At 45.7% G+C, this 67,803-nt stretch overlaps 1 protein-coding gene and 1 long non-coding RNA gene across 2 annotated transcripts; both read right to left on the bottom strand.

Annotated features, from left to right (window-relative positions):
* Positions 1–7,100: 7,100 nt before the first annotated feature.
* Positions 7,101–35,096, bottom strand: LOC119464767 (uncharacterized). Its single transcript, XR_005194575.2, has 4 exons — positions 35,073–35,096; positions 13,703–14,080; positions 13,075–13,248; positions 7,101–7,333 (listed from the first exon to the last, which is right to left on the bottom strand). It is a non-coding gene; the product is annotated as an uncharacterized LOC119464767 (long non-coding RNA).
* A 13,190-nt stretch (positions 35,097–48,286) lies between these two features.
* Positions 48,287–58,953, bottom strand: LOC125940034 (uncharacterized). The gene is made up of 4 exons (XM_049655698.1): positions 58,531–58,953; positions 56,067–56,243; positions 51,965–52,159; positions 48,287–48,422 (listed from the first exon to the last, which is right to left on the bottom strand). Exons 1-4 carry the CDS (start codon positions 58,598–58,600, stop codon positions 48,388–48,390), a joined length of 477 nt encoding a protein of 158 aa, XP_049511655.1. The 5' UTR covers positions 58,601–58,953; the 3' UTR covers positions 48,287–48,387.
* Between the last annotated feature and the right edge of the window lie 8,850 nt (positions 58,954–67,803).

The following is a 67,803-nucleotide window of genomic DNA, read 5'->3' as shown; positions in this document are numbered from 1 at the left end:
GATGGCGGTCGGTGGTAGCGCGCCGCCGACGGTATGAAGGAGAATCGGATGAAAAAGCCTCAATGACGACAATAAAACTACCACGAGGGCATCACAATGACAGTATCGCAACGAATATATGAAGGACAATTTATGGAAACGACGCAATCATGACAATTGGATGGCGTTTCTCAAATGATGACGCTATTACCACGACAAAGTGAAGACGATGACAACACGACGACCGTATGATGACGCTACCGTGCCGGCGATAGCACGCTGACGATTGTATGATGACGAGGGCCTTAGGGTGGCAGCGTGACGTTGACAAAATGAGGACAGTCGAATGACTAAGCTCGAATTATGACGATGGGATTAGCAATTTGGCATCACCACAATAGGTGAGAACTAATGCATGACGGCGACGTAATGAAGGCGATGGCAAGACAACAGCGGTGTAATCAGAATTGAACGACGAGACCGTCACTACAATTGAATGAAGAAAAAGAAATGACGTCAATGAAACGACTACTATTGCATTAAGTTGACGGACGACAACAAATACGTGACGATGACTGTAGGATGACGACACAATTACGACGATAGCGTGCCAATGATGGCATAATGACGATTTAATTAAAACAGCAGCATTACAAAAAGGAATGGCGTGAATGGACTGACGAAGGCGCTATGTCGACGACGGGAGGATGAACATTGGTTGACGTACCTGAAATAATAAGGATAGCATGACGAAAGTACAACGACGAAGAAGCTTAATCGTAATAAAAAGAGGGAGTTGAATCCACTTGGGTCGCTAGTTATGTGCAGGCTGCTGTCTTGCCGAGCAGACGACATATACCACTAGGTATGTGCTCGAATAGACAAAGTGCGACTGGATGATGTGGGGCCTGGTCGAGAACTTTTGTCACGGGGTATACTCCGCGGGGTGTATGCCCAAACGAATACAGAAACTCCAGCGCTGGTGAAATGGTCAAGCGTCCGCCTCGTGTGAGGCAGCTATTGGGTTCAAATCCCTGTGCTGCGGGAAACCAAGCAGTCCTTTTTTAACGAGCGGAGATGTATCACAACCTGGCACTTGGTTGTGTTTGTATGAGTTCTCGATTGGAAAAGGGGTCCTGCAGAGATTTTCGTGGGTCTCTGGGTATCGATTGTCCCCACCACAGCTTTGTTTACATAGTTGAACATCTGCCGGTGCTGTGGGAGCAGATGAATACTGCCGCTGGGTATACCTACCGGAAAAATAAGTACAAGCGCGCTACCGGCCTGGTGCTCGGCCACTACGAGACTACGAGACGCTGAGAACGACAGCCATCTATTGTGAAGTTGATGGTCTGGGATTGCCAGACTCCCGAACTTCGCCACAGGGCATGTGATATTGGCGCTCTCTCATTCGTCAACAAACCTACACTTCGAGTCCTGAGACAGCATGCATATTGCAACGCAGCGGCATCCGGAATGCTAGAGATTGGGGAGGTTTCGACGGAGTTTCAAATGGATTGCTGGGATCGCAATGCGCTATACTGATAGAAACAACTTTATTGAAATCCGGCGAAGTTTAACGACCCGGGCTCAGGTTTCCCATTAGGGGACTTCGAGGCCTTGCCTCGTCGCCGCCTGCCGGGCCCGCTGGACTGTCCACTCTTGTGTCTTGAGGTTGGAGCTGCGCGCAGCGGCGGCCACTACGACGCAAGAGCCTCCTGAGCTACTGCCATTTTTGCTGCTATAACAGGACACTACCATAACATATGTGATGGTGTCGCTCTAGTTGCCTGACATAACTTGCAAGGAGCACTCGGGTATTGCGTGGGGAAAATGTGCTGCAATCGCACCGGACTCGGGAAGGTGTGCGTCTGCAGTTGTCGCCAGACGACTGCCTGGCAACGTTCCAGTTTAGGGTGAGCTGGGGGCAATATCCTCCTGCCTAACTGGTAGTGCTGCGTGATATCATAATGGCTTACTAAGCGTTCTCGCGTGTTTCGCACCAGGAGGTCCGAACTCGAGGAGGGTGTCTCATACTCTGCGCGGCGGGTCAGTTCTCGCGCAGAGCGGTGTGCCACTTCATTCAAGTTAGGGGGGCCCTCGTCGGTGGGGGTGGTGACGTGCGCTGGGAACCACATAATCGCGATGCTATCGAAGTGCTGTCGACCAGCTTTCCTTAGGATCTGAAGAGCTTCGGAGGAAATGGGCCCCCGCGCGTAGTTACGAACTGCGGATTGTGAGTCACTAAGAACTACCTCACAGAGGGGGTCGGTAAGGGCAAGCGCAATCACAACCTCTTCCGCTGTATCTGGGTATTTCGTGCTGACACTACACGCGTGAGTAAGGCGGGAGTTAACGTCAATGACTACCGCCGTGAACCGGTGTTCTTGTGTGTGCTCTGCCGCGTGTACGAAGCGCGTAGTCGTCTTCCCACCAAAGGAGCGCAGCCGTGCCTTGGCACGGGCCTGCCGTCGGCCCCTTTATGTTCGGGGTGCATGTTTCGAGTGATAGGGGCGACGATCAGCGTGTCACTGATGTCGGGTGGAATGGCCTGTTTCTGACCGTGTTGGACATGGTAATTGAAGCCGAGGTTCTGCAGGATGTACCGACCCGTGCCTGTTAGGAGGGACATGCGTTCGAGTTGCGAGGCTCTTTGCGCATCCACGATTTCCTCAAGCGTGTTGTATACCCCCCGCTGTAGCAGACGAGAAGTGCTCCTGGACTCCGGTAGGCCAAGGGAGACCTTGTAAGTCTTGCGTATAAGGAGGGTGTTGACTTTCTCCCTTTCGGTGACATTCCAGTTGTGGAAGGCCGCCACATAAGTAATGTGACTGATTGCGAAGGAATGTATGAGGCGAATGACGATGTCCTCCTTCACGCCCGTGTGCTAGTTTGTAATGCGTTTGATCAGGTGGGTAGCCGCTGTAATCTTGCCTTAAATCTTGCCGATAGCTTCTGCGTTTGACCCGTTGGCTGCTATATACATGCCGAGGGTGCGTATCTTCGGGACTCGGGGAATACAGGAGCCGCCTTGCGTATACAGGAGTATTTCCTCACATTGGCGCGATTCGCCGGTAGGCTTGGGCCGGCGGCATGGGCGTTACAGGAGCAGCTCCGATTTGAGTGGAGAAAGTCGGAGACCCGTGCCTTGGAGGTAGGTTTCTATTGCAGTGACCGCTGCTTGTAAGGTGCCTTCTATCTGACCTTCACTGCCCTTGTCGACCCACAGGGTGATGTCGTCTGCATACAAGGAGTGATGGAGGCCGTCAATCTCGCCAAGGCAGGCCGGGAGACGCAGCATCACGAGGTTTAAAAGGACCGGGGATATGAGCGACCCCAGAGGAGTGCCGGCGCTTCCTATTGCACGTTCGTCGGATGTCATGCTGTCGACCACGAGGGTGACTGTGCGGCACGACAGGAAGTCTCTGATGTAGTTGTACCTGCGCTCGCCCATGCTGAGCTTGTTAATTCGGGTCAGAATTGCTGCATGTGATACATTGTCGAATGCATTTCCAGATCGAGGCCAAGGATGGCCCGGGTGCGCAAGTTGGGTCGTTGATGATCTGGTGGTAGAGCTGGAGCATAACGTCTTGAGTAGAGAGGTGTGACCGGAAGACCACCATAGTGGGTGGGGAGGCTCCAGTGTCCTCGAGGTTGCGGTTGATACGGGGGAGGAACGCATGCTCCATAACCTTGCCAACGGAGGATGTGAGGAAAATGGGCCGTAAGTGATCCAGGCTGGACGGCTTCCCTCGCTTCGGTATCAGGACTGCCTCAGAGCGTTTCCACGTCTCTGGGATGCGACCCACTCGCCAGCATTTGTTGACGTATGTCGTAAGAGTGATGATCGAGACATCATCGAGGTTTCGTAGAGTCTTGTTCGTAACCTTGTAGGGACCAGGTGCTGATTTGCCATTAAGGTCGTGGAGAGCTGGGCGGATCTCTGAGTCGTGAAATTCTTCATCGAGCGTCGCGTTTGGCTTGCCGGTGTATTCTCCGTGTTAGACATCGGGTCGTTCAGGGAAGTACTTATCTACCAGGCGTGTCACGATTTGTTGATCACTCGTGGTAGCCCGTTCCTTGTGTAAAAGGCGCTGCAGGTTGGCCTGTCGAGCAGACTTGCCCTGCGTTTCCCCCAACTAGCTGACGCAGGCGACGCCACGTGCTGCCATTGTGCAGCTGCCCGTCGATTGCGTTGCAGATGTCGTAGCACTGCTGGCGGCTTAAGGTCCGGCAATGTTCTTCTAGCTGGCGATTGATCTGTGCGATCTTCTTACGAAGCTTTTGGTTGTGCCGTTGCTTCTTCCATCTTGCATATATTGATGTCTTGGCTTCCCAGAGGTGGGCTAGTCGACTGTCGATCTTATCAATCTGGACTTCGGGTGTTACCGTCTGTGTCGCACTGTTCATGTCGCCATTGAGGGTCTCCATCCATGGCTCGATGGTATCGATGGTCTCCTCACCTCTCTGTTCGACTCGCTGCTTTCGGAACTTGTCCGAGTCCGTCCATTTAAATAACTTAGGGGGAGGGGGTGTACCCGCCTGAGGAATCCGTGTTTCTATGACCATGTGGTCACTACCGAGATTTTCAAAGGTATTGCGCCACGTTGCTTGAAGCATGTTTCGGACTGCCGTCAGACCCGGCGTCGTGTCCCATGCCGTTGACGTGCCCGTGCGAGTCGGCACCGTGGGATCGGTTATAAGAGTTAGTTCTACATCATGCAGGTCCTGCCACAGGCGTCGGCCTTTGGCTGTAGTGTAGCTATAACCCCAGGCTTCGTTCGGGGCGTTAAAGTCACCCCCCACAAGAAACGGGTGTGCGCCCGCTAAGGCAAGCGCCCCCCGGAACAGAGAGAGGAAACGACGCCGCGAGTGAGCCGGATTACTCTATACGTTGAGAAGAAATACACTGTGTTTACGTGCCCTATTAGGAAGGAGCTCTACGAGCATGTGTTCCGCATGTGTACCGCGTAGGGTGCGTTCTTGTATTACGATCTGTTTCCGTATTAAAATAGCAAGTCCTCGATCAATGGGAATCGGTGAGGCGTGTACATTGTAACCTGGAAGCTTTGGTATGGTGCCTACTGTTTCCTGTATCATTATGACGTCGGGCTTCGGTTGCGCGTGTCGGACGTATTGTTGCAGCAGTGGTTGTTTTTTCGTGAAGCCCGGCAGTTCCACTGCCACACCACGAGCTCGTTATTTGGGCTGGCCATCGTGGTGCGGTACGTGTGCATTACCTGAGATAGGGATAGTGCTAATGACTGTAGGTTCCATGGTGGGCATCATTAGCGTGCTTTGGCGAAGGCCTATGTGAATATAGATTATGTTTATGTGGGTTTCAACCCTGTCTGTGCGAGCAGTGAGGTTATTGACCGCAACGCCAATGTTGCGGATCGCGGTTTTAATTTCAGCGAGCAGCTTCCTCATTTCATCTTGTTGTTTGCGCCAATCAATTACTGTGGATTTGAGCTTGTCGAGCTATACTGTGTCGTGGTATCAATTGGAATTGTGGTGGACAGCGAGATTATCAATTCGTGCGCCTTATCATATGGTCATTCTTTTTCGTGATTGAAGGAAGGCAAAGGCATATGCAGCAGGTTCCACAAGAAGGCTATCGCTGACATTTGCAATCAACTTTGAAAGTTTCTGCCACAAAATTTTGCAGAAACATGGCTGGCACAATATACAGATATCGAATTGCCAGCGGGAATTTCTACCTGCCAACAACCCGAGATAGAATTGAAGCCAAGTTGAGAGATTGCCCAACGCGTGGTTGTAAGCCTTTCTATGTACGGAAGATATTTGATGAATAGAAATTCATGGAAGGGGGGCAAAAGTTATGTAGACAGATAGGTTGTTTGGTGGCTCTGCACAGCCCCTCAGATTCTGTGGTTTGTTTGTTCCTAGCAGTTTATGTGGCCTTGAGGATAGCCTTGACACGTGCTGTTATGTCCACACGCACGTATATATATATATATATATATATATATATATATATATATATATATATATATATATATATATACAGGGTGTCCCAGCTATCATGCAGCACGATTTAAAAAAAAGAGGCACGGCGTTACGCGAAGGAAACCTAGTGCGTATTGTTTCCAGTACAGTGGAATAGCCGTCAGTAATTTTTTCCTTACTGAGATTTATTCAGGTAATTGTAATTAATTCTCTAACTCGAGAAGTACTGTCCTAATTATCAAAGTGTCAATGAGAAAGTTTTATAGCAACATGAAAAACTCCCGATACAGCTTTCTGTTGCTCAATACGTGCTACATAAATGTGTTTTTCCGGGTGTGAAAGAAGCCCGCGAATACACGCAAAATGCCTCGAGCGGCCAGTCGCGCGGCAATTCTGCGTGTATTCGCGAGCTTCTTCGTAAGCCACCACGTTGTATTCGTAAGCCACCACGGCATCATTGTCCGGTTGCATGTTGCTCAACCTAAGAGCAATAAGGTCGTTTTCGGGGACAACGTTTTTTCCACATGTTAGAACGAGGTCCTACTCTTCCGCTACGCAGTAACAGATAGAGGAAAGCAACTACATTTACCGACAGGTGTAAAGGCCCCTACAGCCCAACGTTTGCAAAGATAGGCTCACTAGACATAGATCTGCACCCGTCATACTTCTTCTTTCTTTATTTTCACACTAAAGTCTACTATATACGAAGACTGCACCTTCCGACGTGTTAAATCTCCTTCCTTTTGCGTTGTCTCTTGCATATTTTTATCTTATAGTTGCTGTCACCCATAGAAAGTTTAAAATACAGTATAACAACGCTTTTAGCGTTTTGGCACTTCCTCAGAGAAACAACAAAATTTACATGTAACGGAAGGGAAAAAAACTTTTCGGTGTAAATGCTGCATTTTAGTGCCATTTCAATTCAGGGGAGCTCATGCCTAAGTAAAATATTTTGCTATGACTGCTTACAGGGCCACATGCAAAACAATACTGCTGCTTTGTTTATATCTTTTGTTTATCTTTGTTTTTCTCCAGCGATGCATTTCTATGTCTGTCTTTGAAAGCTAGATGCATTTTAATTTTTGTAAACATGTGCAAGTCAAGGTCACTTTGTTGAAACGTTTTCAATTGAACACATGACTACATTGTAGATTTTAACACATATTGAAGCAGACTTCGCTATACTTACGGTGACATCTCCTCCGATTAAGGTCGTATTCAAATAACTTGTCCTTATCTTGTCCACAGCCGGTGTAATATAGTAGTTTGCGAACTTTTCCTGTCTTGGACTTCTTAATTTCGAGCCACTTCTCTTGACAATTTGCGCCCCATGCAAGCCAATATCTGCAGTTCCTTTTGTTTCGTTTTCGTTTTTCTACTGGTGCTGCGAACGAACATCAGAAGCAGATACATATTTACTAAAAACCATCTACATTCTGCAGGCCACACGAACTACCCAAATGAACGTTTCAGCCGAAAAGCTGTACAGACAAATAAAAAAACACACAATACAGACAGGCACAAGCGATAACTCTTTTTTGTTTTTCTGTTTCGGAACTTTTGAGAAAACAATCTGTTACAATAGAAGCCGTACTAACCCAGCTATAACTTTTCTACTTCGTGGGTTTGCGTATACAGAGTAAAAGTTCTGATGAGGTTTCATTATTGTGATATTGCGGCAAATTTTGTCCGCTACGACAAGCATTCCTGATCGTTACTATACATGTTGCGCAAAGTGCGAAAGTGGGACAACAAAATAAGGGAACGAACTACACGGACGCTGGTTTCTATTTATATCTTGTTCATGCTTAAAACGTTTATCAGTGCTCGTTAAACATTACTTCGAAACCAGCACCCATGTCATCCATTCCCTTCATCTTTTCTCCCCTGTTTGCGTTCTTTCCTATAGGCACCGGGCGGCCGTCGTAAGGCGCCACCGGCGCGCCGGCGATATGCTGGCGAACAGCGCCGCGAACGGCAGCTGTCAAAGCACTGGCATGTGAAGCAGACGACGGGACGAAGGCGCTCGGTGCTTCCAGTGATTTGGCACAGCGGGTTTTAAGGGCTGACGCACCGGAAAACGCATTTTCGTGTGTCTGCTTTTGAGAAAGGTCGTCACTTGTATGAGGCAGATCACATTCGTGGCATCAGGTACTACATAAAGCAGAAAACGAGCGCAAATTGCGATGCAAATGCACCACGCGAACTGAGCTCACCGCGGCAAGCTAAGACTTCCACGTGGAACTCCAGCAGTTATATTCCAAATGTTGTTTTGCTTTGCGCTTTAACATTACCGCGTATTTAATCATGGAAATATGCGAATGACACAAAAATTATGGACAGAAAAAAAAGGAGACATACGTCTTCCTTACTCTGTTTCTTGAGCTGCTTCGCCGATCGCACATGTGTCAGTAAGTTCCCGCTCTCTGTCCGTTGTAGTTCTTTTATCTTTGCAATGCTTCCCCATTCTTAATTGCTTATAAACTAGCCCAATCTTCAGTCACGGCCCATTTTATATAGCTTAGCGCGACGGGAGCCGTCGGTGGCGGCGAGTGTGGACACGCCACTGCGTTGGCGTTCGCCGTCGATGCACAGCACAGTCGTGTGCCGGACTCAACCAGAGTTTGGAATTGCTACTAAGGAAAATGTACATTAAAAGAAAGACTGATACACTGATAAGACGGCAAAATAACTACAAATCTGAGTGTTCGCCTTCGGTGCCCAAGCTCCGGAGCCGTTACACTGCGGAGGTGAAGACAGGCAAGTGGGACACGAAGCTCTTGCGTATGAACGGCTCTTTTATTAACGTTAGAACAACTAGACCATAGCAAATCAGCGTCGGAAATGTACAGTGCCCCGCGATTGAAGCGCTGGCAGCGCGCGGCTGCCGCCGTTTTTTTTCTTTTTTTTTTCGCGCCACAGGTGAGCGCCGTGGGACCAAATGCAGTCATAATGCGTTTACTGGCTTTCACTCTACACCACAATGCATCAGTTTGGCGCCCCCAGCGCTTACAGTCAATGCAAAAAGTGCTGGCGACCATGCGATTCGAGTATCGCGTTATTGCTGAGGTGTATGCGCTGTTGCCTACAAACCGCACATATACAGACTTTCCGCCTGAAAAACGCGATGCCGCGATGAACAACGATTGAATTTAATGGCCTAACCAGTTTCAGTCATGTTTCAGTAACTGTTGGTGCACCCAAAAACGCAACATGTTTGATCAGACTTGGTTTCAAGGCAGCGCCTGCTGCGCGCGGCCCGGCGGCCACATGCCATAGATTAGCGGCGCAGCCGCATGAAGGCGCCACCAGCCCAAATTCATCCCGCGCCCGGTGCCTATGGTACGTGGTCATAGCAACGAGCCCAGCTAACAACCAATTCGCAGTACAATACTATAAATTTCAATGGTGTTCATTGTCTTTCCCTCTTGAAGTAGTGCCCGAGGGATGGGCACATAATAAAGACGAGGAAAAACTGCTGTCAAAGCTTTCTCGGATATAGGCTTTTTTTTTCGCCTTCGCGCGCAAAAATTATTCCCTTGCTAATTAGTTCACAATCTTCTAAATATCTTAGCTATGCTGCCTTAGAGCCATTATGGGTCTCCTTTATTTTGTATTATCGATAAATGCATTGAGTAATGTTCCTAGTTATTATATTCCGTGTGGGCTGAACGGCTTTGTGTATTCTAAGCTGAGCGATCTTGGCTGCAATTGCGGACAATTTTCTGTGGCATTGAAAGGGAATGTATTGTGTCAAAGCAGGCGCGAGTAATAAGGCTCCTGAAAAACATCTAACAGTCTCATTCGGATGAATTTACGCTGGAGAACTGGAAACTTTATCCTATTTACAACATGAAAATAAGACAACATACAATATAATGTTAAATTTGAGGTACCCTTATGGCTGTTTCTTCTGTGTTCGAGCGAATGAGGAACCATCGCATGTGGAAGTTATCATCATTCAGTACATGTCCCATAAGCCGTAGCACTATCAAGTGGTGCCTGAATATTTGGAGCCGTAGTATGTGCCGAAGCTCCGGCGCTGTAGCTTTCCCTACATTGCCGCAGAGAGCTACCCGCAAATATTATTGCATTCTCCGCTCATGACTGCGGCATTATGACCAGCTGGGTCAATGGTGGAGAGACCTTTGGTCAACTCGAGGTTTTAAATCAACCCCAAAGCTTTTTGCTGCAATCCCTCTCTATCGAAGATGCGGTTTTATGGCTTCTTACGCGACAGACCATGTTTTGAAGTTTGGTTGCTTTACATAAAGCCCAAAGATGCCAACAATTAACCAATGTTAACTTCCCTCACATTACCGAGAGCTCCTATTTATCAAGTTCTACGCAATGTGGAGGCTAGTTTCAAGTGGCGACGGACGATAGTTAAACACTCAATGAATAAAAACGGAAGACCATGCGACATATTAAGCAGCGAGACCAAGCAATGCCTAGATACGTGCACTGATCCTCGTCAGAGATGACTGCCATCATTCGCTTTTTAGGTTTAGCGCGTTGGGGAGCAGGGTAACATTCTCAAAAAAAAAAAAAGAGAAGGCAGCAGTCACTCTTCGCTAGGAACAAGACTTCTTGAATTAGATATTGACAGCCTAAAAAAAGCAGCGAAAAAAATTTGAATAACAATCGAGAAGGAAAAGGACTCTTTAGAAAGGCCTCAAAATAGCCAAGAAAAAGGATCGGCATTCCTCGTGAAACAAGAACAGAACGCAGAAAGAGAGCGCTGCTGGAAGCGGCGAATCAGGAAACTATTTGCAGATTCAATGCACATGCTAGAAGGAATTTGAAGCTGAGCTTAAGTAACTGTTTTTGTAAATGCTACGAGATTAAATATAAGCGTTCAATTGTGTCTACATTCATACCTTGCTAAATGCAACTTCTTGCACTTTAGGCTCATTTTAGAGCTAAGAAATTGAATGAATAAATTACCTGTGCACCACGGTGCTCAGGGCTAGCCTTGCTGTGCAAAGAAGCACTCATTTGTTCATTTGTAAGTCGCAGATTAAAAGTGTTGGTTGTATTGTTTTGTCTGGGACCAAACAATCTTAGTATCTATCGTGGTTTTGCATGTCCCCTTTGCAGCAAACGTTTCCGGCGTAACTGAAAATGCGTGCGGTGGGACTGTTGACTGCTGCTACCTCGGTACAACGGGCCTACAACGGAGGCATCATAACACACTTCGGAGCAACGTCGTAGGAGGTGACGGTAGGAAATACATCCGCTACAGTCCAGTTATTTGTCGTCAAACACGGCACTCAAGCCATACTAGGACTGGAAGCGAATGAAGCCTTAGGCCTTTTCCAACGCACAGTGGCCACTGTAAGCACCTCAACAGACTACGAAGCAGTGACGAATTTCCAGCACCTCTTCCAGGGATTAGGCGGCTTGACCATACAGCGTGGTCCTGCAACCAACAGCGGTTCCTGTCGTTCAATTAGCGTGGCGTATTCCCCTGTCCCTGCGGGGCCCTCTTCAGGAAGAGCTGCGAAGACTGGAGCGCCCGACCACCATCGTAAAAGAGAACGACCCACGGACTGGTTAAGCCCTTTGGTTATCGTCAAGAAAAAGGGCGGCAGAATTAGAATTTGCATGGACCCACGGAAAATTAATGAGCACATAAAAAGAAAACACTTCCCGCTCCCAAGGCTCGAGTATATGGAAATTCGCCGGTGCAGCTGTATTTAGTTTCTTGGACGCAAACTCCGGCTTCCACCAGATGGCACTTGAAGACCAGACGTCTAGCAGGAAATAGCATGAAATAAGGTGGACATGGCAAAAGAATTGTTGGATTGAAAAGAGGAAACCACGTAAGTGGTGGAAGAAGGAAATTAAACAAGCTATAGAAGAGCGTAAAGAGGCATATAGGGCTCATAGAGAAGCCAAAAAGTTGGGAGTACAAGAAGAAGAGGTGCTCCTTAGATGGAATACATACCGAGAAAAGAAAAGGGTTGCAAGTGAGCTCGTGCAAAAGAAAATTAAAGGCACAAGTGTACGTTGGGTGCATAACATTCACAAAAGAGACAAAGGCGCCCCAAACAGACTCTGGAACCATATAAAAGCACTTGGAGCTCCAACTAAAACTCGCAAACGGCTATAAGGGCTGAAGATGGTAACATCTACGAAGGAGACGATGCGCTGTGGTACATCACAGACGTTATCAGGATTAACTTCGGCACGAGAAAAATCGTAGTTCAGACAACAGATCCAGCAACAGCAGAGAGGCCAGAGAGATCAAAATTTAGCATAGAAAGCTTTCATGGGAAAAAGGCAGCAGAAAATGTTCCTAGCAACACGGCAGCAGGATTCGATGAAATCCCAATACAGCTAATCAAAAACCTCTGTCCAAAAAGCAAGGCACTGCTGACTAATGCTATAGAGCAAGTGATTAGAAGAAAGAAATTCCCGTTGGAGGGCGTGAAAGCAAGATGAATCTCATCTACAAAGGCAAAGGAGATAAGGATAAGACGAGCTCGTACAGGCCAGTTACAGTAACGCTGGAGATATATAAAATGGCAATGCAAGCCATAAAATTTGAACTGTCGAAGTGGGTGGAGAAAAACTGATGTATTGGGGGAACTACAGAATGGGTTCAGGCCAGGCAGACGCTTAGAGGATAATATTTTTGTACTAACTCAGTGCATAAAGATTTGAGTAGCTCAGAAAATACCTTTATGGATAGCATTTCAAGATATTAAAGGAGGTTGTGACAACGTAGACAGGGAATTGTTGTGAGATATTTTTCAATACGAAGGCATAGATGACGATTTCGTGTCATCTGTTATTTAACATTTAACAGTCAACGATTTCGCCGCATCTGTTAACGCAATTTATGCAAACAAAGCCTTTATCGCTAGTTTGGTTTCACTGATATATCTTCAGCTTAACAGAATGATTTCGCAACACCGAAAGAGCCTCTTTACTTAACCGGCCTCGATTGCGAGTATTGCTGTTCCAATAATGTATTGAAGACAATAATATAAACAGAGCTTCACTCCTTTTTACACTTTCGAAAAATTTAGGCATATCCAGCTTTCTTGAAAAAGTAGAAATTCCTGTCTAGAAATCATTTTCCGGCTAATGTTAGACCAGTATTTTCGGCGTACTTACCGTTTTTGCAGGTTGATGTGCATTCATTTTGTGTGTCGAATCTGTTATCGCAATTCATGCAAACAAAGCCTTTCTCGCATGTTTTGGTTTCACTGCTATAGCTCCAGCTTAATAAAATGCTTTCGCAGCCTTCTACAGTTGGTTCAATTTGGCATTTTTTTATAAGTGTGGTACCTGGATAGAATGCAACGAGAGAAAGCATTTGAAATATTCTGAGGAAGACACGTTTCGGGATGCTACAACCAGCTGCTAAACCGCAATGTTTTTTTTTTCACTGTAAATCCAAGTTCGTAGCATTTCTTGAAAGAAATAGATAGAAAGGAAAAGAAATAGAAAGGAAATAGTATCGCCAATGTTATTCTCCTTTCGATAAAACTTGTGTTGAAAGGGCATGGAGTAACTGGCTTTTTCAAATCTATGCCTTGCAACAAACTCCTTTATTGAGGGAGTTATAAATCAAACCTAAATATACCTGACTGTGATTAACGACACCCTCCGTCTTTCTCTCAGTTTTCTGCAGTACTTAAGAAGAGCCTGACCACTTCTAGAAAGCTAAGTACGAATGAAATGCACTTGTAAACTACACAGCTCTACAGCTTTCATTAGATTTGAAGACAACTTTTCTCACCTTGTGCAACTGGCTTTGCACAGTGGGATTGGGTAACACAAGCAAATAAGAGAAAATGCAGCACTTGTGCATAAATCATTCCAGCAGGTGACCACGTCCGAGCTCCCTGTAAGAAATGAATTCTTGATGGTGCGCTTCGAACTTTACACTTCTCAGCTGCGACAGCGGCTCGCACCCGATGTTCGCATAAAAATGCGTGCTAGATGGGCTTTCTATGTTGTGGACTCCTTAGGAAAGTGCAGGTCAAGGAGATCGGAGATTGCAATAGTGCGAGCAACCAAAGTGCCATCAAATTGTTTTATGCACAATGTGTCAGCATGCAATGCCGGCCTGTAGTTTTCAGAACAGCTGTTTTGTAAACAAAGCGCATTGACAGAGCTTTTTTTTAAAGTTGACATGCTTTGATACAACGGTGGTAAAAAAAGCACATGCGGTTGGCGTATGTCTGGACAGCTGCGTCGCAATCTTTCTTTTTTGAAACTGTCGGCGCATGTCGTACTCCCTGCGTATTTTGTGCAGTATAACATAGCCTTGCAAGCTATCACAAGAATTCTTCAATTATTGCTTCGTACTACGCATTTATACGTTTACAACCCGGAAAAATGATATCTGGATGCTGGTTCGTAAAGCACGTGAAGTAAAACAAACAAGTTTGTAGTGCGCATTTGAGACGCAACAAGGCCGAGCACGGACACATACAGGAATAGAAGGAATGACAGATCTCTTGGTTTGTTTCTCTCTCCACATCTGTACCTCTCTGTGTCCGTTGTTTGCACTCGTACATCACGACAATAACCCAAGTCGCCTAGTTTTCATTCTGCAGTGCAGGCTCGTTTTATTGTTAAAGAAACGTGGAGGTAAAAAAATATGCAGTACATTCACACTACAATGATGAAGCCAACTGATTTTAAAAGTTTTTATTAACATGTCTTAATTTTAAATCATGAAACAGCATACAGGAAATAAGATCCAGCGCATATGTTGAAATGTACGTGAAGCGAAGTTTTAGTACAACTGCAATTCAAAAGGTTCTCGAATAACGGCGATGCGTAAAATTATGTCCACTTTCATCTTATGCGTGAAAACTCATGCAATGTTCACGTTTATCCACCTCAGAGATCCCAACTTTATTCTCTTGAAAGATTTACGTTTATGTATTGCATCGAGCTCCAAGAACTATGCCAAAATAATAACTCCAAATCATTGGGATGCACAGTTTAAGAGCTCTACAGAGGGATGTCACATAGACGAAGGCGCTTTATCGTGCTTCTCGAGGTAACAATAGTGATGGCAGATGCATACATATTACACATATCAAGCAACATTTGGGGATTCTCTACCTCTTCATCCACAGTGGCACGCTATCATAGGCTCGTCGTAATGTCGTTGCGATCGATCCTTTGTCGTCACTCTATCGTAGGGATATTGTTACCTGACGTAACAGTTCAGCGGAAACCCGCTAGGTGTAGAGAAGTAATTAAAGGGGAAGAAAATGAGTTCCTTTGTAGCACTTGCTACGTTTGGGTAGATGTCTCATTTTCCCTTTGATATTGTTACATGAAAGACGCAAATGAGAAGCTATATACAAGTGTATCTACTAAGGGAGACGCTACGCTTGGCCGAAAGGCAAGCGCCCGTGTTAGGTATAAACTCGTCGTAGTGGTGCTTCACACCACTGGTCTCTTCATATCAAATATACTGGTCGACAAAGTTACCCCCGGCGGCATAGGCGCCGTCCGGGGGCCGTATTCTGTAACCCTTCGGTTTTCGAAGAATTCGCTTTGCGAGCACTGATTCTTCGCCGCCTGGGCGACGCCATCGCCTCGTGGCGTGCACGCATGTTATGATGACATCATGCACATGTCAGTCACGCGGAAACCGAATCCGTCGTCTGGTACGAAGCGAAGTAGCGCGAGGTCTTCGGTTTGATTTGACGGCTTGGTGTGGCAAGTGTAGAGCCTGTGCGTGCCGTGTGCACTGGCGAAATCGGCGTTCTGATCAAGAAGCGTTCCTAATGCGAGCGTCTCCCTTGGTTTGTGACGTTCACATACCCAAAAAAATAAAACACCTCCGCACAGATTAGCCTCTGTCCTTCCTGCTTGTTCTCATTACGCCAGCGGACCACCAAAATTGGACGTCACCGTCAAGTCAATTCTTCGGAAGCCGAATCATTGCAGAATACGGCCCCTGAAGCAACAAATACCGGACTTGTAAGAAGTGCAGAAGGCATTGAGCTTGTGTGACACATAGACGTCACTGGACGCCAGAGTAGAGGGCAAGGTATATGACTGCCGGGAGTAATGCCGTAGGTCACTGGCGTCACCTGGCGCAGCACGCGGTAGGGTCGCGTGTATCAGGAAAGGAGCTTCTCCGAAAGTCCAACATCGATCACGGGACGGGAAGCACAGGAGCTCGACTGCACCAGACAAAAACTCTGCATCCCGGTGGGGTATTGTATAGAAAAGGAGGCCCTCAGTCGAGTACGGAAAGCTGGCGCACAGGGTCGGCAAGGGCGATGGCGTCACGTCCAGCCGCCTTTGTTGAGGAGGCAGCTGGTTGAAATGCACCGTGAAGAGGCAACGTTAGTTTGAGACCATATAATAAATAAAAAAGAGAAAACCCGACAGTGTTGTAATGATAATAATTATATGAAAAAGTGTCATAAGGAACCACAGCGTCTCTTAATCTTAACTTCAACAAGTGCGTCATTGCCACTAGGTAGCTTACCATCCTATTCCATGCCATGTCAGTGGCTCCTAATACCGCCAGACACCGAGCAAGCACGCAGTTTCCCATGCCCACCAACGTTAAGGTGCTACGAAGCTTCATTGTTCTTTCCTCATATTGGCGCAGTTTTGTGCAACACGTCGCTATTCCCATCCAGCATTTAGCTCACCTTATCGGTGTAGACAATGCCGTCTCCACCTTGTCGAAAGCCTATGATGACGGGTTCACGAGTCTATGCCATCTGCTCGGTCCTTTACCAAGCGACCTTTCACCTCTCAGCGACAAATGAAGTCTACAGCGTTACCACCAAAATTGGCCTCGGCCTGGGCCTTACCTAGCAAAGCCGTGGTGTCTTTGCTCACGCCAGCCTCATGCTCCTGATGACAGAGTTGCTCAATTATTCCTGCAGAAAATGCTTGTTTATTCGTACTTGGGGCACCTACGCAATTCAGGCAGTACCTCAAGGTCGCGCATATGACGTTTTAATGAACGATCACGCGCTCTTCTGGCTATCCTCACTGAAGGACATTCCTGGCGCTCTGGCTCCCTCGGTGATACGTGCACAAGAGTGGTGTATCCTGGTAGCATACCAGTTTGGACGTAAGCACTCCCTCATCGAGGCTCTCTCACGGTCGCCACTTTTACCTGATGTCGACAGTTTTAGCTCTTACAACATAGGGCAGTCAGCTATTACCGTAGAAGTCATCCTCTCTGAGCAGAGTAAAGAGCAGTGATTACCTGACTTTTCCAGTTCCTCGCAGATTTTGCAACTGTTCCAGCAACTAGGACGTGACATCTACAGTGACTAAGCTATCTAGCTTAGGCAATCTAGCTCATCTAGAGCCTCAACTACCTCCCTGTGGATCGGCAACGGCTATTGGCCATACCACGTCACTTTCGAGCACATTTAGGCCATTCATTCCACATTCATTCACAATATGCCAACGCTGGTGTGGTGAAAGTCTTAGGGGCCAGTAATTCAGGCCTGGAATGTAGGAGCACGTCCGTTTCTGTCTCGAATGTCGGAGCCGAAAGTCAGACGCCCAACCCACTGCCGCACCAGTACAACGGTTTTCTTCCCAGGCGTCACCTTTTGATCACGTGAAAATTGGTTTTTACGGTACACTGCTCTGCACCGGGCTACATTGTCATAACGTACATCCTGATCGATCATGTGAACTGGGGCACAGTTCGTCATTCGTCAAATTCGTCTACCGTACACTCGATTGAAGTTTTGGCAACTAAGCTCACTATTCGGCATCTGCAACCTCAACTTAAGCTGAGCAGCATACCGCAGAATGCTGAAAACCCACCCGTGCAATTACAACGGTAGGTCAGAAACGCCAGAAGCGGCGTCGTGTTAGCCCTGACTCCTAGAGTGTTTTTTTTGACTGGCTAGCCTGGCTGTGGGTTCCGCCGGTAGCTGCCTGCCTTTCGCCCAAGTTGCTCCTTAGATACAATGACCCTGAACGCGTGGCTGCGCGAATCCACCTTGCAGATTATATTGATGAACCATTCCGTCCACCTGCTGATAGGCGCCTACAGTTCTGGATTCTGTCGCGTTCTGTCGACTTTCTGGATCACCAGGGTGGCGTCTATTTCCTATGGTAGATTGAGGGAGAGGTACCAATCGTACAAGAGCATTGTATCCGGCGGCGTTGCTCGCAGGGTTGGGCCACTGCTTCACATTCGATTTCTCGTGTTTTCCCTCGGTTGTAAAAGCGTCTTTACTCCAAGCACAAAACACCGACAAGTACCTTTTAAGAATGGGGCAAGACCGCTAGTAGCGGTTTATTGTGGTATTTCATGCAGTGGTGCATTTTTTTTAACACGAAAGTGTTTTATGCCGGGGTCCACCAAGACTTCACTGACGTATTTCCGTCACGGAAATACGTCATAGAACATAATACAAAGAAAGAAACCAGAAGAAAAAGTTCCACAAACATGCAAAATTTGGGAATCGAACCCACGACCTCTCGGTCCGCGACGATAGATCGCCGAGCGTTTAACCCATTGCGCCACAAACGCATTTGCAGAGAGCTACACAGACGCGCCTTATATATCTAACACTCCTCCGTGTACCCGCGCTCTTGCTCGGGGCGGTGCCGCCGCCTACGAGCAGAAAAGAGAAGTACTGCATTATGACACTAACGCGCACCGACAGTGAACGCTTCGGTGGTCTCAGCACTATAGTGCCTAGAATATACTTACTAGTGTGCCGACCGCGGGCTTTCCGGTGGCACGGAGAATGATGCCTTCCGCTGGCGGCCACCAGACGGCGATAGCCATACTATAGTGCCTAGACTATACTTACTAGTGTGCCGACCGCGGGCTTTCCGGTGGCACGGAGAATGATGCCTTCCGCTGGCGGCCACCAGACGGCGATAGCCATACGGACCGTGCTATGCCGAGCGGCGTCTCTAGCCAACGCGCGCGTGTGCGACAGACGCCAATGGGCTGTCGCAGCCCGTTTCGCTCTGCGCAACGTTGGTTGAGGTGCAAAGTGTAATCGAAAGAATATGATTTCGTTGCACTTACAAACGATCGTACGCACAGTTATCATTATAACGCTACACGATACCGGGTGTTTCTACGAAAAGTACCAATAAATAAATACGTGGTTTCCGAAGAAGTGTAACTTTTTTCCACAGTAAACTATTATATGCGAGACATGTCCACAAATGCTAAATTCACACCAAGTTGTATCTAATTACCATAAATGACGGTAATTAAACAGGGCACATTTTCATGGGCGAAACACCGTCGACTAATTTTGAACGAGCGCTCAATGTAGCAATTATTAAAGTGTTTCTCACAAGCGACAGCTGCCAGAGTTACCCTTCGATCTGCCCTCTTATATTCTTCTCCCACTCGGCAAAACGTTCTGGGTCAGCAGGCGCGCTGAATAATGAGACTTGCTCGTTGTTTGAGCGGTATCCAGTTGTACAATATGGGACAAAACAGGTGCTGTCTTTACGCCTCGTTTTCTGCGACGACATCTCGGTTCCGTCCATGAACAGACACAAGTGCGAACCACTCGCACAGAAAAGAAACCCAGCAATGACATGCGGAGGCACGACATGCTACTTGCTCGAAAGCTACAACGCGCCGCAACCAACCCAGAGTAATCTAGTAACGGTGGCCGCAACCACGGAGCAAGAAACCTTCCTCCGTGGCCGCAACTGACTGCGCTTACGAACGCGCATCCGAAGTGCATCCGAAGCGCAAGCGACGCGTGATGCGCCGCTCGGTTAGCACGGTCCCAAACAATGTCGCCGTCTGGTGGCCTCCGGCGGAAGGCATCACCGGCGGTGCCAGCGTCTCCAATTGGAAACGCCCGGCGGTCGGCACACTAGTAAGTATATTCTAGGCACTATATCAGCACTACGACGCCTCGATGCCAGCATTCGAAGGGACGCTGGCATCAAGAAGCACTACCAACGCCACCTAGGTGGCGTTCACCGTACTCAGCACAGCGGAGCGTGGCCTCCGCAATTAGCTCTGAAAATGTTTCTGAAGTTGATCGCGGAGGCTGCAATTACGACGCGCTGTACGCGCTGATTTGACTCGGTGACGATTCAGTTACGTGCTTTGTCTTGCGCGTTGTATTAGTGTGTCAGTTACGTGCTTCGTCTTTTTTATTCTGACACACTTCCTCGTACAGCAAGGTTCTTCTGCATCGCTTGCTTCACTACGTCATCCTTTATCAAGCAGAAAGGCACGGCTATATCTCCCCTTGAAGTTGTATCGATGCTTTTAATGCCAAAGAGCTGTTTATTCGTGTATATATAAAAGGTGAAAAATTGCTGAAATTGCAAACACGGACGAAACAGCGCCGGCATAAATTTGCTTGTCATATGCAATGGATTCTTGGAAGAGCAACATAATTTTATTTAAGCTCCTGAAGTTGTCCGTGGGGTTCGAAGCACTGCAACCGGAGCCCTACGTCGGGAGCACTACCATTACCCATCTTGTACTAAGGAGTACCGGGAGATGTCTTGTTATGTCCGTGACTTATTAAATTATGGGACCTTTATCACCATGTTTTCACTCGTCCTGATGTTTGAAAGCATTAGTCGAAGAGTTTTTATGTGGTGGGTGCAGAATTTGATATTGCGGAGCTTGGGGGAGTGTGCCTTCATCCTCTGACAGCAACTCCACTGGATCCGTTTTCATTGTTTGACTGGTTTTTTCGTAGGCGATTCTTCACAGCTAGAAAGATAGAATAATAACATTAATCATGGTTGAACAGCTAAATGCTCCAAGAAAAGTAAGAGTGCCAAGTGAGAATACGGCATACGTATTCTCACGTAATAGCAGATACGTTTTGCATTGTTTTCGCATGTTCGTAACCAACAAGATTGCCTCGGTCGTCCCTATCCAATTACGATGCTGTATATCTTGTGCTTCTCTTCAGCTAGCAAAAAAAAAAAAAAAACACACAAGCCCATTGCGGCAATATTTCTTTACCTGTATATTCATTCATATTCTTAATTTCAAAAAAGGGTCTGTATGGATTTCTTATTTGTCTTTAATAAAAAAAGTTGTCGCAGTTTCACCTGAACGGCGTAGCATCAATTGCGATAGCAAATTTGTAGAGAGCTATACGGAGTAATGATAGTAGCTTTATCAGCAGTATAAACTTGGACATGCTGCAGCACCGGCAACACGCAGAACTGTTGTCGACGCCGTCGGCGTTTTGCCCGCGTTCCCACAAAATGCGTGCGGCGTTGGTGACTGTTGCCGGAGCCTCTGATATAAGTAGGCACTTGGTGCCGCAGCTAAACGTCGCCCCCCTTCCCTCCCCCTCCCCCCCCCCCTACGGCCTTTCGCACGTCGGAAGAAGGCGCGTTTGCTCTACATATATGGTGATTGTAAAGGAGGAAAGAGACGCCTACTTCTGCAGCCCTTAAGGAAGCACGGCGCAGAACGCGCGTTTGTTCTCCGCCGTGGGTTCACTCCCCGTGAAAGCGCGCGTCCCTCGCGCACTTTCATTCGCACATACAGCGTTCGGCGGCGCGCGCCGACGATTTCGTCTCCATTGACGTCATACGGAACCTCACGGCGACGGCGATGGCAACGACGACGGCGACGGCAGAAATCTGCTTTGGAGTGTCCATATAATTGATATCGCAATAAAAGAAAAGTGTACTCGGCTGAGATTCACTGGAGCTAAGAGTATTGTGTGCCGGCACAACTGTCAGTAGGCGGAGTCCGCATTTTGATATATTCTGCGTTGAACATAATAAAATGTTTTTCCACGTAACACACAGTGATTGCGTGTTTAGTACTTTTGAGATGCTTTTTCTGTGCCACTATACTCCTTAATTGATTCAGTGTTCGTTAGATATTTTTAATAGAATTTTTTAGAATTTTTAGGTTTGTTACCGGCTGTAGTTAACAAGTTTGGCAGGACGTAACCGTACGCATTATTCCTCAAGGTACCTTTTTAAAGATTTGTTGCGGTCATTATGGAATTTTGATCACTTCAGCTTTTATGCGACATACCGGGTCTTTGTAACTGGTCCGATTTGCTTTGACAATCACTCGCCAGTCTCTGCCATGAACATGACGACATGATGAGAACTGCATGACGACGTTTTAACCACGACCATGGAATCACGGCAGTAGGATTGTGATTTTGATATGATCACTATGCACGGTTTAACGACGACAACGTGAAGAGGATGTCATGATGACTATAGCAGAACGATAAGTTCAGGATGACAATGACGTGACGGCGGGGGCGTCACGACGACGGTTTGACGAGAATCTGTTGAAGAAGTTTGAATGACGAAGATTGGATGACAAAGCTTGAATGACGATGATGAAACTAGGGGGACCGCATCGCGACAGCGGTATCACAACGAATGCATGATTTCGACTGTATGACAAGTACGCAATGACTACGATGACATGACAATGGTGGCATATTCATGATCCACATCATCGCTACATTATATTGACGAAGGAAGAACGTTGATAAAATTTAGACGGCGGTATAAAAAGCAGCGGCATGACGACGCCAAAATGATGACAACTAGATGACAAAACTAGAATGACGGCGATGGAAAGGCCCCCATAGCATCACCACAAGAGGTGAACGCCAATGCATGACAAAGCCGCAGTGAAGATGGCGTGACAACAGCCGTTTAATCACAAGTGAATGACAAGAGCGTGGTTAGAATCAAATGAAAAAAAAAGAATGAGGTCGATGAAACGATGACAATGGCATCACGTTGGCAGATGACAACAAATACATAACTAAGACTGTAGAACAACTTGTGAATGGCGGCATAATGGGGATTTGAAACATTACAGCCTCACTACGTTGGAATGACAAAAAGTCGGAGTTTCGTCCGAAAGGCGATGTATCGATTGCAAAAGCAAATTAGTGGACAGCTATACAAAGTAAGGATAGTAGTGTTATCGGTCGTGTAAACTTTTAAACATAGGCACAATAACTGAACTAAAAGCACAAGCAAACATGAACGCCTCTCTCTCGATTACGCACAAGCTCGCTGTCAAAACGCTGGAGTGAGTCAGAGAGTGTGCGCCGGCGTTCGGGAGGCTGGACTCTGCCCCCGCCGCAAATGGTTTTCAAGATATAGCCCCGTGGATGGGCGCTCGCGGTCCAGGATGCGCCCCCCCCCCCCCCTCAGCATGGAGCCTTCTGGCCCGGCGGGAGTGCACAGCCGCTATAAAGCATGGCCCCTCCACCTTTTCACCCTCACCCCGAAGCTTTCCGGCCACGTGGGAGGGCGAGGCCGCTGTAAAGCATAGCCCCATCCACCTTCTTACCATTCCTCCGGAGCGTAGTGCGAGACTGGAAGACTGCGCGCTTCCTTCCCGGTTCCCGCCCTTGCGTGCACAAGCCGCGATTGCCGGCTCACCGTCGCATGCTTTCACTCGCACAAACAGCGTACGGCGTGTGGCGACTATGTTATCGCCCATTGACTTTATACAGAACCGCACCACGACGACGACGGCGACGGCAGAATTGTGCCTGGAGTGGCCATATAACTGATATCGCAACAAAAAGCAATGGTGTCAATGGAACGACGACGGCGCTCAAACGACGATGGCGTGACGACTGTTAGCTCATGTTCCTGAAATGATGACGATGGTATGGCGAAATCATGACGACGACGGCGTGATGAGAACGGTATGACGACGATGGCGTGCCAACAACGGCACGAGGAAAGTCACATGACGAAGTGAGAATGAGGACAATGGGATGACCACGACGGCATCACGACTGGGACCACATACGTAGTTGTGCCACATAGTCGAGAAGAGGCGTCATTGGGCCGGTGTGAAAACCTTAAGGAGATAGATAGGTAGATAGACTGACTCAATGTGCGTGAAGTAGAGAATATTCATCGTAATAAAAACCGACACAAGAATCAGCTTGGGTTACTAGTTATGTGCAGGCTGGTGTCTTACCGAGCAGGCATCATAGACCAGTGGGTATATGCGCACGAATTGTGCGGCTGGCTGCTGTGCGCCCTAGTCGGCAACTTGGGTCACTGGATATAGTCCGGCGGGTGTGTGGTCACAAGAAAACACAAACCGCAGCGGTGGTGAAATAGTAGGAGTGTCCGCCTCGTATGTGGAAGGTACTGGGTTCGAATCCTTGTGCCACCGGAATACAACCAGTATACTTATAATGGCTAGAGATGTACGACGACCTGGCGCTTGTCTGTTTGTATGGATTCTTATGTTGAAAGGGAACTCTATACAGATTTTGCTTGGTTCTCTGGCAGTATCTTTTCCCCACCACTCGTTTGGTGGAATAGTCGACCTTCCTTCGCTGCTGTGGGAGGCAGACGAGTGCCGCCGCCTATTACCTGCCGGTAGAATAAATATAAGCGTGGTCCCAGCCTAGTGCTCAACAACTACGGGAGTTCTAGATACTTGGAAGGACATCCATCTGTTCGGAAGTTGGCGACATACGACTGCGAGTGCGGCCAGTCGCGTGGCCATTTTGTGTATTCGCGGCTTCTTTCATAAAACGCTTGGAAAAAAACTTTTATGTAGCACGTATTGAGCAACACAAAGTTGTATGTGGAGTTTTTTATGTTGATATACAATTTTCTCATTGACACCTTTCATCTAATTATGTGAGTAATGAATAATAATAAGGATTAATTAGGTAATTTAGGATAATTAGGCGGTATGAGAAAATAATCTGAGTATCGCCAAGCGATAAAAAACAAACATTACCTTGGTTCTGACTAGCTCCATGGCATTTCCATATTTTTAAACCTTGGGGCATGATAGTTGGGACACCCTGTATATATATATATATATATATATATATATGTATGTATAAACAGCATGTGTATAAGATAGTTGGTTTGAAACCCAGTTCACTCAGCCCAGAAGTCGGATGCTTAAATAACTAGGCCCCGAAAAAATGACAAAAAGGGCAGATAAAACCCTTTTACGAATTTCGCTCATGCATGCCTGTGCTTCGAGATGCTTAGCGTATTAGACCCACCTATGCCACATAGCAACAACTTCCTTATAAAAAATGCACGGGCAACTTCTAACGGAAAATGAAGGTGTAATTTACGGCAGGCACCCATTACTAAAATTCGCGGCTCGTTTCTCATCGTACTGTGGCACGGTGGCGCCTTTCTACAAGGTGAAGCACGTCGTGTGTTCGCATATAGTCCATAGCTGAAGAAATATAGTCCATTGCTGAAGTTCATTGCTGAAGAAATGTTCCGCTGCAAGGTTCACCATGGTGGCTGAGGGGCTCGTTGATAACTGCAGTTGGCCATGCGCGAATTGTCTTATTGCGTAGGCTGTCGCTTACAAAGATATCAACCAAAAATACATTCTGACGTTTTTCCTTTCTTTTTTTGTAAAGTCGACTAAATGGCGCAGTGGTGAAGACATTCCGCAAGAAAATGCAGGCCCTTTACATAAATATAGCGCTAGGCTGACATAAAATGTATTATTCATAACCCATCACAGTTTCCGTTGTCCGGTTGCTTATTTTGCAATCTAAGATCAGTAAGCGCCTTTTCAGAGACAACGTTTGCTCCGTAACATGTAAAAAGGAGGCCCTACTCTTCCGTCGCTGAATAACACACACACACACACACACACACACACACACTTATATATATATATAAATATATATATATATATATATATATATATACATATCAGCAGGTAAATGCACCGGCAGGTGCACAAGACAATACAGCTCGAAGTTTCCGAACAGAGGCTCAGTCAGGCTTTTTTCCTTTTAAATAAGAAACCGAAGTCTAGTATACACGGAGACTGCACTTCCCGACATGTTCAGCCTTTTGCTTTGCCGCTTCGATACAGTGGTGTTATGCTTGCTGTCATTCTCCAGAAGGCATAACATACAGTACAACAACGCTTATACCACTTTTGCACTTACTTCATCAGAGGAACGACGAAATTCGCATGCAACATAAGGATTGCTACGTGCTGTTTGAAGTGATATTTCAATACAGGAAAGGAAATCCGTCATCAAAATATTTTGTATAACTAGTAGTATGTGTTATTTGAAGTGATATTTCAATACAGGGTAGGAAATGCATCTTGAAAATATTTTATATAGCTACTGCGAGCGGTAGTTACAAAAAGAAAAAAAAATATACTGTGGATTGGTGTCTCTGCTGTAATGCACCTCTCAACGCACCATATCACTGAACATGTCTCTTTCTTTAGCTCTGTTTCCCTTCAGTGATACATTAACCTGCCTCTGCTTGCACGTTAAACACATTATATTTTGTTCCTAATGTTCAACTCGGGGTAACTGTGTTGAAACGTTTTCATTTGAACACACGGACTAACATCTCGCTTTCAGCATTTATTGAAACAGACGTAGCTGTACTTACCATTGCATTTCTTCCTATAAAAGTCGTATTTAAATAACTTCTCCTTATCTGGTCCACAGCCGGTGTAGAATAGTAGTCGGCGCATTATTCCGGCCTTGTTCTTCTTAAACTCAAACCACATATCCTGACACGATGCACCCCATGTAAGCCAATATCTGCAGTTCTTCTTATTTCGTGTTCGTTTTTGTACTTGTACTGCGAGAGAAAACCGAAATCACATTCATATTTACGAAACACCCCCCGCATTCGGCAGGCAACACCAAGTATCCAAATGAATATTTTAGTGCAAAGAGCTAGACGGACACAAACACAAAACCGACAGGCGCTAGTGCAGACCCTTTAGGATCTATATTTATGTAAACGGTCTGCAGTTGCGAATACACAACTTGTTGTTGTGAATTCTGTTTGGAATTTTCGTGAAAATATCACCTGTTTGAATTCAAGCCACACTAACCTAACTTTAAATTTACCTACTAGGTGGCACTGTTTCTACAGAGCATTAAGTTTCGCTGAAGTTTCATGGTTTCATTATTGTGTTATTGCGGCAAACTTACGTCAGCTACGACAAATATTTCTGGTAGTTGCTATACATAATGCGCAAAAGCCGCGATAGGGGGCCAAGAGAATGAGGGAGCGAACTACATGGACGCTGGCTTCCAGCTATATCTTTCTGCCTACAACTTTTGCCATAGCTCGGTTAACATTACTTGGAGATCAGGGCCCCTGTAATCTATTCCCTTTACATTGTTTCTCGTGTTCGCTCTGTTTGCTACAGTACCTCCTCTCAGCAGACGCCCTGGATAACAACCAATTGGTAATACATTGCTATAGATTTCCACTAGGCTCGTAATCTTTACTTCTTGCACTAGCGCATGAACAATTAGCACACAGTAAAAACGAAAAAAAGAAACTGCATGAATATTTTTTTTCGATGAGTTGCGGTCCAAGTTTTCTCGGGTATTAACTTTTTTTCTGCTCACACACGTTATCCAGTCCGTCGCTTATTAGCTCACAATCCCCTGAATTTCTTAGCTATGCTGCCTTCCAGCCTTTATGGGTTTCCTTCGTTTTGCACGATCGATAAATGCGCTGAGTCATGTTTTGATTTCATATGTATCGTTTGGGCTGAGTGGCTTTGTGTATTTTATGGTAAGGAATTTACACTGGTCTTTCGCACAACATTCTGCGGAAACGAAAGGGAAATTATTAAGTTATAAAAGACAGCATTTTGGTAAAAAAATAAATGGAAGAACAATGCATTTTTACAGCGAGATTGATGGCGCGTATCTCCAAACGTGTCATTCTGGAAATTCATTCCAAGTAGATACGCCTGAAAAGCTCACCGGCTACAATTCGTAAATTGCAATATGTGTGGCAATGTAATTAACTAAGAAGTTCATTATTAAATTTCTCCTAATTAGTTGAATATGTGTTTCAATTTCTCATGCTACTAATGCCCGCCTCATCGAATAATCCAGCTCAATGATAAGAATGATGCTACCTGCCACAGGCGATTTCTAAAAACTTCGTAAAGCTTAAAAATGAACACCCCGTATGACATGCATTCATCTTCTTTTAGAATCAAATCCTATTCCATTTCCACCTATTCGCATGCTCTGAACACAACGTACTAAAAGTGTTTGAATGGTGTAGACATGTCCACACTTCGTACCTTGGTATTAAGGAGAATGGTAATCTGAGGAAGTTGGGACTGCTTTGTAAATGATAGCAGCCGAATAAAGAAGGACGGTGAAAGCCGTAAGAACAATACAAGGAGGGCTATTTCATTGAACTCGTCATTTTATTTTTATCAGTGCACCATTTTAAACTGATATTCCTCGCCGACGTGTGGGTGCCGCACACATGAAGGGACAGCGCAAGAAAAAGAAACCGCAAATGGAATGTTCCGAGCATGCATGTTCTGACAAAACTATACAAAGCCACTGACCGCTCCCTAAGCATCTCAAAGGTGAGACTGGCTGGTTTCAGTGCTAGGTAGATGAATAAATTTAATTCCGCAGAAGCGCTACAGTAATTTCTCGGAATGCTGGCTTTCTACGACAGATTCCTGAGAAACAGGGCAACAATTGCCAGCTGTCTTTACCTCTAGAAGGACGCCACGTGGAGATGGCAAATTCAGCATCAAGTAGCTTTTGACGAGCTTAAGAGATTACTTCTCAGTCAGTACGTACTGGCACACTACGACGAATGAAAGGAGCTTCTTGTCTCTTGCGACGCTTCACCATACGACATAGGAGCTGTTCTGTCTCAACGTGATGACTTGAATAGAGAGGCACCGATCGCTTTTGCATCGAGGACACTAGAGCCGGCGGAGCGAAACAACGCACAGTTGGACAGAGAAGGTCTTGCTGTAGTGTTTGCAGCTAAGTTCCACAAATATATTGCGGGACGAAAGGTGAGTTTTGTCACTGACCAGCAACCACTGCTCGGCCTACTGGTACCGGAGAAACCAACAGCTCAAGTCCTCTCACCACGAATGGCCAGATGGTGCATCAAGTTATCTGCGTGTGACTACACCATTTTCTAGAGGAATGGCAAGGACCATCGAAACGCAGATGCGCTGAGCCGATTGCGATTATCTGAACGCACCGACACGCCATGGCCACCAGGCGATGTACTATTGTTTGAAGCGTTGTTATGACCTCCGTTAACAGCTACAGAAATAGCACATCAGACTCAGCAATACAAGATCCAGCAAAAGCTGTACAAGTCAGTACAAGATGGCACAGTGGAGAAACTCACTGGAGTTGAGTTCACTCCTTACCGACGAAGAGCGACTGCACTGGCAACTCGTCGTGAGTGCCTCACGATTGGATCACGGGTGATTAAACCAAGCTCAGCACGGTCTCACGTTTTGGAACTTCTACATGCTGGTCACCGAGGTATAGTAGCCATGACGAAGTGCGCAAGAAGTTACGTATGGTGGCCCGGAATCGACAAGGTGATCGAAGAAACGATGCGACAGTGCCCTGAATGCCAGTCAACGCAGAAGAGTCCACCCCAAGTTCCTATTCCCACCTGGGACCGTCCACAGACACCGCGGAATACAGTGCAAATTGATTTCGCGGGGCCACTACACGAGCACAGCTACTTAGTTGTTGTGGACGCGCGCACAAAGTGGATGGAAGCCCGTCACGTGAGGCAACCAACATCCGCAGTTGTCATCGATGTACTCTGAAGTCTCTTCGCTACGTTCGGCATACACCGAAAAGTCGTCTTCGACAACGGAAGAGCCTTTCGTTCTAGCGAGACTAAGCAATTCTATGCGTCAAATGGCATACAGGCCACCACATCACCAGCGTATCACTCTGCCACAAAAGGCCAGGCAGAACTCTATGTGGCAGAATTGAAGAGAGCACTCGTGATGGATACAAAGTGGTCCATACAGTGTCGACTTGCGAGGTTCCTGTATCGGCAACATACCACGGTTCACACGAATTCAGGAATGCCACCTGCGAGAGCGAAGTTTGGATGAGAACTTTTGTGTCATCTCAACCTACTCAAGCCGGAGACGGAGACACAGATCCCTGAGCGCCAGGAGACACTCAGGCAATCACGACGCATCTCAGCAGGGGAGAAAGTGCTTATCCGATTGTTTTTAAAGAAGCCAGACTGGACTAAACTGTAAATACAGCGCCGCGTCGGACCACGATGCTGGCTTATAAAAACGTCCTCGGAATGGTTCGGTGTCACCTCAATCACATAAAAAAACGAGTCAGACCAGGCAAGCAACTCAAGCGCCAACAGACTAGAGCACAGCAGATGAATTCTCGGACACATTGCCAGGAGAAACAAGTTCTGCTGTTCCGCTGGTACCAGACTCACTCGAGACGCAAAGGAACAGTTCCTCTCAAACATCGACCTCGACGTCACAAGCAGGAACCCCCTGGAAATTGCGAGCACCAGAGGCTAGGCGGCCTCCAGACCGCTAGGGAGACTTCGTCTAAGGGAGGAAGAATTGATACGTCTCCAGGAGACGACAACGATTAAGTGCTCGTGCGAAGACACTGGCGCTCTGGCACGAACGCTTCGCCAGTGTTTACTCCTACGCCTGGGGCGCCTAGTGTAAAATAATTCCAAACTGTTTTGACTCGAATTTCTGCAGTCAGCCTCCACGATTGGTCAAAACATTTTCGGGCCACTCCCAACTTCGCCTGTCTGTCACGCAACGTCACGAAAACCGCGATAGCTCATGATCTAATATAACGTGTACACACTGATTATGGATGATTAAACTGCACAAATGGAAAATAATCATTCCTGATTCGACGCCTTTTCACCATTAGCCCTCTGCTATTGGTCCAGTGTTTTCTGGCTACGCCCACTTCGCCTGTCTGTCACGCGACCTCAGAAAATCGCGAAAGCACACCACGTCAATGTAACGTGTACACGAAAAAAATGCATTATTATGTCGAACAAAACTGAAAATTTAGCTGAATTGCCACAGATGGCCCCGCTCCGAAAGGAATAGAAGATGGCTGCCCGCCAATCGCTCAGGCCCTCGCTACTCGCACCTGCCGGTGAGCATGTATTTATTTCCACATGGTAAACCTTTGTTTTCTTGCGTGGCAGGTAAAACGTTATCGAGCCCTTTCGGCATGCATACGACATCGTTCTGCCAACTCTTCCTTGCTGAGGATCCTATTTTAGCGGCATTCTTATCCTTCCGTTCCACGCCGCCGCGATTTTCGACGAGGCTTCGCAAGATAAGTAAGGTGAAGCGGAACAATCGGAGAAGCCGGCACCACCCTCTTATGCGGTTATCTATCTTCACTGTGCTGACTCGGCCCCATCGAAACCCTCTCCACTAGAGCGCGCTCCTCGACCTCTTGCCAGCCAATTAGACAAGAAAATTCGCTGAGTGTAGACAATGTTATTGGTTTTGAAATCTAAAAAAGATGACCTCCTATAAACGAGGAAAGTGTTTGATTTGGTTGTTTAGACAACGCTGCGGGTCACCACCCGATGCTTGCGTTGGTGGTTACGTAAATTTGACGTCAGGAGTTTGGAACCAAAACAGTTTGGAATCATTGCATTGTCAGATATAAGCGGCTAAAATGCATTTTTAACTTCAGGCGAAGCATCACCGCCGCAAATTAGAAACAGCTGAATAAACATCTAATGATTCGTATCCGTACAACTTACCCACTTTAACAATAAAAAATTTTATCGCAAGGCAAAAAAAAAAGCACGGGCAACATGCCATAGTTGCTGCGCTTGTAATGTTAACCAGTTACTGCAAACTGTTCCGCTTTCTGACGGGCGGTGTTTGCTCATTTAGGACGTTACAAAAAAAAACAATTCTTGTGCGCTTTACTTGGGTTCTACTCTAACCGTTACTAGAATGAACTAAAGACAAACAACCACTGCTTATCACTGTAGAAAAGTGAGCCCTCAGCCGCGTTAACAGGGCATGATTGTCATCGAAGTGAGCTACTGTACTCGTATTCTCAATCACGTTTGCAGCAGAACCCCATCTACGCAGCATTCGCTACATTAAGTAGACCAGGCTAGCATCATCAAAGTTGCAGTGTGTGTATTCCACTAAGAAGGCCGAAAACGATTCTAAACGTAAGCAGAGCCACGATGATTTGTACGACGCCGTAACTTGCACTACCAAATTTGAAGTTTTTATTAGTGGCTTGCCTAGCTGTATTATTAAAGCAAGATCCAGAACAATCGTTAAGAGAGAACTGGCTTGAGTGATAAAGCAAACGGTACGACAACGGTCACTCGCCCGTGTTCGCGAACGAAAACTGAGGGCGACTTGAAGAGCAGTCAACAAAACATACTATACTAAGAGGTGCACCTCTTTACTTTTTTTAGTCAAAGGTTTTGTCAATGTGTGGATTGGAGTTTCGACTTTGACTTCATCGTAACTTTGAAGTGCAGCAACACGAACTGATTTGCAGCATTCACATAGTGGATTGGTAGCGAAGCGTAATTGCAGCATTTCTATGTTTAGGAAAGGCCCGCGTTGTCATAGTATCGCGTCCGGGGGCCCCTGATGGAATGTTTTTTTTTATTCCTTGGAAAGCTCGCATCAACGCTATGGAAACACACGCGGCTGTTCTTGCAGCAGAGATGAACACGCCGATCTTCGTGGGCTGCGCTGCAAGAGGCAGGCTGCACCACAGCACACACAAAAGAAACGATGTTGCGAGGGAAACATGTATTTTATTTATCAATTGAGCGTGCTTATGCCCGACGTATCTTAAGAGGAAGGTTTAGCTCCGGCCACACACCTACGCCACCCTTTCAAATACTCGTAAAAGGCAGAAACGCTTTTCTGAGATAACCACTTGGCCGAATTTAATGAGACTGATAGCAATTGAGAGAGAAATGTAATTTCTAGTGAAGGTTGGAAGCTAAATTTCTATTTAAGGCCTGATTGTTCTGAAATAAATTTTTAAAACTTGGGGCCTGAAAAAAAAAATAGACGGACGAAGTTAACAAATTCGTAGCTCTGCACGAAGAAGAAATAGTGCAGTTCTGTAAACTGCTTTTGTTAGAACTTCGAAAGCGGAGAAACTTGATGAAATATCAATTGATATCTTACGTGAATGGGTTAAATTGTTTACAAGGGTGTAGAAAAGTTCTACTAATATATTAGTGGATTATTTTAGAGCCGTTTATAACTCGCCGTGGATTGCTTAGTGGCTATGGTATTGGGCTGCCAAGCACGGATTCCGGCCACGGCGGCCGCATTGCAGATGGGGGTGAAATGCGAAAACTCGTTCGTACTTACATTTAGGTGCACGGTAAAGAACCCAGGTGGTCCAAATTTCTCCGGAGCCCCCCACTACGGTGCGCCTAATCATATATAGTGGTTTTCGCACGTAAAACCTCATTACAAAGAAAAGAGTCATGTATATTACATCAATTTCGTCCGGTTAAGATGTACTATTAAATGCAACCAACAGAATTGCGATATCCTTAGGTATTCTTGAGTTACAGAGCTGTCAAGTTGATAGTTCAGTTTCCTGAAAGTTTGCTATTATCAGAAATTTTTAATAAAGAATTGACGGCCTAAATGGAGAACTCGCTACCAACAGTCACTAAATTTTACATTTTTCTTTTAAATTCAACTAACCTAATAAAAGTGAGCGTAATGGTTGCCGATTAAATTGATTTCTCCTTTCACACATATTTAGATTAGAGCCCCCGTGCTAAAGCTGCCTCTTAGCACGAAACAATGCAAAAAAAAAAACAGAGAAACGTCGGACGTGCATTCATAAAAGCACTGCCAGATCCATCTAACGTACCTCAAAAAATTTTGCAGGGAGATGCCCGACGCAGCTTTAGCAGCACAGCAAAAAAAAAAAAAAAAAAGAAAGAAAGTGCAGCCGTCCGAAAAAGCACTAACTCGTCATGGGTGCACACCATATTGTTGAAGCTTTTCGTAATTTTGCGTACATGTTATGAAATTAGTTTAGGGGTGGCGCAAAGAAATCGTCTAAGTCTGGCATTAAACCATTTACACGAGTATTATTCAAAGGTGAGCTTACTTGGGAAGGTCTACATTACTTAACTTGCGCCTTCGCGAGTACTTTTGCGCCGCGAACGTATTCAACAACACATAACCCCAAATTGACTCCTTTCTACACTTCCCCAAAAAATTACGCATATCAACGTTCTTAAAAAATGTTATTTTTCTCTAGCAATCTTTTTCAAGCTAAAGTTAGACTTGTATATCGAGCGTACTTACCGTTAGCGCACATTGTTGTGCATTCATTTTGATTGTCGAATCTGTTAGCGCAGTCCGAGCAAACAAAGCCTTTTTCGCATGTCTTGGTCTCACTGCTAAAGCTCCAGCTTAATAGAATGGTTTCGCAGCCTTCTACTGTGGGTTCCTTTAGGCACTTTGTGTTTACCATTGGGTTACCTAGGTAGAGTGAAATGGTTAGAAGCATTCGAAATATGCTTAGAAAGAAAAGTTTCAGGATGCTATAACAAGCTTCTGGCTAAACCACGGCCAACGTTCTCAGCAGTAAATTCACGTGCGAATCATTTATTCACGAGAAATGGGTGTGACTTAACACCACATGCTCGTAACGCCAATGTTTTTCTCCCTTAGATGAAACTTGTCTTGAAGGGACATGGAACAATAGTCTTTCTTTAAATTTATGGCTTCTACCAAACTCCTGTATATAGAGGGAGATATAAATAAATCTTAAAGATACCCGACTGTGATTACCGTCATATTACGTACTTCTCTCACTGCTCTGTAGTACTTAAGAAGAGCGTGACCACTTCTAGAAAGCTAAATATAGTACGAATGAAATGCACTTGCTATCTAGAAAGGTCTGCACCTCTCCTAAGGTTTGAAGACGACTGTTCTTACGTTTTCCAATGGTGCTTGCACAGTGGGATTGGCTGACACAAGCAAATAAAAGGAAATACAGTACTTGTGCGTGAGCCATTCCAGCAGGTGACCATGTCCGAACACCCCTTAACAGAAGAAATTCTTCACGGTACGCTTCGAACTTTACTCTTTTCAGCCGCGACAGTTTAGAGGCAACCGTGCTGACATCCGATGTTCGCATAAAAATGCGTGCTCGATACGGTTGCTATATTGCGGATTCCTTAGAAAAGCGCAGGTAAAGGAAATATGAGGTTACAATTGTGCGAGCATGCTAAGTATCACCAGCTTATTTTAAGCACGATGAGTCAGGATATATTGTCGGCCTGTAGGTTTCGGAACAGATGCTTTGTAAACAAAGCGCATTGCCCATGACCGTTTTAAGTTGACCTGCTTTGATACAACGGTGGTAAAAAAAGCGCAGGAGGTTGGCGTATGTCTGGGCAGCTGCGTCGCAATCTTTTTCGAAACTGTCATCGCGTGACGTATGCCCTGCGCATTTTGTGCAGCATAACATAGCCTTGCAAGCTCCTGCAAAATGTTCCACAATTGCTTCGAATCACGCATTTATGCGTTTAGAGCCCGAAACATGGTACCCTGATATTTGTTCGTAAAGCACGTGACGTAAAACAAACAAGGTTGTTATGCGCATTCATGACGCAGCAAGGCTATGTACGGACGCAGGTAGGAATAGAAGGAATGACACGTACAGGTCTTGTTTTGTTTCTCTCTTCCCTTCTATGCCCGTCTGTGTCGGTTGTTTGCGCCAGTGCATCACGACCATTACCCAAGTTTTCAATCTGCCTTGCATACTCGTTGTATTGTTAAAGAAACGTGGATGTAAAAAACATGCAGCGCACTTACCCTACAATGATCAAGCCAAGCGAACTTCAAAGTTTTTTTTATTAACAAGTCTAAATTTTAGACCATGAAGCAGAACACAGAAATAAGAATACCGAACGCACATGTTGTAATATACGCGAGCCGAAGTTGCAGTGCAACGGCGATGTAAAAGGATCACGGCTAACGGCGTTGCGTACAATGTTGTTTACTTTCATCTGATGCATGTAAACTCACGCAATGCTTACGTTTCACCACCGCAAAGGCCACAACCTTGTTTTCCTGCAATTTTTACGTTTATGCAATCATCGCACTCCAAAACTGTCTAAATGAAAAATAACCACGCGGATGCACATTGTGAGAGCTCTTAAGAGGGATGTCAGAGAGGTGAAGGCGCTGTATGATGCTGTTCGAAGAAAAAAAAGCTGACTCGCCATTTATTCAGAGAAATGCGAAATCTGTTATAACAGGCCGTACATGAGCCACATGATCTGGGCCTGCCCGGATGGCCCCATGAGGGTCGAATTCCTGGACGGGCGGGGCTGATGGGCCGCGCTCTACAGCTCCGACCCACAAAAACAGGCACGCTTAATCCGGCATGCCGAAGACGCCGCCAACGCCAACGGGATCATGGTCGACGTTTACTGTGTCCCCCCTCAACTGCAGAGGGGAAGGTGGACCCTTCTGCGAAGTCAGTAAATTTTGTCCGTCATCATCATCGCAATCCCAGCCCCGCGAAAGCGGATGCCACGCGACGCTGCTGAAACCCACCGATGCAACTGCTGAGGGGGTATGCAATGCGTTACGGCTTTAGAGTAATGGTAGCAATGGGAGTAATGGTAATTTCGGCAGCACGCCGCCGCCCAAAGCGGTGCTGCAACTGCATTGAAATCAGTTGCTAAGTTGGTTATTTTATATAAGAAAGGCTGGGGACGTCACTCCCCACCTGCCAAGCTGCTGCGGCGCCGGTAGCTTGGGACGGGATGCCGAGGGCGATTTTGTGTGATTCGCTTGATGAAGGTTGAGCTCCGGCCGAAAGGTCGAAATTAAATGTGTTCGCGTTTCTACGTGCGCCTGCACAACTTTTATTATATATATATATATATATATATATATATATATATATATATATATGCAGTTATATGCCCGACACCGCCGCGACGCCAAACCCGGCTTAGATATATCTAATATTCTTGCTTGTGGCTGTAGACATTTCTGTGCCATTAGATTTTAGAATTTCTCTTGTAAATTTTAAAGGAATTGTAATTTTTGAGGCTGTGCACATATTTATAATCATTGCCAATTGTTCGATATATAGTGCAATATTTTGTTCGAACAGAATAATTTGCAGAGGCACAGCGGTTTTAAGCTAAAAAAATGTCGCAGTTTCGCCCGAAACGCGAAGCATATATTGCGATAGCAAATTAGTAGACAGCTATATTAACTAAGAATAGTAGTTTTATCAGCCGCATAAACTTGTAAACATTCACTTACTAACTAAATTAACAAGCATGGTGTCATGCGTGCACAGGTAAACATGAACACATGTTCCACCAAGGCAGTGGCAGTCAAGCACGCGATCGCGTGACTCAGTCACAAAACATCACGCCGAGTGAGTAAATAGAGGTGACACAGCTTTAGAAGTGAAGCAGGATGTTCGGGCTCAATCGCAAGACTGCAGGTTTGCGCATGTGACGTTCAATTTGGGATAATTTTGCGTGTCTCTTAATTGTAGACATGTGGCTTTATATATATATATATATATATATATATATATTCATTTAAAAACAAAAGATCCGTCCGAGTGGTTCATCTCCACGTTAGTTTCACACCGCTGTGTCATGTTTCGCAATCGTCAAGCATGCTTTACGCTATTTTATTGCACATAAATATTGTTGCCACTTTTGCATGCAAACATTTTATGTTTAGTTAGGTTAGCACGATACCAATATTTTTGTTCAGTGCAATTTGAGACTACCGGGAAAGAATTTCGAACACATGATTTTATCATTGTAAGGACAAAAATGTAGTTTTGGTGGGTAGAATAGTTTCTTGCACCTGCAAGCGTCTTGTTTCTTGTGCATCTCTTTAGCGCTAGTACCAGTAAACCCAGACTTCTCAATTTTTTTCTTAACTTTTAATACGTCTGAGGTGTTATAAGAAGATACTATAATCAAAACGATGATATAAGTGTGTTTTGCAAATGTCACCGATTTTACTGCGCTGTCGCGCTCATTCGCATGGCTAAAAGAATCTCGCCCACAAACTGTGGAAGCTACCAATGGTAGGAGCAAAAAACCAATAGAGAGAATAAAACATTTTTTTAGTGAAAATTAATAGCCGTTTCATGGTCGGACCGCCTAGTCCGGAAGACCATTAACTTCCGTCCGAGCTCGGACGCCGTCCGAGACCGAGACCGGTCCGAGACCGCCGTCCGAGCCCGGACGGCGGCAAAAACCAAGAGTGGCGTTACGCCAAACACATTAACATGCAGGGGCTGATCTGAATTACGTAGGAAGCAGTCGACTTTAAATACATTCTTCAGGTCGCTAGTGCAGCACAAGACGGCGTAACTTTGCCTGATTCGTCCAGTAATACTCTCGCACTTCCTCTAGATGTCCCAAAAATTGTATAACGGCCGCAAACATGTAGATAGGTGGCGGGTGGTAAGGATTGAAATGCAGTGTACCGCTCTTCGACGCAAGTTTGATCAATTTTCTGGGGCTGAAAGCAACCCTCTATGCACAATGATATATTATTATTGTTATGGAGTGATCCGTACGCTGATCAACTCGAGGCTTGGTAGAGCGATGCAGTTAACAATTAAGTGGGACGCTTGCGCGTGTGACGCTTCAGCCATCTTTTCCTGCGTTTCTCTGTAAATATTCTGCAATTATCCCTTCCGAATATCCCTCGCCTTCATCACGATATATTCTCATTGCGTGGGAAATATGCATTAAGTCTCAGGCGAACGTGGGGTGTGACGCTCAGGCGCACAATGTTGCCAAATTTCTTCTTGCTTTCTGAGCAGGCTCGGCTTGCATTGTGCCGGACCAGTTAAAGCTGCTAATCCATCGCTTGCTCCCCTAAGGCTATATTTTGTGTCAATGCCCCATTGTCTCGAAATACTGGAATTTGCTTTTATGTCACTGCAACACTGCTTGTATTAAATCACAGCAGCGGCCATGTAATTTTTTGAGAATGGTAATGAACTTCCTTCGCAGTGCGCTTAAAAACTCTGGGCGGAAAATATTGCAATATTAACGGCCAATAGAAGATGCGAACAACCACGCAAGGTGTGGGGGACGTCGGCGAACACTGCATAACAAAGCAGACATGGCAACCGAAGGTCAAATGCTGCCGTTCATCATCAAAAAAATTCAGAGCCCTTCTACTACAGTGAGGATGGAAGCCAGCGAAGCTGTGACTGTGGTGGGTCTGCTATACTGAATATTGCTATAGTGAATTTATATATTATCAATATTCATTATATTGAGCGTCTTCGGCATGTTCTTCAAACAGCAAGGACACCGGCGTCTTGTTTTCGCCCGGCGCGATGGCCAAGTAGTGCATTTGCTGCACCGAGTCTGCTCCATCGTCATAGACTAGCGCATGAGCCACAGTATTCATAGCCGCCCGCACACTGCACGGCATCGTCAGGATCCTGAGGTCACAATCCTGGAAGATGTGGTTAAACGAGCGTCTGTCCCATAGTGAGTCCAAAGGGCAACTGCTTATAATGAGACGTCAGAGCTAGGGCGATCTCTACGTCACGAGACAAAGGCGCACAACGATTGGTGGGACGTGCCGCCGCCGAGCATCGCGACAGTCACTGAAAGAGGCGTAGGTGGTGGTGAGGGGTATAACAATGCGTCATCCATCATCGGTTCTGACACCTGTGTGAAGGCACAACTGGCGGGAAAGCGCCACGCGCATGGAGCCGAAATTGTTGTGCACGCCGTTTGGTCTACGAACGAGATTTCCTGGAACCTAGCCCTTAACAGCTTCGCTGCAAAATGGCCGACAAATCCTTCTGAGTGTGCCACAACGAATTAGCATCACAAGAAACCCAAGCCGTGCACGCACGTGTACACACTGGTGGCTAGCAGCCAACAGCCGGAGCACTTCAAGCTAATCATGGTTAATTCCCGCGGCGACTACGCTCAGTTTGAACGGGGATGGTCTTCCGGATTGTTCCATACATTCCGAACTAGAAACGAAACCTACAGACTCATCCCATTTCTAAACTTCCAGCATGACAAGTCGACCGACCGACTCAGGCAGCCTTCACGTCCCAAGCAAGCGTGCGGCGTGGAAGCGCGGAGTCTTCCAGCTCAGGTCACATGCGAGGGGATGCTACTGAAACTTCCCGGAGCTTACAGGTGGACTTCACTGAGCTTAGAGTACCTGACTGATAGCTCGAGATGTGATGAACGTGCACTGGCGCCTCACAGTGGGCTCAAAATCGCAAAATACCATTGTGATAAATGAAAGTACGCAAGGTCACCCGTCATCTAGGTACGCTATCGCCTACTTAGAGAGTTAGCAGTACTAAACTTCAGCCCTGTATTTTTTTACAGCAAAGCAGTTAGGGGAACTTGCACAAACCTTATTCTAACACTCCAGGTATAAACCCAGAAAACGCCTCGGTTCCATAAATCTGATCGTCATGCTCAGCCAAGGCCAAACTGGGACTTAGCCTGCCACTACCGGTGGCTGCTGCGTACGCCGCCTGGGCGGCCATATCTTGAAAGCGATCTGCGATGTGGACAAAGTGCGCAGTCACGCAGGCGTCATCTTCAGAGCGATCTGCGGTCTCTACAAAGTGCGCCGAGTGCTGAAAGCTTCGTCGCTTTCGACGCTGAAGCTTTAGACGCTTAGTTCGCGTTGAAGCGAGAAGCAGCATGAAGGTCAATTCGTTCGCCCTGCTGCCGTGCCGAGCAGCGTCTGTGTGTTGTCTTGTGGTGTAACTGTAGATGTAGTAGCTGCTGATGGCGCCGAGCAGCGTCTGTGTTCTTTCCCAAAGAAGCAAAACTGTGCTCTCTTGGTTTTAACCGTGTTCTAAGTTTAACAAACATGGTTCAACCGTGTTCCACCACGGCAATTTTTTCTGCGAGGATGGCATGGGGCATCATGATCTGTATCCACGGTTAATCGAAGAACAGCCATCAACGCCTTTGGTTTCAGAGTCCGTGATTATTTCCTTGAAACGTAATCGTCAATGGTAATAAAATTAAGGTTACCTTTCCTACACTCTATTCTCACAGACATCTTCTTGGTGCGGCTTTTTTGGCCAGCAAACGGACATTTTGGTATTTCTCGTGGCGTTTTACCTTCTACACGTTGAATGTTCAATTGGATTTTGTACGGATGCTGCGGTGAAAGCAGACGGTGTGGTGCAACAACGCAGACTGCGTGGGAGCTCGGAAGCGGCAGTTTTACCAGGGCATCCATGATATATCATCATCAAGAACACCAGCAAACATACCCCAAGCAGTTTGTACGAATAGTGTGACAACTCAGTTTGTAGCTTCGCTTTCTTTTGTTTTAATTGCTTAGTTTGGCATTATATCTCTGAATTATTTTTTAATTTAGCTACAGCGCATATTTCTAGTATCTCGAATCGGCCGCTGGTTGAAGTTAACAGAACTACAAAACGTCTTCGGGCAAGCAGGGTTCCCGCCTACAAGGAAAAAAAAAACGTGATTGAAAATACGAGCCAACACACATGCTTGCACCAATCCGAGGATATCTGTGAATGTACGCTTTGAGGCCTATATCTTGTGTTCAACCTTTGGTTCTTCTAAAGGCAACAGACTTACAGAACAGCCTCTACAAGGAACTCGTTTGGAGTAGTAAGTATCTACGCATTTCCCAGGCTTTGAGATCCATCATCATCATCATCATCATCAGCCTATATTTTATGTCCACTGCAGGACGAAGGCCGCTCCCTGCGATCCCGAATTACCCCTGTTTAGCGCTAGCGTATTCCAACTTGCGCCTGAAAATTTCCTAACTTCATCATCCCATCTGGTTTTATGCCGACCTCGAATGCGCTTACCTTCTCTTGGTATCCATTCTGTAACCCTAATGGTCCACCAGTTACCCGTCCTACGCATTACATGGCCTGCCCAGCTCCATTTCTTCCGCTTAATGTCAACTAGAATATCGGCTATCCCCGTTTGTTCTCTGATCCCCACCGCTCTCTTCCTGTCTCTTAACGTTAGTCCTAAGATTTTTCGTTCCATCGCTCTTTGTGTGGTCCTTAACTTGTTCTCGAGCTTCTTTGTTAACCTCCAAGTTTCTGCTTCATATGTTAGCCCCGGTAGAATGCAGTGATTGTACACTTTTCTTTTCAACGACAGTGGTAAGCTCCCACTCAGGATTTGGCAATGCCTGCCGTATGCACTCCAACCCAATTTTATTCTTCTGTAAATTTCTTTCTCTTGATCAGGGTCCCCTGTGAGTAATTGACCTAGGTAAACCTACTCCTTTATGGACTCTAGAGGCTGAGTGGCGATCCTGAATTCTTGTTCCCTTGCCAGGCTATTGAGCATTATCTTCGTCTTCTGCATATTCATCTTCAACCCAATTCTTACATTTTCTCGATTAAGGTCCTCAATCATTTGCTGTAATTTGTCGCCATTGTTCGTCTCCTGAGATCCACCTCCTGGTAATTAACCAGAGCACACAGAAATGAGAAAAAACTTCTGGTTTACGAGTTATATGGCTGAGTATTTAGCTAGGATATGGTTGAGTATTTGGCTGAGAATTAAGGTCAGATTACGGAACGAGGCGTACTGTAATAAACGAGGCAAGGTAGCTTCGTGGCTATGGCGTTGTGCTGCTAACATCGATGTCGTCATTTCGCTCCCGTCACTGCGGCCACATTTTGACGAGAGTTAAAAGCAATAGCGCCCATGTACATATTTTAAAGTGCAAGGCAACGAACTCCAGATGTTCAAAATTATTCCGAAGTTGCCCACTACGGCCTGGCTCAAATTAATAAATCATAAAAAACAATAAAACCCCAAAATTCAGTCAAATAAATGTAGTATGTATCGAATTGGTTTAGTGAAAATAGCAAGTTTATTTCGTATGATATCAACAAACGAAAACTTGAGGTGGTCGACACTGGCGCGTCTTGGTAACAGTCATCGGAGGTCCCTACACGATGAGATGTATGCAAGACAAATATGTAGACAAAAACAGTGCTGAAAGCTGACATGTCACTAAAATTACATCGGGATATTTTCGACTACATGTCCTTCGAACTATCTCGAATCATCTTCTCCCTTTGTTTCATTGTGTGACTGTCTCATGGACACGTGGTTTGCACAAGTTGGTCGTGGACACGTTCGTAAAACAGGTAACAAGTTTGGAAAGGAAGCCATGGCAACTGAGTATTTACGTAAGGCACAGTCCAGATACAGTCCTGCTTCTCGGAAACGTCCGAGAACTTGAAATGAGATATAAAAGGAGTATGAGGTTGATTGAATGAAACACTACATATATCATTGTCTTAGATGCTCTTGTGTACTGTCAGCAGCTGTAAAGCACTGGGTGCCCTCCACATCACTAAAGACGTCAGGTTTGTTGTCCTGAGACAGAGAGCCGCCAGCCAAATTGTTCGCACGCAGGCTATAGTTTATGTCTTGGGCAGGCTAAACCGCAATATAAGGGGCACTGGGTTGAAACGCCTGGCATCTTCTCTATATTCACGATGACCACGTGATCTTTGTTTACCACACGAGTATGTTTCTTGGCGACATGGTGTTCGCAGTTTTATCATCTGAGGCAGATTGTTTCGTACCCTTAACTCTTCATAGATAGCAAAGAGCGCCAAATGGTGATTAGGCGAGAGTATTTTGGTCACAAAAGAAGAAAAATCTCTCCTCCATTGTTTACTTGTTTATAGATGTAATCTGCCCAAGCGTCCCAAATAATTTGCGTTCACTTAGAGAGGACACACCTAGAAAACAATAAAATGTATCTGATAATAAACAATTTTGATCACGACGTGACACACTGAAAGGCACTGCCCCCCCCCCCCCCAAAAAAAAAAAATGTCTGGCTCGCCAGTTGAAATTTTAGCTGGAGCGTGTAATGTGTCTTAAACACAGTACAATGGTCTGAGACAGAAATGGGAGACACGAGAAGACCGCGGGGTGCTTTGCCGTGGTGAGAAACATTAGCAGCATGAACAGCTATTATCTCTAAGAAAACGCCCACGACATTGAACTGCACCGTATATAGCTTTAGATAGCATAGCATTAGATAGCGTAGATAGCTATCTAATGGTGGTGGGCTAAAATTCCTCAATTAAATACTTGTTTATTCTCAGATTTTTGTGCGCTTCTTTATATTGGCAACGACAGTTATGGGACAACGTCCACAGCTAAGCTGCCACAGAAACTTGCGTAAGGTCAGCGGTAAACTACGTAATCAAGTGTATGGTTACTTGTAGCTGGCGGTACTCAGTGAGCAGGGAGACCTGGAAATGGGTGTTACTAACACCAAAGAATTAGCTCGCGGAAATAGAAAGAAAAGCGAAGTGCGGTGATCGAGGGCGCGTGGAACGGAAAGTCTTCGTCTTCTTGCTGGAATAAACGGTGGCCTAAGACGCGCTGTTCTCGGCTCTTCGGGCATACTATTCTTCGCCGTACTTGAAACCTACTGTACTGAACAACGAGGTCCTTGGACTTTTCCATTCAATGTTTTCCATTCAGTGCAAAGAATTGACTTAACAGCTGATGCAGTATTACATACAGAAAGTACTGCATTTTTTTCTAATGGTATTGTTTCAAGCTTCAATTCAAAGAGATGCGCGAAGAATTTGCTTTCTAGAAGGAAACTTTCTTCAAATTAGACTCTAACACCAAGTCGTGTTCCTTTCTTCAGGGTGGCGCTCTTCTGGGCTAAACAAGTGGATAGACACAGTTTCTTCATTCTCTTTTCTAGTCGAACTTTCGATTGTCACCGTTATCTTCCTCCGAATGTTTTTACCTCCATGCTGTTTTATAGACCTCTGCTTCACGAGCGATTATTCATTTTGGTAAAGCATCGGCAAAAGAGCAATATAACGCGCAGTAAGCATTGCAAAGCTGGAGTAGACGACGATGATGATATTGATGATAATGTTGAAAGTTTTGTGCGGTTTTGATTGTACTAACAAATTGAAGATACGTGTGGATCAATCACTTGTCAAGAAAAATAAAACATCACTCGTTGTTGCGGTGATGATCTCTGGTGGTTCAAGCGGAGAGACGCCGCTAATATTACTGCCTATTTCTATCCCGTTTGTCTCAACTTAAGACATTTCACCGAAGTGATGGCTTATGGGTAAGCTGCAGAGCGTGTCGTCAGATGATGATAGCAGCTAGTGGTGTGACAACGCTTTGTAGGCGTAGTAGTTTCTCATATGAAGCATAGGTAGATTTGCCGAGAGGTAAATCCACTCCAACTTAGTCAACTTGAAGACAGGAACTCTTTGGAACGGTGCTTTAAAACACTCGAGCTAATGCGCATTTTTTGCATATTAAATTCAAAACGCACTTTCGTATTCCTACGACGAACACCAGTGCCAGGGGCAGACATTATAACTATGGAAGTGAGCGCACAACAGCCATCGATTTAAACATTTATTACCTGTATCTTGCTGGAGTTTGGTTTTTTACTTTCTGAGTGAATTATCTGCACCAGGACATTCAATTGCATGACAATATCCCGGTAGATGGACATATGCCCATTTTAACATATTTCAGGAAAAACAATCGGCTCTGCAGGAGGCAAGTAAATCTAAGGGTGATGGTTCTGGGTGACTACGTGGTAAGAGCAGTGGCTTCTAAATTAGTAATTATGTTTCCTTTTCTGATTGTGCCCTTACTTCGAACGACATTGGCAAAACTGTCATGTTTCACTTAAACTGAACCTAGTGTTGATGGGCAACAGTTCAGTGCTTCAAAAGTTTTGTATTATGCAGTGCCAGTGCTTCTTGTGGACAAATTGTCTCAGACGAGATGGTGACCTGAATGTTCCTTACGAAACTTTCGTTGCGTACGACGACTGGGCGAATACAATTTTAGAAATGCAAGCATGTCGAAAAATTTCAGCACAGCCCATTTCAGTGTAAAAGTCAGCGTTATGACTGCATGTAGTATTGACGAACTGTAGCAAAACATCGTATTTCCACCACCAAAACGAGTAATGCATGAGGTGTGTACTGCAGCTGGGCTCTTCAAACACGCTGCGCCATGTACTGGCGCTTCCGCGAAATTCAGGCCTGGCCTGCTTTTAAGCACATATATGGACACCTTTGTCTGAACAAGCAATACGCGGTTTGGATTCTGCTCAGGACCAAAAAACTGCTAAAAGAATTCTTGTCGTCATTAAACAGACATATACTCGTTGTCACATATCCACTGACCCAAGTTGGCGGGAAATATTTGTTGATGAGCGGTACATACTCAGTGGCAAAATTTGGCGCGAAATAGGTTCGTTGAAGAGCGGTATATGGCCTCTGTAACATATCCAGATACGCAAGTTCGTCTGATGGTTCGATTTGAACCCCGTTCCCTCAGCACAGCTGCCCCCAATGCTCTACCCACTAGATAATTTACTACCCAGTGATCCAAGTTCTTCTTTCTATTTGCGATCTCGTACTCTTATACAGATGCACTCATACATATTGTACACTCGTACAGATGTGAGGACTGCGGGAAAAAACTGCTTTGTGGCAATTTGACCAGATCCAAATCTCATAAAGTCAGTACTTGGCAGCCACTCAAAGGTCAAAGAGGTAAAGCTAAAATGTTTCAAGAGAAAGGAAGAAAAGTCGGCGGGAAAACAGTTTGGTACAAAGACAGATACATAGATACGTAGTCAGTTCGACACGGTAAACTGCTTGAAGAATGCCAACAACGCAGGCTAACAGACGACGTTAAAAGCGATAATAAACATCAAACATCTGGCAGAACCCATCTCGCGAAGAATTTTGGCTTGACTGCAATTATCATAGAAGCACTGTATCGAGGCGCCGTATAGGAACCTGAGAAACGCGTCGTGCATGAGGCATGTATGCAGCTAGGATGTTTTATCAGCCTTTTATCTGGTCACGGTGGGCCACCAAGTGCCGCCGCAGCAAAGAAGTCTCCGCGTGGCACGTTTGTCGGGATATACCCAGCTAGGATAGTTTGAATATTTATGACGCCGTTCTAATTCCGCCCACTGCGTGATAAATATAAACGATGTTTTGTCACGGAACAGTTGCACATGCGTGGTGGGACATACCTAGTAATGCAAGTTAGCGTCAAAGAGATTCATTGTACTGCGACCCATATCCAACTACAGATGTACCCAGTGGTACCCATGCTGGCATTACGTAGGTTTACTCAATAGTGGCACATCCGTTGTGGCACATACTCAGCGAATCAAATTCACATTAAAGGCGTTCATCGAAGTGCCGTCCCATACCTAGTTTCATATATGCAGTGATCTAAGTTGGGGCGAAGGGCATTCACGGAGAAGCGGCACATGAGGATTGGCACATACTGAGTATCACAAGATGGCATGAAACGGCTTCACTGATGACCGTTACATACGCAATGTCATACAACCGTGACATAAGTCGGCCCAACGATTGGTTTCGAAACTGGTTCCCTCATCCACGGCAGCCTGGTGCCCTAGCCAATAAACCATGGACTACCCAGTGACCCAAGCTGGTGGGAACAAGGGTTAGAGACACCGACAGAGAGCCCACACTGAAAGGGAGAAAGCTCCCGAAAAGTGTGTGAGGTGTCGTGAGAATACTAATCGCTATGATAGGAATAACACGGCCTTCTTTGTCTCTGGCCCGCACTTTGCGAGTGCTGCATCCAGCTGTTCGGCGGAATATGAAAGAACTTGGGTGGCTATAGGTATGTGCTACTGAGTAGGTTCCGAATAGACTACTTGGAATGGTGTGCACATACAATTGGGCATGTTCCACTGGGTATGCGTCCGAATAGACAACATGGGCCAGTTGGTATGTGCAACTGCGCATGCGGCACTGTGTAGTCTTTGTCCAATCCCTAATGACTGAAATGTGCCGCTGGATACGTGTCCGAATAGACAACCCGCATGAGAGTCAATGAAGTCAGTAAGTCGGCAACTAAGAAATGAATTCAGGTGTAAAATGTAGGATGATAAACACGGCTTTGACCACAATCGGGAGTACCAGCCTTGAGTTTTCTACTAATTTTCCTCTTATTTTAGTAATTTCATTAAAATTGTACTGACTAAATCCACCAAGTGAACCCCTAAGCAGCATGGTTATTACTGCCGGGCATCTGTAGAAGTATGCGCAAACAGCGCGACTGAAAGAAGGACACAGAGGGAAACATACCACAAAACAAGCCCTGTTGTGTGGCATTCAGTGCTTGTTCTGCGGCATTTGCTTCTCAGTATTTCTGTTCGTGTCCTCGTTTCAGTCACGCTTTTTGTGCATAGTTCTAAACATGATTCATCTAGCCCTCACCAAGATGTTAGTAATGCTGGACATATTAACACTGGAAATTCAAGGGTTCTCTTGGAATGTGAACTGCTCCAAGGTTTTATTGTAATATACAGGTAGCTAACCCATATCACCAACTATGTTTAGCCGATGGATACACATTCACTACGATATATTGGGCGTTTTGCAGATTCGTGAATGTGTTAATAACCCAAAGTTATACTATTCGCAGAAGTGAAACCTTTTATATGAATAAATTATACATTTTAAGCGTTTCTTGTTCCAAAGGCACAGCAATCAGCACCCGCCAACTGTAGTAGTATGGGACATCTTCACTGGATCCTTTGTTCTGTGTTGCCCTTTATTCTCTTCTTTCAGGTGAGGGGTTCCTTACCTCTAGAAAAGAAAGTTATGCTTTTATGATTTATTCACTGCTTCCTATTGGTTTTACCAAATATGGCAGGTTGATTTATTCAATTTACCAGCATTCACTTACTCCGCGAAAAACGTAAAAATATTCCTTTATATTTGCATTTAGTGGAAGCGAAATGTTGCGTTCATTCCCTTCAATTACCCGTGTACATAGAAAACAATGTATTTCTCCACCGGTCATTTGAAGAGGAACAATCGGAAGACACAAAAACGAGGTAAAGTACATTCGCTTGATTGCTCTCTTCGCATATTTTAAGATACACAATACATAATATAGAGAATAATAATACCAGTATACCATGCAGTATATTTACGCCAAAACACATTCATTCTCTACGTTCAGTATAGTAAGGTTTTCAAATGCACTTATTACAGAAAATGTGCAAAATGAAAATTGCCATTTACTGTCGCACTATGTTAAGGCATACCAAGTCAAATTTTTGACTTTCATTGCAAGAAATATAAGTCCGGGACATCTTTAACAGAAAAAATACTCGGTAGACCAGAGGGTCATAAATAATTTAAACTGTGCTATTTTTAACGAAATTTCGGTTTCACTTCAACTGTTTCATGACGTATTGATGCAGAATGCAGTAAAATGGAGCGCAAAATTCCGACATTTTGGCACTTCCTTCGGTTAACCTGACCATATTCTGTGCTTCTACATCGACCCTCAGAATGAGTAGCAGAATAGGAGGCGACTGAACAAGCCGCACCTAGTGTTAAAACATCGCAATGTCCTGCTCCCACGTGACCACCTTCTGCAGCTTGACGTCACTACAGAGTTACCTACAAAGACAGAAAACTAAAACTAGCAGTACAAAAGCTAAGATAACCAATCATTTAGGACACTCGAAGGCCTTCTAGTATTCTTTCTCTGGAATATAGAGGTCTACCACCTTTATTTAACGCTATAAACTGAGGAGTAGAGCATGTCATGCCACTACTCATTTAACGAAATCCAGCTGATGTTTAGAATTCGAAATTTTATTCAACATCCACATGTAGAATCCTTCATACTTGCGTGATAAACACAACTACTAAACAGACCGCCGCAAGGCATGCAAGTTGGCTAAATGATTTAATCGAAAGCTGCTTGCGAGCAGTTCATATGTACTGATTAGAATGTTGTTGACTCCATGCGATAAAAATATTGCGATATACAAATGTTCATGAATAGCGACACGCTTATGTAATGCATAGCCTAACGTGCAAGTCACTACACAGTGGTGTGTGAGACAGACAACTCCAAATGAGCTTGCAGGTTAGATGAGTGTCTTGGACAGTCATATAACGTGATACACGGAATCGGTGCTCTCATATGTCGTCTGTGTAGGACGTAGTGCCTGTGCCGTGTAAACATGTCCTCAGGCAATATGAGCACTGCGTATTTTTTGATGCAGAAAGGCCACGATTGCGCCGTCTAAACAACGTGGACCGAAAGTGCTGCATTTACGTACGTGAAAGCCAATGTTGCTAATCGAAACGTTCGCGCTATTATCAAAATACAGGTTGTTTGTATAGGAACATAATTACTGTTGTGAAAAATTTCCCTCTGCCGCATTGGACCAAAGACGTCCGCAGATTTGTTGGCTTCTTTTCTTATTTCCGACGTTTTGTCAAGAACTTGGCCGACATTGCCCGTAAGCTAACTCAGCTCCTGCAGCAGGACATCACATTTTCATGGGGTCCTGAACAAGCCGATGCATTGCGCAGGCTCCCCAGATTGCTTACCACTCCTCCCATCTTGGCGCATTTGCACCCGACAGCGCAATCCAGAACTTCGAACCGACGCAACTTCGAACAACTATGCCCTCTCGCTCAGCGGCAAGAAGGCAAAGACTGCGTCTTCGCCTACGCCAGTCGCCTCCTCTCCCTTTCCGAGCGCAAGTTCTCGATCACTGAACGTGAATGCCTTGCCCTAGTAGTTTGGGCAGCCACAAAATTTCGACCGTACTTGTTTGGCCGCACCTTTTCTCGCTAATCACCAAACACCATGCGATGTGCTGGCTCTCGTCCCTCAAAAACCTGACTGGACGGCTAGGTCGCTGGTCGCTAAAGCTTCAAGACTACAACTTTGATGTCCTTTGCAAGTCCGGCGCCATGCACCAGGACGCCAATGGCTATCACGTCATCCCGTCGATGCTCCCGACTCCACCGTCCACGATTCCGACGCCTGCGTCCTTGCCATCTCCGACTTGAGTGACATACGCAATTAACCGCTCAGCGATGCAATCTTGCAGTTCATCGTCGATCGTCTACGCGTTACTCCCTCCGACCCGTCCCTCCACCTGTTCGTGCTCCTTGATCACATTCTCTTTCGTCGCAATACTAACCTCGACGGTCCCTAGCTTCTGCTCGTAGTACCTACCACCATCCGTTCTACTCTCCTCAACCAGGTCCACGATGCCCCAACAGCCGGACACCTCATAGTGTCCCGTACATTCGACCGCGTGCGGCGTCGGTTCTCCTGACCAGGCCTTTACAGTTCTGTACGCCCGTATGTTGCTGCTTGTGAGTCCTGCCCGCGGCGCAAGCGCCCGTCCTTGTTGCCCGCGGTTCTTCAGCCTATCCACATTCCAACTGTCCCGTTCTACCACGTGGTCGCCGATCTTGTTGAACAATTCAGGATTTCGTTTACGGGTAACAAGTGGATTGCCGTAGCTACTGACTACACCACAAGATATGCCATCACCGAGGCACTGCCAACAAGCTGTTACACTGACGTCGCGGACTTTCTGCTTCACGATGTCATTCTCCACCACGGCGTACCCCGACCACTGCTGACCGATTGCGGTCATTCATTTCTTTCAAAAGCCATTGACGAAGTCGTTCGTTCGTGTTCCATCTTCACGGAATATATATAGAGCGAAGCCAAGATGGCGGAACAACAACCACACGAGCGCTTCTTCTGGCGTCGTCTTCCTCTACTTGCAGGCACCTTCTCCAATGTACGGGAATAGCTTGTAACAATATGCTGCATACAAGCTTCCGTACAACGCAACGTAGCGACCGCTACACATTGGGATTGTCTGTTGACTTCTTTTATTATTAGAAATGTGTTATATGTAATTTTGTGCCCTCATAAGAGTATTTCCAATAAGCATAAATAGGTTTGCTGTATTGGAACGCAGTTGCCTGGAATTACCAGCTGTTTTAACAAGGCGTCAGTAGATAACACACAGATACACATCTTTATAATTAGCGCAGTCACCATTGCGAAAATTACTTCAGTAGCCTGGGAATAGTTGGGATGAATAGGGAACGGCAACTACCCTCACTTCTGCTAAAGTATGACTGAAAGTGAAAATTAGGATAAACAGGCAAATAATGCCCATTTTATTTTTAATGTCAACTTCGACCTTTGCGCTCCAAGTATTGCTGCTCCTAATTGTACCTAAGTTGCCCTAGTTGAACTTTAATAATTTTAAAGCACGTTAAGATGTACCGCAATGTAGAGGGACTACAAGATTTAAAACCTTCAACGTGAATTAACATTTTCTTACCTCGGCATCTTTTCCAAAAGAAGTCGTACGCAAAGACCCGATGCTTGTCACCGTCGCAGCCAGTGTAATACAGCATTCGATGTCTGACTCCAAATAAGCCTTTTCTGAAATCAAACCAATGTTTTTGGCATTCCCCTCCCTGCATAAGCCAATACCGGCAGTTCTTTATTCGTGGTCTTGGTCTCTTGCCCGGTACTGTGGTAGAGAAAGCAAGAGAAAAAGAAAGTATGCGTTATCACAATATTCATAGATAGATTTTTAAAAGAAAAAGGTTAGTTCTATTTCCCTTTCGACTTTAGTATCTGCTATTTTAGCAACAGTTCACGTTCCTTCTGCCAAGGCACTGTATTCATTGTATGGATACATACTCAACCACAATTTATTTTTTGTTTTAGGAGGGCTGTGATTAAAAAAGGTACTTATTTTATTTATCTTTCCAGGATAACGGTCTAAGAACACTCGAGTAAAATTTAAATATCGTTCTTCTTTGTATCTGATCTTTTCTATTTTCGTCTTAAAGGCCATTGTTACATTGGCCAAACTATGCTTTACCAATCATTCATCAGTTCTCCATTTCACATCCACGCTCTGAGAATTTAAGGTATGCTTCTTTTCATTTTGATCGTAAGTTGTACCGATTTGTGGCTGGCGTGTTTGACTTGCAATTTTTAGGAAGCAGGGAAATTATTTTTCTTTGCAGTGGGCCGTGACGCTATTGTCATTTCCTTGGCGTGAATAAAGTGTCACTATTAGGGTGTACAAATTTATAATGAAAGTCTGTATCCCGCATCGAATCCTATCTAAAAATCTTCCCTTATATCAATGTATAGTGGCGAGCTTCCATTTAACGGTGTGCTTTTATCGTGGTGAAGTGTCACAAAATACTCACTCACTGAATTTCTGTTCTGGAAATAAAAAAAAAATATGCGCACCTATATTTTACTTTTATACTGTCTATTTCTGTTTTCTTGTTATATACATGTTATATCAAGGCTATTTTCAAGTGATCGACACAACGTTCCACATTTCTACAGGGATAACCTTCACCTCTTGGGACTCATAACTATACTGATTTCTGCCACAGTGATGCTTGCCACTTATATACGGGGAAATGGTAACTCACAATGGTAGTATTTACATTCACAATTGATAATATATTGTCTTACCTGAACACAGGCCCTATTTATTATTACATGTTCAACACTAGCTCTCCCGATGTCCGGCCACAATGTAAAGTTTAGGACAACTTGAACAACGTTCTTATTGCTGACGTTGTCATAAAGTCAATGTGAGTCATTGAACGTTGTGAATCTAGCCAATTGACTTCAGTTGGTTAAAATAATGAGTATCTAAAAGTTGCGGTGTTTCGTACTTTAAAAAAATACACTGCAATTAGCCACAAAATCTGGCCAAGGTGTGTCTAACGAAGAACGCAGCATGTGGCTTCCTTGATGACTTTCCGCTTCTTTAATGCCTCTTACTCAAATTCTGCGAACATTTTTTTTGTTCCATGACGTACTTTTATGAACATCTCGTGGATTAGCTTCCGTGTAACCGCTAAGCGCTACAATCGGGAGGCACAGAAGCACAGTGACAAAATTGTAATGCGATAGTGCTAAATCACCACTGAATTTTTTAATACTATGCGGGATTTTTCTCAGCTGGAAAAAAAACCGCGCGAAAGGAAGCGGCAAGTAAATGCCTTTGTAGCGGTGCGACTATGGGCTCCAGAGCCGGTGAAGAAGAAGAGGGCGCACATGCAAGTAGCGCGACATGAAGAACATGTTTATTTTTGTAGTTAGTTTTCTCTTAATTTTTATTTAGTTAATTTAAGTATAAGACATCTTAAAATCTGTGTTAAGGAGTTACCAAAATCTTAATTTTGATTATTCACCTTTACCATTTTGTTCGTTGTTAGGTGCATGTTTTATTTTATCCAGTGTGGCCAATCCCCCTCGTGGGTACGAGCCATGTTTTGAGGCAACAACAACAAGAACATGTTGGCGCACTCGGCCACAGAGGTCGCGTCATTCTGCCGCTCCCGTGAACCGCCGGCACCACCGTTGTCCTACCTAAATAAACCGTGACTGCGGCGGCGACATCGTCGCGCCTCCTCGCACCACTTCAGTGGGTATTTCTAAACGCGCTCAAAAACATTTAAAATTCTGCACAATTTATCCGATGTTATTTCATAATCAGTCACCCATCAAAAAAAAATATTCGATGCATCTGAAGGAGCGTGATTATAACATACCTTTGGTCTGGTTCACTATGATGTACCATTCCATTTTGGACATTCGATTTCACATACTTGCGTTTAACACCCGGTATAGCAGGTCACCTATACTACGACTACAGATGTGTTTGGTTAACGGCTCTGTTTTCTCCGGACTTGCGGCATGAAACCACAAACGCTACATAAGTTTCCTCACTGCAAACAATATACTCGTTTAATGTACGCTTTCAGAAATGTATGCCTTTGGCTCTTCGCTTATGTTGGCAATATACCGTGTGCCCCAGTTAATGCTAGCCAAGCGTTTCAATGAAATAAAGCTTTAAAAACACGGTACAAGATACAATTGCAAGGACGGTGGTGTTTGATCGTACGAGGCTTGACAACCGAATACCGTCGGTCGTGTACTTGCACCTTGCACCATGTTTTTTAGCCTTTTTTTAGAAAGCTTGGATAACGTTAGCTGGGACTACTTATATTTCGATTGCAGCAACACAATTCTTGCGTTTAACAGTGTCCTGATATTTTAAGAATAAAGAGTAGCATTTGAAAGCCGATGGCTCTAGCTCTGATTCTTACCGCTTTTCATTCTTCAACATTTCCTCTACCCATCAAAACTGTCTAAACAGGTTTATATTTATATAACATGGAGTTATAAAATATTCGTCCGAGCAAAAGGTCTTTAGCGCTAAAAAAAATTGTGGATGTCAGCAAAACGTTAGGTTGTCCGATACCCGTATCACACTTAATGAGCGTCACCGCGACGTCTTACAAGTGTTCCATGAGGAAGACAGAACGGTCTAATTGGCGTAGGTCAGATCCTAACAACACAGTGAGGGCAGTTGGTGGATGCGTAAGGCGTTGAAATCCCTGAACGCCCTGCTATGCCATATAGGTCATTATTAGCGATATTTAAAATTTTGTGAACGCAGAAAGAGAAAAAGAGGCTTTAAACTGTCTTAAAATTGTGAGGTTGTCTGATCACAGTAACTAGATTTGTATACAGTTAACCGTTCAGATGAACCAGAATGTGAGCTTTACTTTCTGTACTTACCCGGCAACAGTACTAAGGTGATGGAGCGTTCGTTAAAAAAATTTGGAGGACGCTTAAGCTTCGCCTTCAAGAATGGAACGCGATAGTATTCAAAGATCCTTGACTGTTCCTCACTTCCCGGCAACTGCAGCATATGTAACCTAATGTTTACCGGGAAACGCTGGCGATGAACCTATGCGCGAAGGCGCGCTTTCTGGTAGAAACGTGGTTTCTTTCGTGGGCCGGCCTTCTTTTATTGTTTGCACCTTTAATATTTCAGTCTGAGAAGATTTAGCATAAAAGGCATGCACTAGCTGTCGGTATTTTGTTTAATGACAATTGTTTGTGGGCTGTCACTCTCAAAATTCCGAGGAAAAACTTTGTACAAAATGCAAGACAAAGTGTGAGCAACTTTAGTGTTAAAATATATTTGGAAGACCTGCGTGGTTGGGATCATTTTCTTGGCCACAGGCGGCATTGCCGACACCGACGCTGGATTTTCTGCAACACGGGGCCCTAAACGCTATCACGTTAAAATATTACCAATGCCAAGATGATGTGCAAAATCTGCAAATGTGCTTCTCCAAAAGAACGAATGTTGGTCAGCATCGAAGGTGTCAATATGCGGGGAGTTACATCATTCCTGCCACTATCAAAATGCCGCATCATCCAAGCTTTCAAAATTTGTGTCTCAGGTTTAACGATATTATACTGAAGAAGGCAGTCATCTTGCACATTGGAAGTTTGAACTGTGTGTAGATCCGAATGCAATATTTTGCATTTCTCCTGTTATTATTGATACAGCTGTTAAAGATAAGTTCACCGAAGGTACTCACTGGCTGGGCAAATTTTTGAGCACTCCACTTCATTAGAAAATCTGTTGACATTTTCTGAGCAGACAAATCCTTTAGCACATTTATTTGAGGCCTTGATGTAGCTCCAGCCTAAGAGGACGGTGTCGCAGCCTTCTGCTGTGACTTCCTTTAGACATTTGGGATCTCTTGCATTGAAGCCTGAGAGAGTGGCACAATAGGTAGAACTTACTGTTTAAACATGAAACTATAATTTTCATAAGCAGGGTCACCGAGGTGCGAACGCCTCTGAGAGACAGTCAAATAAAGGTGATTATATTCACGCCCACGCAAACTGCATACATACATACATACATACATACATACATACATACATCTATACATACATACATCCATACATCCATACATATAGATCTGTAGAGACAATGTTTTTCATTTCCGCCCCTCTTTCACTTTAAACTTTGCGTACACATCCCACCTACACCTTGCCCTTACTGTCGCCAAACATAAATACGGCACCTCGCTTATTTCCCCCGAGGACACGAAACGAACGTTCTATCACGCATGAAAAAAAGATTAAACAAATGTGCAATAATTGTTTGTAATGCTCCCATTGAAAACAGGAGCGCAACGATTTTCAAGATATATTCCAGTTAACATTACCTGTATCCTTACAAAGTTTACTTTTTACAAGCGCTGAATTCATTTGGCACATTGGAAAACGTAGCGGAAAACGGGAGCATGAAACTTTCGAGCACTTTATAAAGGAAATTTGAACAAAGACAGTAATTGATGCATATGCGCTCAATATGGTACACAAATTTGCGATATCGTTGCCTCGAAATCAGCTGAAATTGGTCTTGGTGCAACATCTAGTTATGACAGTGCAGCTGTCAAAATTACGCGCAGCTCGAAAACCATATTCATAAAGCTCCGAAGGAGCTGCAGACGTCATCTATTGCCAAGGTCGTAATTAGCCCACATACTCTAAATTTTGCATACACATTACTCAATGCCTGCCTTTCAATTTAGTCAAATATAGACAGGTGGGCTTCAATATTTCAAAGAGTACAACGAAGATACCTAGTATATTTCTTATAACAAGTGGAAAAACTGAAAAATCAAGGGTTCAATATATTTTACAGTACTTTTGTTCCCGGCCGATTTTCCCAAATTTCGTGGAAGAGTGAGCACAATATCGCCCCTGTTTTCACGGAATTTGAAGTTAGTGCCTTTTGCCCTCGTTTTATGACCCTGGAAAACATTGCGGATAACGGCAGCGGGACGTTCAGGAACGCTTGTAAGAAGTACCATTCTACATTCCTTAAAGAGATAACACTTTAGTGCTCGTGAGTGACCAGATGCTTCACACTTTATTAAATATAGGTGCCGTGCCTCTCAAAGCTAATCGAAGAAAATGGGAAAAAGAAACTGCTTGCCTTCGCGAAAGCAAAAAGAAAAGAAAAATAGGTGCAGGTGAGTATTCAGTACCTATTTTCAAAGCACCTAATACATCCACAGATTTAAAGTTTTGATCCGTGACACCCATAGAGCGGTCCCCATTGCCTGAAAAAATTAATCGCTGCTTACTTTAGTCTTCGCAAGTAAACGAAGAAGCTTTGAATAATTTCACATAATACCTTTTAACGGACCGAGAACGAGCGTTTATTGACAGACTTCAAAATTTGCCCACCGATCGCCCTCATTGTTCGCCACATTTCGTCAAATATAAAGTGCCCGAGTTTTCCAGTTTCTTCAGAAAACCGTGAATACTGACACCTCACGTTTTCGAGCACCTCTGTAGTCGCACTAACTGCTTCGCTGTAAAAGCGCCCGCACTAATGCGCTTCGAGTATCCCGTTCGAATCACTGACTACTACGTTCGAGTGAGCTAGATATTAAGGCACGTAGGCTTACGCTTCCTAAAGATATCATGTGTGACACTTCATTAAACTCAGTGGCGGAAGCCCGAATTTTGGCGGTAGGCACGACGCTTTATGACTGCTATCTATTTTTATGAAAAGGAATACAAAAATTTCTTCTGGTTTATTGTATTTCCTTGTGAACCCTGCCATTGACCCTTACCCCTGCTTAGGCCACTGAGCCATCCTTTTCATTAAAGTTTATTCTCTCTCTTATCACTATATAGACCGGCTTGGCGTTACGATGCTGAGAAAAAGGCCCAAGGTTGCCGACTGTGGCCAGTGCATACTGATGGCAAAAAGGCACGTGTGCCTTGCATTAGGCCGACGCCACCAAGAGAGTAGTTATTGGTTGGGCGTGCGTTAACGAGACCCACGGTGGCCAAGACTAATCCGAAACTTTCCACCACGTAGATCGTTGTAGACCTTCCGACGTTAAAGACCCCAGTTAAATTTTTGAGGACACCATAGTTGAGAAGTAATTATCCATAGGCACCCCGTTTCTACTGATGTAAATATATATTTTACCTATTTATATCCCACAACACAGAAATATATTCACTCACCTCTAGCAAGAAGATGACCCGGTATTAAACATGCAATTACAACAAGCTCTAATCCGTATGCACAACCCATTCCTATTATTCTTTATACGCCCTGGCTGTCACAACTAGAACAATAACTTAATATGCAAGCACTTAGCTGCAAAAGTAGCCAACACACCGGCAGCCTAGCCAGAGTCAATGTAATGGCGGCTAGATACGACACACACGAGTTGTGTCCTCCTGTTTAAGCGCTGTGGCCAACTGCTCTCTCAAGTTTTTGCTGAATCAGATGTGGGAATCGTTAGAGAGAGAGAAAGAGAGAGCGGAAGGAGTTGCCGTCCTACTTTAGTACAGAGCCGGTCCTTTCGGTTAAGAGATTTCAAAACCCTTGTGTTTCGTAGTACATCACAATAAGCGTAGTTCAATGTGTATTCCTACGTTCTTTCAATCAAGCGACTAGAAAAGTGATTGCAGCACAGTCTCGTATTTGTGCGATTGCGCGAGAGATATTTTTATGATACTTTTTTATAGGCCATCCTAGTATTTCGACGCAATTGTATTTGGTGCTTCCAGCTTTCGTGTAAGAACTGCGTTGATAGCTGTGCAGCACCTGTTTGGTCCGGGCCAACGCAGACAATAGAATAACGCATGAAAGCTGGTTACGTAGAACGAAGTTAGAGTAAGGCTATATTGTTCTCTACAAAAACGTGCTGCAAGAATCATAACCAACTTACAGCAGAATGACATTTCAAAGCCTATGTTCCACAGGTCACAGATTATGCCCTTCGACCTCTTACGAAAAATAAAAATAGCTTTCACATCAGTGTGAAACACCATAATACATTTCATATGTAGTGGTTTTTCGTGCAGTATCATTGTAACAGATAAGTACGATAAATATATTGGTAATATGAATATTCCTCTCGCTAATAATGTACACGGTTAACTTCTACTACGATTCTGTGGTATGAAAATCTAGAACGCTGTTATTTTTGTAATGATAAATTCACCTTGTTTTCCAAACACACTAAATGAGATCTATAAGAAGAATTAAGACGTGTTTGACGTAATGAAATTATTAAGACATTTATATTTTTGCATGAATACTATTGTTGTTATCAAAATTGTTTTGTACGGTGTATATTTTATTTAATTTTACACACTATTACCCAGTTGGTGATTGTATATTATCGGCCTTCCTAAATCTTCTCTCGGGTGGCGGCAACATGGTTCGAGGCGTCGGGTTGTTGGTAGAGGCAGTGGTTGCGACGGCAACACGCCTGGGAGTCTGTCACAGTACGTCGGCATATGAGACGCTCGGCTAGAACAGTAGTGGCACGCCGGGCTGTGTATTTAACCACGGTTCCTGGGCCGCATGTCGGAATTCTTCGAGAACCACAACTGCCAGTGAAGAGAGCGTTGGAGAGCTCCGATGAATTAAGCTGTATCCTCTGAAGCTCTTCTCGGACTACATATCGTACGAGCACCCGTATGACCTCCACGCTGTTTCAGAAGACTGCCGGAACTGCGTCTGCAGAGGCAATTTTCATATCCTGGTGGTATATTCATTCTCGCTGTTGCAACGTTCTGTTCACTGCTGTCAACTCAGAACAAAACTCTGGCGTGTGGCGCGTAGGGTTCCAAGTCCATCCGGCAAATTGTTCCTGTTTAACGCCCTGCTGTAGCTGGCGAAGCTCCTAGTCCTCGCTGATGTTCGAATGAGCTCGGCGGGATAGGCGGGGCATGTCTTGTTCATATATCGCCATGATTTCGTTGTTGCACTGGCTTCTTGCTTAGTGGACAGCTTCGGCCCTCTACTTGCGGACTGTACTCGGGTAAGCGGCAAGCAGCTCCCGTCGGCAGGCATCCCCCGATATGAAGGCACTTCGTGGTTTTAAAACCACGTTCGTGCGCACTATGCTAATGTGAACAAAGCGTTTCGTTGTTTGCGGTCTACGTCTCATCCATTAAACCCCGCGACCCACTCAAATCCTTTTAGGAAGTCCTCTGAGACTTCAAATGTGTCGCCGTGGAAAGCCTCTGGCATCATCGATGAATTCGCTATGTGAAATTACTTGACCTGAGTTGGCGTGAGAAGGAGGAATTGAACACTTGTCGAATGAAATTAAAAGGCACGAATGACGAGAGCTCCTGCTTCTCCTTGCTTCCGTGTCGCGCAAGTGAGGGCACTGATCAGTACAGGAGTCCTACGGCTGCCTCTAGCTAGCCAGCCCGCCACACCAGCTGATGGTGACCACGCGGATTTGAGCTGAACAGAACAGCATCCCACTATTTGGGCGTTGCGTATGCGATTAGGGGAACATTGTCATTGTTGAGGCTAGCCCTAGTGGTGGGAAACCACGAGACATGCTCTACAAAGTGCGTACACTTGTGGGAGTGTAGGGTCGGTTGTATGGCGTGATAGAGGCTTAGGCGAGGATAGGAGTTTGCAGTTTCCAGGCAGTTGTCTCCACCCAAGGAGGGTCTTATGAGGAGGGTGACTGGAGTTGTCATCTCGTTAGCGTCTCCGTTGACAGCTGTTGACGCTGCAATAGAATGAAACTCTGGCGGCTCACCACGTTGGTGACGACTGCTGTATTGGTGCACAGGAGTCAACTCGAGGGTCCGAGTGGCCGAGGGCACGGGCTGCTTTCTCTTACTCGAGAAAGACTTGATGTCACTACCCCGCGACTCCACCCGAATTGTAACACACAGTTGAGAGAACGTAGATTCATTAGTTAACCACGGGCAATCTTGTTCCCGACAAACAGCTGAGCGAGTGTGGCGCTTACGAAAACAATCTTTTCCCAAGAGTTCCATCACGCAGGAAACAGCGTCATTTGATCGCGACTTGAGCTGATGTTTTATTTTCTGCAATGCTGTTTACGCAGTGCGAATTGAAATTGTGAAAAAAAAAATACTTCTTCAACCCAAATTAATCTAGCGCTATGGGCCCACTTGCAAATTTTGTGTAAACGAAGAAATTATTAAAAATCAGTTAGTCACCCCAACCCCACCAATAAATCGACTACGCTAACACACAATTACGAGTACCCCTGCAATGGCTAACTCATGCCATCAGCCATTATCAGGACGAGCATACAGAATTGTAATCTCTATGTCGGAAGTGTGGCGCATTTTACTGGAATACTTGTTACGTTTGTAAAAACGTTCTGAAAGATATGAAGAAATTTCATAGTAACGCTCCACTTTGCATCAATCGAATTGTAGTCGCAACTTTTGCTCTGAGGACCAGGTCGTTCTTTTATACAGATAGTCTGAGGGATGTTCACCTAAGGAGAAATAGGCTGTGTACAGTGCAAGTGGAATTAGTTGGCGTATCGAGAGCACTGTTCATAGATACGTAACAAGCAATATTTGTTTCAATTAAAGTTTCAGATGCATGCTGTCACTTTTAACAACGACGCTGTTAAAGCCAGCTGTTTTTTGTGGTTCATATCAAGAAACTATCAAGAAGAAAATAAACTTTCTTGCCGAGGCGGGATTGGAACCCATGTACCCACGGTCCCAAGCCGAGTGACGTAACCACAAGGCTATACATCCACGCTTGCATAGCGTGCATATGATGATGATGATGTACCTCTGTCATGGCTCGCACCCACTAAGGGGGATAGGCCAAGAATCGGGCGGCAGTAGGTATGCTAAAAGAAATTCATATTTGAAAACAAGAATGGCACAGTAAAAAACAAAAAAAGCAGATGTCGCAATAACTAGATTACCATGCGAGCGAGCAGTCAGACTAACTGAAATAATGAAAGTGAAAAGCTGTTGCAACCAGGGGGAGGTAATATTGTCACGGTAATAACAGCACAAGCAACAACCGGTCACACACAGAACAGCTCCGATTGAGCAGAACGTCTTCTTCGTCGTCTTCGTCTCTCCTGCCCGAATCCATCGCGGCGTGCAAAATAAAGCGCAAGCAAACTATAACTGCACAACACACGGAAATGTACTGAATTGACGTGTCATTATTCCCCCCCTGGAAAAGCATCGTCTCGATGCCTTCGAAGTAGGGAAGGTAGGTGGTCAGCGTGCGTAATATGGCTTCATCCTAGCCACGTGGACGATGTCCGGTTGTGGTGTACGGCGGGAGCTTCGCGTGGTGCTCTCTGGAACAACTGTGTAGTTGACGTCGTTGAGGCGTTGAAGAACCCGGTAAGGCCCGTAATAACGCCGGAGAAGTTTCTCCGACCTCCCGCGCTGGCGGACGGGACTCCAGATCCATACTTTGTCTCCGGGGTGGTAGGTAACTTCTCTGTGTCGGAGGTTGTACCTGTGAGCATCGTAGTGTTGTTGAGAGCGAATGCGCAGGCGAGCTAGCTGACGAGCTTCCTCGGAACACTTAGCATATTGGGCTGCATTCACTGTGGTAGATGCGAAGGCGTCGGGCAGGAGTGTTACGTCTAACATTGTGGTAACCTCGCGGCCGTGAAGCAAGCGGAAAGGAGTAAATCCTGTGGTTTCTTGAACGGCGGTTTTATAGGCGAAAGTTACTAAAGGAAGGACGCTGTCCCAGTTCTTGTGATCCACGTCCACATACATTGAAAGCATGTCAGCGATGGTCTTGTTGAGCCGTTCGGTTAGGCCGTTCGTCTGTGGATGATAAGCTGTTGCCCGACGATGAACAGTGCCGCTGAGGGTCATCACTTCATCCAGGAGTTGGGCTGTGAAAGCGGTCCCTCTGTCGGTAATAACCATTGCTGGTGTGCCATGGCGGAGGACGATATCATGCATGAAGAAATTGGCGACGTCGTTAGCAGTAGCTCGTTGAAATGGTCTTGTTTCACAGTAACGAGTGAGATAATCTGTCGCAACTATTATCCATCGGTTGCCAGCCGAAGATTTAGGAAATGGTCTAAGCAAGTCCATTCCGACTTGTTGAAAGGGTGCCCGAGGTGGTTCGACAGGTTGTAACAAGCCAGCTGGTTTTATAGGCGGCGTCTTGCGCCGCTGGCAGTCTCGGCAAGTCTTCACGTATTGCTTAACGGTACGGGACAGTTTAGGCCAGTAGTACTTGTGGCGGATACGCCCGAGAGTACGCGTGAACCCCAAATGGCCAGAGGATGGTTCGTCGTGACAAGCATGCAGGATCTCTTCTCGCATCGCAGATGGTACCACCAGAAGATCGGCTTGAGAGCGGGAGTCAAAGCTTTGCTTGCACACGACGTTGTTGCGGAGAAAGAACGACGAAATTATGCGTCGGAATGGACGTGGTGGCTGTGGAAGTTGGCCCTCAAGGTAGTCGATGAGCGGGCGAAGCTCCAGGTCATCCCGCTGTTGCTGAGCCAAGTCAAACGCTGTGACGGCGCAGAGGAAACTGTCGTCTTCAGCTAGCTCAGGCGAAGTCGTTTCTACAGGAGCGCGGGGCAGACAGTCGGCATCTGTGTGCTTGCGTCCCGACTTATAGACAACCGTAACGTCGAACTCCTGAAGGCGAAGACTCCATCGAGCAAGGCGGCCTGAGGGGTCTTTGAGACCGGCAAGCCAACACAACTAATGGTGGTCACTGACTACTTTGAAAGGTCTTCCGTACAAATATGGTCGGAACTTAGATATCGCCCACACAACAGCTAGACATTCTTTTTCTGTAGTCGAGTAGTTCGATTCGGCCGATCACAAGGCACGACTAGCGTAGGCGATCACTCTTTCTATACCTTCTTGCCGCTGCACAAGGACGGCGCCGAGACCAACATTGCTCGCGTCTGTGTCTACTTCAGTGTCGGCGTCTTCGTCGAAGTGACCTAGGATCGGAGGAGTTCGAAGTCGTTGTTGTAGGTCACAAAAAGCGCGATGCTGCTCGGGGTTCCAAACGAAAGCGACATTGTCTCTTGTGAGGTAATGTAAGGGCTGAGCTATTTTCGAAAAATTTGGTACGAAGCGACGGTAATACGCGCAAAGTCCCAAAAAACGGCAAACCTCGCGTTTGTTCGTAGGCGTGGGGAAGGCTGCAACAGCTTGCATATTTTCAGGATCCGGGCGAATTCCATCGCAGCTTATGACATGACCAAGGAATTTCAGCTCCTCGTAACCGAAGTGGCATTTTTCGGGCTTGAGTGACAGGCCTGCAGTTCGGAGCGCATCAAGCACTGCACGAAGACGCTGAAGATGCTGCTCGAAAGTCTCCGAAAAAACAACGACGTCGTCCAAATAAACAAGACACGTTTGCCACTTAAGACCGGATAAAACAGTGTCCATCATTCTTTGAAAAGTCGCAGGAGCAGAGCACAGACCAAAAGGAAGCACCTTGAATTCAAAGAGTCCGTCAGGAGTAATAAATGCGGTCTTTTCCCGGTCACGGTCATCGACCTCTATTTGCCAATAACCACTACGCAGATCCATGGATGAAAAATATCTGCAGTGTCGAAGTCGGTCCAGCGAGTCGTCGATGCGAGGTAGCGGATAGACGTCTTTCTTTGTAACGTTGTTGAGTTTGCGATAATCAACGCAGAAATGCAGTGTGCCGTCTTTCTTTTTAAATAGCACCACTGGTGACGCCCATGGACTTGTAGATGGCTGAATGATGTCGTCAGCAAGCATTTGCTTGACTTGTTCACGAATGGCGTCTTGTTTTCTTCGAGACACACGGTAGGCACGCTGTCGGATGGGTCTTTCGGCGGGTTCGGTTATAATTCTGTGCTTCGCAACGGGTGTCTGCTTGATTTTTGACGTCGTGGCAAAACAGTCGCTAAAGGAAAGCAAAAGAGAGCGAAGACTATCTTGTTGCTGAGCCGATAGTTTAGAATTCACATCGAGTTGAATTGTAAACTGCTTCTCATCGTGTTGGGCGGAGGAAAGTTCTGCGAGTGATAGGCTGGTTCTCGCGTCGCCGATTTCTTCGAAGTAAGCGACAACAGCGTGCCTCGTGAAGTGCTGGTATTCGCGACTGAAGTTCGTGATTAGGATTTCAGCAGGCTGTTTGGTCAGTTCGAGGAGGCCGCGGGCGACGCATACTTGACGAGAGAAGAGGATCGACACATTGGTTTCAACAACTCCAAGGGCATTTTGGTCCTTGTCGCTCACTACGGTAACCAGTACACTGGAACGAGGTGGTATGGTCACCGAATCATCAGAGACACGCAAAGCTATATTGTGCAATTTGCATTCGTGCGAGATTGCGTTACGAGAAAATGTTACCAACAGCTCTCGAAGATTTATAATGGCCCCATGAAAGTTCATTCCTAAGATGAGCTGCCTGGAGTATTCCCGCGGTATGACGAAGGATACAATGAAGGCAGAGCCGCAGATATGCGACTCGGGCAGTGCACCTTCCAACCGGCGTAACAAGATGACCACCCGCAGTACGGAGTTGGCGACCATTCCATGGTGTGGTCACCTTTCGGAGAGTAGCCACCAATTCACCACTCATAACGGAGTAGTCGGCGCCGGTATCAACGAGGGCGGTGACCTGGTAATTGTCGACGGTTACTGTAATATCGGCGGAAAGTACTGCGTCGTTATCAGAACATGGCGTGGCGGATAAATCGTCGTCGTGAACTTTTCGTGTCGGAGGGTGTTTGTCAGGACGATCAGCAGCGGCCCCACCCCCGGAGGTCGCTGTCCTCAGTTTTCCTGGCGTGGGCGTGGACTTGCGAACCTGTTGCGAACATCAGAAAACAGAGTAACGGCTAGGCGAGATCATGCGCCGGAGATGGTGAGCGTGATTGGCGTCTTTGTGCGGGAGAACATGGCTGTTGAGAGGCCAGGAACTGCTCAATCTCGCGTGGACGCTCACCATTACTTGGTCGACGCGCGTTAGGGTGAAATCCCTGCAGGCCCATCCTCCGATAAGGGCACTGACGATACAGATGGTCCGCTTCGCCGCAGTGGTAGCAAAGTGGCCGATTTTCCGAGGTGTGCCGCACGTTTGATTTCCGTGTGATATCTCGCGGGCCTACGTACTCATACGAGTTTGCATTTGTAGCGGGAAATTGACGTGGCGGCAGAGCTGAAACACGGGAAGGCAAACGTCGTACCGTAGATGGTTGAGCGCCCCGTAAGGCTTCGGCATATGTCAGGACTGGAGCTTCCGCTCGCGTTGGTGCCAATGGTTGGGTCACGGTCCTGATTTCGTCACGAATGATGTCACCAAGCGCAGTAACAGTCGGCTGACAAGCAGTTTTGCGAACTTCCTCAAGCTCTTCGCGCACAACGCTTCGCACAAGCTCTCGGAGTGCTGCTAAATCATGTCCGCAGGTGAAACATGACACGGCGGCGACGGTGCTTTGGCGATCGTACTGTTGGGATCGTTGCTGGAGCGCTCGCTCCATTGTTGTCGCTTCAGTTATGAACTTGGCGACGGTAGCTGGAGTGTTGCGCATGAGCCCAGCGAAGAGTTGTTCTTTCACCCCTCGCATTAAGAGGCGAACTTTCTTTGTCTCCGCCATACCTGGATCAGCACGTCAGAACAAGCGGGACATGTCCTCGACGAACATGGCCACGCTTTCAATTGGCTTCTGAAACCGACTCTGCAGAGCCTGTTCGGCCTTTTCTTTCCTTTCGAGGCTGCTGTACGTCTCGCGAAGCTGTCGTCGGAAATCTTGCCAGCTAGTGATGGAGCCCTCATGATTCTCGAACCATGGGCGAGCGTAGTCTTCAAACGCAAAGTAAACGTAGCGCAGTTTCTTAGAGTCGTCCCATTCATTGACTGCAGCGACTCGATCGAAGTGCTCAAGCCAATCCTCCACGTCCTCGAACACGTCACCATGAAATGACTTCGGAACGTGCGCTGGATAGACGACACTCGGGGTAGAAGTGGATTGGACTGTGTCGCTCTCTTGCGTCTGACTCGTACTTGCCCCTGTGGTTGACATTCTTACTGGGCTCAATTCTTACTGGGCCGTATTCAGGAGGCAGTCCTTGCAAGCGGTGGCTGTGGCGAAGTGCCCGGTTTTCCTCCGGAATCGCGGGAATGGTGGTAGGTACTTGAAGCGTCGGGAGGTCAAATTAGGGCATAGGATGATACCCAGCACCTCCACCAATTTGTCACGTTAATAACAGCACAAGCAACAACCGGTCACACAGCAGAACAGCTCCGATTGAGCAGAACGTCTTCTTCGTCGTCTTCGTCTCTCCCGCCCGAATCCATCGGGGCGTGCAAAATAAAGCGCAAGCAAACTATAACTGCACAACACACGGAAATGTACTGAATTGACGTGTCAATATTAACAAAACAATTTGGAGAAACCCATATAGGTGATATGAATGCATGTGATGTGTACAATACAAATACAATAATTAGCAGGGTAATGGTTTTGTTTCAGTTAAAAAATGAAA

This window comes from Dermacentor silvarum, chromosome 9, assembly GCF_013339745.2.
Source record: "Dermacentor silvarum isolate Dsil-2018 chromosome 9, BIME_Dsil_1.4, whole genome shotgun sequence".
Classification (NCBI taxonomy): domain Eukaryota; kingdom Metazoa; phylum Arthropoda; class Arachnida; order Ixodida; family Ixodidae; genus Dermacentor; species Dermacentor silvarum.
The sequence above is the reverse complement of the archived record's forward strand: the minus strand, read 5'-3'. Positions and strand labels throughout refer to the sequence as shown.

Excerpts from the sequence above, each read along its gene's own strand:
- LOC125940034 (XM_049655698.1), bottom strand. The coding sequence starts at position 58,600 with ATGGGTTGTGCATACGGATTAGAGCTTGTTGTAATTGCATGTTTAATA. Across the intron at positions 52,160-56,066 it reads CTCAAAAATTTGCCCAGCCA|TACCGGGCAAGAGACCAAGA; the intron begins GTGAGTACCTTC and ends TCTCTACCACAG. Across the intron at positions 48,423-51,964 it reads CTTTTGGAAAAGATGCCGAG|AGGTAAGGAACCCCTCACCT; the intron begins GTAAGAAAATGT and ends TTTCTTTTCTAG.